Consider the following 72,089-nt stretch of genomic DNA (forward strand, 5'->3'; position numbering starts at 1 on the left):
TTGTATTTCTGGATGTTTACCAGTGTCAATTTCTCAAACCAATGCTTATATTTTATTTAATTCTTTATGGACTCCATTATGTTTATTTAAAGCTAAATTGTTACCATCAAACTTATGTTGGCATTGTAATTTACATCCTGGTTCTTTATGTCACATGTTATTTGATTGTCCTACTATTATGAAATTTTGGTCTGAAGTATGGAGTGTGATATTGAAAATTTTACCTCTTTCTGACTTGCCCTCTTATAATTTGATCATATGTAAATCTGTTGCTTTGAGTGCGCCCCTTGAAGATACTGAAGCAAAGTTATTTAATTTTTTGGTTTCGGCTGCGTTAAAATCAATCACTTTTTGTTGGAAGGATGCTACTTCTCTTTCAGTCCATGCTTGGTGGTCTTGGATTATCTTTACAAGAAGAGGTGCTCAATTATCGTTACAAGGTGTTCATCATAATTCTTCACATTTTCAATCCTTTTGGTCTCTTATAGATTCATATGTACAGTTATGATTCTTGTTTTCTTATTGTTAATATGTTATTGGTAACTCTATTAATCTAAGTTATTATGCTATGGATTGTATATTTCCCTTTCCCTTCTTCCCTTCCCCTTCCTTCCTTCCCCCTTTTATTGAGTTATCCTTTGATTGACAATACTTTATTGCGATGTATTTTATTGGTGACTACATATTTATGATTGTTATTATTCGCTTCCATGTAATTTAATGAATTATTTTTTCACTTTTTTGTATGTATTTCTGTATTTCTCCATTGTCAAAATTCAATAAAATCCTACTGAACTAAAAAAAAAAACTCAAAACAACCCAATGCATTTTGGGTTCACCATGAACCCTTCTTCAGGGGTTTATAATGTTTAAAGAAAATCATTGATATAAGCAAATGTTAATCATCAAGATCTTCGGGATGGTTCAGATAAGGAATCTACAACAAGAATATACAAATGACTCAAATTAGAAATTATATAAGATATTTGAGTTCACCGTCACCTGTCTCCTCAGAGTTTGCATTCTCCAATAATTTATTAAGGTGAAGGACTGCATTCGAATAATAAAAAAGGTAACAAGAGTGAAAGGAAAGGTTCATGTGGTAAGACCATACTTAACGGTCCAAGAAAACTATGTGAATATATGTGAATCGGATTATGCCAAATTGAAGGATGATATGTTGGCCAGACTAAGCAAAGATGAGGAAATCATCATAAAAAGAAAAGCATACAAATTCCAAAGAGATAAGATCGATTATCAGGAGGGACGAATTTTTACGTTCACCAAGAAATTTGATGCCATCAAAGCAGGCTCCACAAAGATTCCTAGGCTTGCTCTTTCTGCTGGCCAACCATTCTCTACTTCTGCGAGTGTTGTACCTGAGGGCTCATCCATGTCAGATCTAAGCTCGATGATTGACAGCGGATCAGACAATGATACACCATGGGGTAATGCGCAGTTGGGGTTTACCCTGTTCTCTTTGGTGCAGGAGGTGGATTGCCTGCGCCAAGATCGACGCGAAACTCTGCGTCCCAGGAGATCCATGCAACAAGGCGTAAAATCAACAACATCAAGCGACGGAGGCGCAGGCAAGCCCGCAGCAGGCACTATACCAAAGAAAAAACAGTTCCAAAGGAGATGGAACAACAAGCGTCAGTAATGCCTGTAGATCCCCACAATGTATTGTCAGTCATCAATCTGACTGAAGTGATGTTGACCAAGGCTGATTTGAAAATTCTGGCATTGGAATTGTCATTTAGCCCTGTGTGCAACTTTGACTATCCCAAAACAAGTATTGATCTGTTTAAATATATCCGCAAGTTAAAGTTGCAGAAACATTTTGCACACAATAAAGCCCCATCTATTGCTTTGCCAACAGAGGCCATTAGCAGCACTGTGGACCTAAACTTACATGATCTATGGGCAGTGCATAATCTGGAATCATTGAGAGCAGAACAATCTGGTTCGCAGGTAACAGAGGAACCAATGGGATGTAACACTGCAGGGCTTTCTAAATTCAAACCCCGGTCTACATTTACACCAGTCATGTTTCATAATAAAATTGATATGTTTCACGAATTGGCTGTCAAGGAAATTAAGAACCTATATATCAAAACTTTGCAAACTAATCGACAACATGTCAGGCGCAACAATCAATACACCAACTTGGTTAAAAAGATCCAAGGAAATAAGAACATAATTGTCCGCCAGGCTGATAAAGTCGGCAATGTTGTGCTGTGGCCCCGTTTACTTTACCTACAGGAAGCTCACTCTCAATTAAACAATCAAACATGTTATAGGCTGTGTGATATTACATACATTTTTAAGGCACAGGCTGAGTTTTACTCTTTGCTAATGGGATGGCGCAGCATGGGGTTACTCAGCATGGATGAACTGAAATTCCTAAAAAATGAACATCCCATTATGCCAGTTTTCTATCTCATACCGAAGATCCATAAAAATGCCATCACGCCTCTCGGCAGGCCAATCATCTCTGCTTGTGGAGGGTTATTGGAAAATACTACAATCTATATTGATTCATTTTTACAAGACTTTGTGAGTGAATTACCCTCCTATATTCAAGACTCTGGAGACTTCCTGAGACAGATAAGCAACATAAGCTGGGACCCTGAGTGCTGGTTAATAACGCTGGACGTTACATCACTATATACCAGTATTCACCATCAGGATGGTGTAAGAGCGATTCAGTATTTCCTTGACTTCAGACCGGCTGTTATATCCAATCATAATAAGATGCTTCTTGCTAGATTTCACTGCGTCACTTTTAGGACGCTGTTGCGTCAAAATCTTGCGCCTGCCTCACAGCAGGCGTAAGACTGACGCAAGCCCTTTCACATGGGGCTTTCCTCATGTGAAAGGACGCATTACTGGAGTTGCGTCACTTTTGTGACACACTCCAGCAATGCGTTACTTTTGCGCTTAAGGATACGTCAGAAATACTGACGTATCTGTAACTCCTTGCGACATGATGCGTCATACATTAAATATGACGCATCAGGAATTTCGTAAGGAGTGCGCACTGAAAAGTGACGCATCGCTGTTTTCACGCAGCGATGTGTCACTTTTCATAAATGAGGCCCCCAGTTTATTCACTGTGTCACCTCTACAACCCTTTCTTGCGTCAATACGTCCCTTTTGCATACATTACACCTGACGTAGGAATAATGTGGCGCAGGGGCTTACAAAGTGACGCAACTACCTAGATGCGTCACTTTGTAAATATGACTGAATAAGGTGCATTTTTTACAGCACTGGTGCGTCACAAAAAGTGACGCTCTGGTGGCGTTAAAGTGGCGCATGGGCTCATAAATGAGGCCTTCAGTCTTCAACTCCAGCAATGCATCTTTTCTTACCCTTCCACACCCCCGTTCCTTTTCAACATTTTCTTTGAATATCCACATTCCCCATATTCACTCTCCTTCTTCTTACTTTCCTTCCCAACACTCACCTTCTTTCAGTCCCCCTACTTCACTTCCTTTCTCCTCTCATACCTTTCTGTACTTTCTTACTCATTTTCCTTTCCATTATCAATGCACTCCACTTCACTTACTCTTTTTCATTTTTTTAAGAATATAGCTCTTTGATGAGAATTGGAGGTAGTTCTGAAAAGAACTTTTTTTTTCTTCTTTTTTTTAAGAACAGAAACAAAAACAGGGAATGGAAACTGCTCAACAGGAGCAAAAAACCCCAAAAAAATTAGGGCTGGGAACGGCAGTGATGGTTCTCCAATGCTCGAACCATGAGCAGGACACTTTGCTCCCTATAGGTAAGGAGTTGATCGCTGTATCTGCATTTCAGGACACCTTTGTTGATGCAGGTTGTATATTAGAAACCAGCTCCTGCGATCGCTCCCTTCCAGAAGTAATTGCTCCTCCGGTGGATGTAGAGGCCCCATCACTGGGAACCTCTTGTGCCAGAGCCCTGATACTTTCCCGGGCAAAATTCTGGGGTGCCTCCTCTCCACATGGCGTATCATTGTGAAGTTCCCAAAAGAATATTTTTTTTTTAGGTCACCCAGTGACATGACTTGTCTGCAGATCCTGCACTCCACTTTTGGAGCATTCACCTTCTTCTGGTCAGCTGGTATTAAAAAAAATTCCAAATGAAATGCTCCTTCACTTTTGGCTGAGGAGGCTCTTCATCGATGAATTCAGGCTCATCTTCACTGCTGGATTGTCTGGCAGCCATGACTAATCAAGCAAGATTGAAGAGAATAAAAGGCAGGTCTTTCAATCACAAAAGTGAAAGAAGAAGTGAAGGAAATGGGTGGGGATTTCATTCTTTGTAAAAAAAACTGTTAGCAACCAATGAAAAGTGTTATTTTAAGGTCACATGACTTGACGCACTGACGCTGCGTGCACCGGAGCGCTTCCGGGTGCGCATACCCGGCGCGAACGAAGGCACTTCCGGGGCGCACACGTGGCGCGAACGTAGGCGCATACGCGGCACGAACGTAGGCGCTTCCAGGGTGCATACGCGGCGCGAACGTAGGCGCTTCCGGGGGCGCTTACGCGGCGTGCTGAAGTGACGTTTTGATAGTTTCACGGAAATGCAAAATCATTTTCATTTCCTTATTAAAAAAAACTGCTTTTATATGTATGGTACTAAATGTCTTACGTTATTATTTACTTTTCATTCATATTTTTTTTCACGAACGAAAGTAGCGCTCTGGGTGCGCTTTCCGGAGAGCTTACCGGAGCGTGCACCCAGAGCGCCCCAGGAAAAAATTATTAAAAAATAATAATAATTAATACTTACACAAAACAGCAAATTTATAAAAAAATCGTAGGTTAGAAACTCGATATAGAAAGGAATTAGCATTTAAAAATCCTATGAAATTCACTGAAAAAACCATAGGTTTCACACCAGTTATAGTTAGGAATTAGCATTTAAAAAACCTATTAAATTCACTGAAAAAACCATAGGTTTCACACCAGTTATAGTTAGCTGGAAATTTTACTGACATAAAACCATTGAAATTCCACGTTATAGTTAGTTGGACTCACTATAACTTGCGCGCCTGCAATGCACTGGTGATGACGTCACATATTACATCACTCATGACATGGTCAGTGACATCACTCATGACATCACTGATGACACCATCCTTGTGACAGAGTGAAAGACCTCATTTCAGTGTAATGTAAGCCTTGAAACACATATTCAAAAATAGAAATTTACATTTTCAAAAAAATGGAGATACCCGTACCAGTTAATTCAGTAATTCCACCATCTATATACACATCCACTCATTCACAGTTCTATATAGTCACTCATACATATACTCACTCATTATATGTAGTGATGCACCTATACATCCTGTTACACACCGACTTCACGGACCAGGAGCCCCCGCAGTCACCATCATTGTGCTCCTCCCCCTGCTGTCGCCTCTTAACCGCTCGCGGCCCCTGCTTCACGGGAGCCGCTCGCAACGGCTGTTGGTTTGCCATTGGAACGAAGGGGAAAGTGCTAGCCAGCGAGACTTCACGGACCAGTAGCCCTCGCAGTCACCATCATCGTGCTCCTCACCCTGCTGTCGTCTATTAACCGCTCGCAGCGGCTGTTTGTTTTCCATTGAGACGAAGAGGAAAGTGCTAGCCAGCGGGACTTCACAGACCAGGAGCCCCCGCAGTCACCATCTTCATGCTCCTCCCCCTGTTGCAATCGGCCTATATCCATAGACAACACCCGCCGCTGCGCAGGACGTGCGCGGGCGTGCACCAGGCAAAGACCGAGCCAAGGGCGGGCCCATTTGAGCCCCTTCAAGGCTGGAGTAGGCTGGGCTGGGCCCACCCTCTAACGTGGGCTGGGCCAACCCTCTAACATTTTTTCCGGGACATCGGATCACCACTCAGCGGTAGTCCTATAGCAAAAGTGGTGATGGTACCTAGAAATGTAGAAGAAATCATTTCAGAAGGGTGCAAGGTAGGGGTAGTCAGGGTACTGTATACAAATGGAATTGTAGTAATGCTTCAGTATTAACAGCCACGGCTGGTTGTTTGCCATTAGGACGAAGGGAAAAGTGCTAGCCAGCGGGACTTCACGGACCAGGAGCTGCCGCAGTCACCATCATTGTGCACCTCCTCCTGATGTCGCCTCTTAACCGCTCACGGCCCCCGCTTCGCGGGAGCCGCTCGCAGCGGCTGTTGGTTTGCCATTGGGACGAAGGGGAAAGTGCTAGCTAGCGGGACTTCACGGACCAGGAGCTCCCGCAGTCACCATCATCGTGCTCCTCCCCCTGCTGTCGCCTCTTAACCACTCACGCCCCTGCTTCGCGGGAGCCGCTCACAGCGGCTTTTGTTTGCCATTGGGACAAATGGAAAAGTGCTAGCTAGCTTGACTTCACGGACCAGGAGCCCCTGCAGTCACCATCATTGTGTTCCTCCCCCTGCTGTCGCCTCTTAACCGCTCGCAGCCCCTGCTTCGCAGGAGCCACTCGCAGCAGCTGTTTGTTTGCCATTGGGATGAAGGGGAAAGTGCTAGCCAGCGGGACTTCATGGACCAGGAGCCCCCGCAGTCACCATCATCATGCACCTCCCCCTGCTGTCGCCTCTTAACCGCTCACGGCCCCCGCTTCGCGGGAGCTGCTCGCAGCGGCTGTTTGTTTGCCATTGGGTTGAAGGGAAAAGTGATAGCTAGCGGGACTTCACGGACCAGGAGCCCCAGCAGTCACCATCATTGTGCTCCTCCCCCTGTTGTCGCCTCTTAACCGCTCGCAGAGGCTGTTTGTTTGACATTGGGACAAAGGGGAAAGTGCTAGCCAGCAGGACTTCACGGACCAGGAGCCCCCCGCAGTCACCATCATCGTGCTTCTCCCCCTGCTGTCGCCTCTTAACCGCTCACGGCCCCCGCTTCACAGGAGCCGCTCGCAGCGGCTGTTTGTTTTCCATTGGAACAAAGGGGAAAGTGCTAGCTAGCGGGATTTCACAGACCAGGAGCCCCTGCAGTCACCATCATCATGCTCCTCCTCCTGCTGTCGCCTCTTAACCGCTCGCAGCCCCTGCTTTGCGGATGCCGCTCGCAGCAGCTGTTTGTTTGCCATTGGGACGAAGGGTAAAGTGCTAGCCAGCGGGACTTCATGGACCAGGAGCCCCCGCAGTCACCATCATCGTGCTCCTCCCCCTGCTGTCGCCTCTTAAGCACTCACGCCCCTGCTTCGCGGGAGCCGCTCACAGCGGCTTTTGTTTGCCATTGGGATGAAGGGGAAAGTGCTAGCTAGCTTGACTTCACGGACCAGGAGCCCCTGCAGTCACCATCATTGTGTTCCTCCCCCTGCTGTCGCCTCTTAACCGCTCGCGGCCCCTGCTTCGCGGGTGCCGCTCGCAGCAGCTGTTTGTTTGCCATTGGGATGAAGGGGAAAGTGCTAGCCAGTGGGACTTCATGGACCAGGAGCCCCCGCAGTCACCATCATCATGCACCTCCCCCTGCTGTCACCTCTTAACCGCTCGCGGCCCCTGCTTCGCGGGTGCCGCTCGCAGCAGCTGTTTGTTTGCCATTGGGTTGTAGGGAAAAGTGATAGCTAGCGGGACTTCACGGACCAGGAGCCCCAGCAGTCACCATCATCGTGCTCCTTCCCCTGCTGTCGCCTCTTAACCGCTCGCAGAGGCTGTTTGTTTGACATTGGGACGAAGGGGAAAGTGCTAGCCAGCGGGACTTCACGGACCAGGAGCCCCCCGCAGTCACCATCATCGTGCTTCTCCCCCTGTTGTCGCCTCTTAACCGCTCACGGCCCCCGCTTCACGGAAGCCGCTCGCAGCGGCTGTTTGTTTGCCATGGGGTCGAAGGGAAAAGTGCTAGCCAGCGGGACTTCACGGACCAGGAGCCCCCCGCAGTCACCATCATCGTGCTTCTCCCCCTGCTGTCGCCTCTTAACCGCTCACGGCCCCGGCTTCACGGGAGCCGCTCGCAGCGGCTGTTTTTTTTCCATTGGGACAAAGGGGAAAGTGCTAGCTAGCGGGATTTCACAGACCAGGAGCCCCTGCAGTCACCATCATTGTGTTCCTCCCCCTGCTGTCGCCTCTTAACTGCTCGCCGCCCCTGCTTCGCGGGTGCCGCTGGCAGCAGCTGTTTGTTTGCCATTGGGATGACGGGGAAAGTGCTAGCCAGCTGGACTTCATGGACCAGGAGCCCCCGCAGTCACCATCATCATGCACCTCCCCCTGCTGTCGCCTCTTAATCGCTCACGGCCCCCGCTTCGCGGGAGCCGCTCGCAGCGGCTGTTTGTTTGCCATGGGGTCGAAGGGAAAAGTGCTAGCCAGCGGGACTTCACAGACCAGGAGCCCCTGCAGTCACCATCATTGTGTTCCTCCCCCTGCTGTCGCCTCTTAACTGCTCGCCGCCCCTGCTTCGCGGGTGCCGCTGGCAGCAGCTGTTTGTTTGCCATTGGGATGACGGGGAAAGTGCTAGCCAGCTGGACTTCATGGACCAGGAGCCCCCGCAGTCACCATCATCATGCACCTCCCCCTGCTGTCGCCTCTTAATCGCTCACGGCCCCCGCTTCGCGGGAGCCGCTCGCAGCGGCTGTTTGTTTGCCATGGGGTCGAAGGGAAAAGTGCTAGCCAGCGGGACTTCACGGACCAGGAGCCCCCCGCAGTCACCATCATCGTGCTTCTCCCACTGCTGTCGCCTCTTAACCGCTCACGGCCCCCGCTTCACGGGAGCCGCTCGCAGCGGCTGTTTGTTTGCCATGGGGTCGAAGGGGAAAGTGCTAGCTAGCGGGATTTCACAGACCAGGAGCCCCTGCAGTCACCATCATCGTGCTCCTCCCCCTGCTGTCGCCTCTTAACCGCTCGCGGCCCCTGCTTCGCGGATGCCGCTCGCAGCAGCTGTTTGTTTGCCATTGGGACGACGGGTAAAGTGCTAGCCAGCGGGACTTCATGGACCAGGAGCCCCTGCAGTCACCATTATCGTGCTCCTCACCCTGCTGTCGCCTCTTAACCGCTCACGGCCCCCGCTTCGCGGGCGGCACTCGCAGCGACTGTTTGTTTGCCATTGGGACGAAGGGGAAAGTGCTAGCCAGCGGGACTTCACGGACCAGGTGCCCCCGCAGTCACCATCTTCATGCTCCACCCCCAGTTGCAGTCAGCCTATATACTTAGACAACGCCCACCACTGCGTGGGACGCGCGCGGGCGTGCAGGGGCAAAGCCCGGGCCGAGGGCGGGCCCGTTTGAGCCATTTCGAGGCTGGAGTAGGCTGGGCTGGGCCCACCCTCTAATGTTTTTTCCGGGACATCGGATCACCACTCAGCGGTAAGGCTCAAAGCCAGAGTTTATGTCTTGAGTAAGCGAAACACGGGGTCGTTAACCTGTGTTGACCGACGTATCTGCCGCAATAGCAAGTGGTGTCATAAAGGAAAAAAGGCACCAAAAGGGGACAAAGGGGAAAGTGCTAGCTAGCGGGACTTCACGGACCAGGAGCCCCCGCAGTCACCATCATCGTGCTCCTCCCCCTGCTGTCGCCTCTTAACAGTTCGTGGCCCCTGCTTCGCGGGAGCCGCTCGCAGCGGCTGTTTGTTTGCATTGGGATGTAGGGGAAAGTGCTAGCCAGAGGGACTTCACGGACCAGGAGCCCCCGCAGTCACCATCATCGTGCTCCTCCCCCTGTTGCAGTCGGCCTATATCCTTAGACAACGCGCACCGCTGCGCGGGACGCACGCTGGCGTGCACCGGGCGAAGCCCGGGCCAAGGGCACGTCCGTTTGAGCCCGTTCGAGGCTGGAGTAGGCTGGGCTGGGCCCACCCTCTAATGTTTTTTCCGGGACATCAGATCACCACTCAGCGGTAAGACTCAAAGCCAGGATCTAAGTCTTGAGTACGCGAAACACGGGGTTGTTAACTTGTGTTGACCATTGTATCTGCCGCAATGGCAAGTGGGGTCATAAAGGAAAAGAAGGCGCCAAAATGGGGTGGGCCTATGGGAACCCTGGACTACTTTATTACACGAGCCACAAATGTGATAGCACAAGAAATCGCGGTAACTGAGCGAAGGCTATCACTTGGACCGGCTCCAACTAAAAGTTCAACGGAGGAAGGGCCCACACAGGTTCAGCCTTCTCCCCAAGGCACAAATTCTACTAATAACGATCTCCTGTTGCCAAGCATCGCTATGTCAACTGCGGTGGTGGACCGTATGCCAGAAAACAGTGCACTGGACCAGGAGCAGCAAAATGGACACATTTTGTCAATTTTTGGGACGCTATATTGATGATATGATCTTAATTCAGACAGGCACTGAAAACAGTTTTCTGGAATATTTTCAGTTTTTGAACAATAACTCGTTCAGCGTCAAACTGATGATGAATATGTCTCGAACAAGGATTCAATTTTTTCGATCTGGAGGTTTTTTGTTTCAGACCACAAATTACACAGCACCACGTTCAGAAAAGACACTGCTGTCAACAGTATGTTGCACCATGATAGTGCCCACTCACACAACACGGAAAGAGCCATACCATATGGTGAGTTGATCAGAGTGAGCAGGAACTGCAGCATGGATCAGTTATTTGAGGAGCAGGTCAAGGTGTCACTAAACTGTCTGAAAAGGCGAGGCTACAGGAATCAAGATTTGAATCAGGCTCTTGGAAGAATACGTAAGGTGAGAAGGGAGGATATACTAAGGACTACTAAAAGGAAAGCCCGGAACGAACGGTTGGCTTTTATTACCAACCATTCAGGCTTGAATCAGGTCTTGTATAAAATCCTATAGCAACACTGGAACATCCTAAAAAGTGTACCTGGAGTGGGTCCATTAGTTGATGATAAACCCTCTGTGACATACAAAAGATCCCAAACACTAAGAGAAGTTCCGTGTCCCAGCTATACTGTCGTTAGATCACAGGGTTCAAGCTTGTGGCTGAAATGCCCCAAAGGGTTTTTCACGTGTGGCAATTGCATCATCTGCCATATGGGCTTGATAGAACAATGAGGTTCTCTTACAATAGCAGGAAGGTGTATGAATTTAAACACTTTATAAACTGTCAATCAACCTATGTTATTTATGTGATTGTGTGCAATTGTTCCAAACTTTATGTGGGATGTACGGTTAGGCAGCTGCCGGTTCCCATCCAGGAGCATCGACGTGCTGTACTTAAAGATGATCAATCATATGCGATGTGTTCACATGTTTGTAGCTCCACCCTTCCCAAGACTACTTTCAAGTACCATGCCATTGATTGTGTGTTGCATGATGGTAGGGGTGAAGACCGGGAGCTTCGTCTAAGACAAGAGGAGGCTCATTGCATCTGCAAAGTGAGAGCAGTATCTGCTGAGCTCAACAGTGATAATGAACTGCACTTCTTGCTGTAAAATACTGTTATTGATTAACATCTTATTTTTGGGTGCCTGAAATGATAATGTGTATAGTAATCACATTCCTCCTGGTCACAGGGATGCATAAGATACAGCCTTTTACTCACAATTTGGTCTTATTAAGACTTGGTGGACGTTGGTGTGCCATCTAGTCAAAAGATAACCATCTTTCACAAAGGTGGTTTGGACTTATTCTGGACACCCTTTATGGAGTATTTGTTACTTTGTCTCTTCCCTGCAAATACAATGCTTTTGTATTGGATGAGCTTAAATTGAATCATACATGTTTTAAGAGTTATGCAAAGTGTTTTAAATGCAAAATTCAGTGTTTTGAGGTTTTAGTAAAATGGTGTCAAATGTGTTATTTTAGTGAAAATTTACGAATGTTTCATTAAGGATTCGACATGACGTTATGAAACATTGTATGAAGAATATAAAGGTCTGAGCAGAAATTGTCTTATGATCATTGTAAATAGTGAGCGTTGGTATTGTACTTTAAGAAGTTGGTTAATCACCATATTCAAATGCTATGTTGTCTTATGTGATTTTGGGACCATCATATGTGTTCCATGCAATGGTTTTAATATTTGTAAATCTGATGCCAAACCAAGAATGACGAAATGTACACTCGCATTCAAAAGTTTAATTGTATTTTGCATAAAATATGTCACTTGTCCTTTTGAAACTTATGGCTTGCGATGAGAGCACCCACATATCAGTGATTGTGGACTTGAGTGTTGTCCAGTCAACGGTGAACAACCATAACAATATATAAATAAGAGGGGCCGGCTCACAATTTTGCTGTTTTCAAGAGAGAGTGAATGTACATATATATAGAGTGTATGGTTTCCCTTCCATCTTCAAATCGCTATCGCGGAAGTACAGTGATGTATTTTTCCTCTGACTTTGGTTTATGTAATGAATATGAGGAATATTGCTGGTATGGTTTAGTAAATGGAGTGTATGGACACCCCCCTATCTCATTTTATTATGTTAGTTTGTTAGTTGGAATTCCATCGCACTCTGCGTATGTCGAGAGTGCGAGGAACAATAAAGTTGCAATTTTGGACACGTGACTAGACTATAAAGAGGAGGGCTGGTGATCCTTGCCTTGCTACTCGATAGTGTTGTGGTCTGGATTTCCTCGCACTCTGCATATGTCGCGAGTGCGAGGAACAATAAAGTTACATTGTGGTTTAGTAAGTCTACAAGAATCAGGTGGGCTGGTGATCCTTGCCTTGCTTACGAGTGTACCAACATTGTGATTGGAGGACTATAACACTTGACTTACTCCACCAATTCCGGGACCTGTAATTTGCGGAGGTTTCTTAATTTGAATATAGGGCCCTTTTTCACTGGCTGTGTTAGTGACGCTGCAAATGATGTGGAACACCAGCGGAGCTTTGCCGGTGACGTGACATGAGTTGATTGGCAAGCTCGAGTCTAAAACAAACGAGCTGCAGAAATTGAATCGGAACCGGACGACTATCGGATCGCCGTCCCGTCGCACGGAAAGATGAGACCAGAAGATGGGTGACTGGCGTGTAGACCTGGGGTTCCTGTGGGGGCTATGCCTTGGTGAAAGAGGGTGGGTAGTGGCACTGACTGATGGTGCAGTGCTTTACAGTATTTGTGTTTCCAGCATGTCCGTTCGTAATAAACATCGGGCGGTTTGTTTGGGTGGCTCCTAGTACTTTTCACTCCTTTTAACCGTAATCCAGTTTAATTTTGCCCACAAATATTTATAGATCAGTGAGTAGGGAGCATGTCCGCTCGTAACAAATATCGGCTAGTTTGTATGGGTGGTTCGAAGTATTTTTGACTCTTTGAATAGCCGTAACTCAGTATAGATTGACTACGAATAATTAAAAAATCAGCGCATGTGTAGAAGGGGTTGCATCGAATGTCGACCATGAGTGATTTTTTCAAAGTCTTTTGGACATACCGTATGTCCAGTCAGCATGTGTAGAGAGGTATGATTTACATTGAGTCCGCTGGGGTCACCACATGCTGGGATGGGCTGTGCAGTCGGTGTTATTGTTAGAAACTTCAATGAAGTATGTAACAGTTCATTTACTGAGGGTCTGGCTTTCGGTACTTTTTAGAATTAACTGACGTTCGATTTGAATCAACTTGGAGGATTGGAGATTTTGGTGGTTCTCTTTAACCCTTCACCGAGCATTGGATTACTCTCCAATGAAGACGGAATGTCAAGGTACAAAATATTGTGTATGTTCTATCAGTAAAGATTACCTTTTTTTGCTTGCACATGTATTCTAATATTTGATTACTTGGCGATTCTTACTTAAATGTGTGTTCTACTTTGATCGAAACGGTAGTATTTGCTGACCGAAAATTGGTTTCTGCTCTAGAACCTCTGTTTAAATACTGAATACCGGAAGACTGATTATTTGCAGAAAGGATCGTGGAACTAAGTACCCTACCTTTAGGTAATTCTACATTTTTCTTGCAGCACATTTTCTTCCATTATTGGAGTAGCTTATGCACGGGTGAGGTGAATAACAAGATGTTATGTGAATGCATCTTGATTAGTGGTCCCTTATCGGCCAAAATATCTTATTGGGAATCATCAGTTGCTTCAAAAAGGGCGACTGACGCCGTTACTCCAGTGGACGTCATTATCACTAATGACATGCGTCACGTCCGCTGGACTAAAGTCGCAGTCAATCAGGAGAACATAGATTTTATAGCTGGTAAGCTTATTCAAGCAACAAATGATCTGAAGGGGACAGTGATTGAGGAGCACTCAACTACTAGAAATGAAAGTGAAACCAGGATACACGAGGCTTTCTTTAAGGACCTACGAACAGTGTTTGTCAAGCCTTCCCAAAAAAGTGGTTCTTGTAATCAACTCTCTCCACGCTGGTATTCAGCAGACTGTAGGCAGGCTCGCTTGGAGTTAGGCAGAGCCCTTAAAAATGGTTCAAGTTTAAATGTCCGTGTAGCCAGGGCAGCGTATAAATCGGCCATTTTCAAATCCAAGCGTTTGTGGGATGAGCAGAGGTGGGCAGACTTTCAGGAAGCAGGACATCATAAAGATCCACGAAAGTTCTGGAACACCTACAGGAGGGGTGTGGATAGTAACTCTGATAATCCACAGAACTGGGTCCCGCAGGATAAATGGGTATCCCATTTCAAACCTCAGTTTGTGATGGCAGCAGGGCAAGATTCTTCTGTTAAGGTGTCTTTCACACCCTTTTTGGAGGATCCATTTACCTTGGAGGACGTTCAACTGGCATTGGATAATGTTGTTCCTGGTAGAGCGCCAGGAATCGACGGCATCCCAGCTGATCTATTCCTACAAGATAGGGATTCTTGGGGACCATGCATACTACTATTGGCAAATGCAGTGGCAAGGGGAGCACCGGTCCCTTATTCATGGAAAGGGGCCGAAATAATCCCAGTCTACAAGAAGGGGGACAAATCCCAGCCTGGAAATTATCGACCAATTAGTTTGATCGACACTACCCAGAAGATCATCGGTAGGCTTATTGTAAATAAGGTTCAGGTCTGGGAAAGGGAGCACAGCATTTTGTCTCACTTGCAGGCTGGCTTTAGAACTTGCGTTAGCACGGTCGATCAAGTTATGCATTTTACTATGCTGTACTGGAAGACCGTCCTAATTGGCAAAGGCAGCCTCTATGCCGCCTTTATAGATCTAAGGGCAGCATTTGACTTGGTCCCTCGCCAAACGCTATGGAAAGTACTCAACGATATGGGAATGCCAGGGGAACTTTTGTCTCTAATAAGTAAGCTCCACCAGGAGAATTTTGCCCACATTAGGTGGGGTAGTCCTGGCAATGTTACACCACAGTTCCCTGTAGAAACAGGTGTCCACCAATGATGCGTCCTGGCACCAACATTATTTTCTTTATATATAAATGATGTTGCAAAAATGTTAATTGATTCTAATGTTGATGCTCCTATTCTTGCTGGAGGCAAAATCCCTATATTAATGTTTGCAGACGATTGTCTTATAGTTTCAAAGACCCCGAGCGGGCTGCAGAAGGCTGCAGAAGGCTCTGATAATTTTCGAGGACTTCTGTGTCGCCCGTGGTTTGGAAGTTAATGTTCTCAAATCTAAGTACATGTCTTTTAACGCACCTAAAGCTAACAGGGGTACTGTACTGTACATATGAGTAGCGGCCCACTTGAGAAGGTACAGGCATTTAGCTATCTGTGTATCTGCATTCAACAGGACTTGTCCTGGAGGCAGCAGATTGATCTGGCCACCCTGAAGCATTGACAACTTTCAGGAGCTTTGACCATAGAGCATTCTAGGTCTTTGACTAGACCGATAAGTCCGGTGCTAGCGGTTTACAATGGCAAGGTAGTTAGTTCTACTCTGTATGGTGTGGAAATGTGGGGAAATGAAAAGTTAAAGGTGATCACTGTCTCTGAAAATGCATTTCTTAGAAAACTAATAAGGTTACCACAAAGCACCCCATTGAAACCTCTGTTCTATGACCTGGGTATAACACCAATAGCTCTAATCGCATCTCTGTGCCCAATACTATATTGGCGGCGAATCTGGACCACACCGGAACTGGAAACATACACCAGAGGGCTGTTGGATGTGATCAATAGTGACGGTTCCTGGAAAGTTAAATGGCTGGGACATATCCAAAATCTTTTGATTGAGTTAGGACTAGGTGAATTGTGGAAGGATCCATTGCACGCCAGGTTCCCACCGAAGAAGACACTTAAGACTCTGTACTGGAACTTGGTGGCTACAAAGATTTTTAGTACTACTCCTTCACAATCCCTTGTAGGTCTATTCTTAGAAATCAAAGATTGTCCCAAACTTGAGGAATTCTGGGATGTCATTACGAAGCCCCTTGACCGTAAGCTCTACTTTCAGCTAAAAGTGGGAAGCCTACCTGTAAGGGCATTCTCAAATAGATGGACCAGTGGGGGCAAGGTGGCTTGCCCAGCTTGCTCAGGTGTTCCTGAAACCATTGGACACCTTCTGTTTGAGTGCCCAATGTATGCAGCGCCAAGACGAAAGTGGCTAAAACCGATGTGTAGGTCATTGGGAACAAGGGAAGGAATGATTGCAGTTAGACTTATTTGCACCAGTCCTAATATGTCTGTGTATATAGCCGTGGCGAAATTCTTAGGATGGGCATGGACAATTAGAGCCCGACTCCTGAAAGAATAACACAGTACCTAATGCCGTAGGCTAAATACCTCTGTTAAGAGTAATATTTTGCACATTTGAACTGTTTATGTAATGATTTTATCTATTTATTCATGAAATTTATAATCTGATTTTAAAATGGTTTTATTACTAAAAGTTTATACATGTACTTTTATATATGCTTTTATGACAATTGTTGAATAAAGCTCACTTGACTTGACTTGCATCTTGATTAGTGGTCGGTTTGAATTCTAAGTTTTTTCTTCCCTGAGCTGGTGTAAATATGAATTTCTAAGTTCATACAACAAAAAACATGGAGTTGATAGGGGTGGGTGTTGTTAGCAAGCTAGATTGATATTGAGCTTGCGAAGTTATCTTTCACTTTTAGTACACGGTTCTTTGGTCCCTTTTATTCTCTGTCTCTGTTTCCGTGGCAAATATATATATTTTTGGACTGTGGGTGTTCTCACGGCAAGTCTTGATAATACTGGCATGTGGCAGCAGTGCAGTATGACATGCCATGGTTTTGCCTTGGAACTGAGATGACAAATCGCATGTTTAGATTATTAAGGAGTAGTGTGTTCACTACAGTTCACTGTGGTTTGGGTTTAATATTGACTGTATATGCGATGGAACATGTACCAGATATTTTTATTGTTATTTTAACAGCCCTGAGGAAGCCCTTTTTGGGTGAAACGCGTTGGCTGTTTGTTTCAAGAAACAAGAATAAAGAATATTTTCTACATATTCAAGTCTCCAAAAAATATCGTTGTCATTTGTCTGCATATTATATGGTGTTTAATGTGTGCTTCTCTTTGCTAGTCAGTTCAACTTTCCTACATGACTTACATCTAGTGCATGGGTAAAAACTTGTAACATCCAGTCTTTTTTGCTGCTGATCAGTGCAATGGCTATGTACTACAATATCTTTAAGGGATACACCTTATCTATGTATAATGTCAGGTCTATTAGGTAACACTAGTCCCAAAATCATGTCTGCCTGCAGGACACTACAATGTTTTTCAATTAGCCCCCTGATCTGATTCGATTCTGGTGAAAAATTAATTATCAGTATTACAACCTCTTCTTACCCAGTTTCTGTTTATGAATGAGTAGTTCTTGTCTCTCTTTGTGCCAGATGTATCAGGCGTTTTCCCGTTCGCAAACGGGCTGCTTTGCAGAATCGGCTCGTTTGCGAACTGGAAAAAGCATTCTGAGATGTATCATCCCAAAAAGCATTCGCAAAATAGGTAACCGCAATTTTTGCGATTAAGTATTTTGCGATTGCATTTTGGGAATGGTAAATTGCGATTCCTTAAATGTAATGCAGGAAGCATGAAAAAGTTACGACCTAACTTTAAGGACTCGCAAATTACTACCAACTTCTAGTTGGTGGTAATTTTCAAATTCCTTTAAAAATGCACATTTTAGCATTTTTCTAAGTGTTTCCTTAGTGTTTGTATGTGCGCCACATGTGCGCACATGCATATTTCAGGTGTGCAACAGAGTATCCTTACGGCACCCTTGTACCCTTGAAATTGCATGCGCAATTTACGAGTACCTATTGGTACTCGCAAATTGCAAATGCAATCCCATTCATTCCTATGGGCCTCTAGGCCCATAGGAATGAATGGTAAGGTATTCCTTAATAGCGAATCGCAATTAGCGATTCGCTATTAAGGAGTATGTAGGATTCGCAATTTCTTTTGCAAATCCTACATACATTGCATTTTGCGATTCTTAAATAGCAAAAAGGTAAAATTCTGTATTTAGGAATTAGAAAAGCAATTCTTGATACATCTGGCCCTTTGACCTTCACCTTGCCTGCTGCTTTTCTTAGAGCCAGATGTATTAGGAATTGCTTTTGCGCTTCTTCAATAGCGGATTTTACCGTTTCGCTCTTTAAGAATCGCAAAATGCAATGTATGTAGGATTTGCAAAACAAATTGTGAATCCTACTTATTCCTTAATAGTGAATCCCTAAGGGCATGTATGTGCTCAACATGCCCCTTAAAACAAGGACGATTTGCAATGCAATAGGTCTGGCAGTTGTTAGAGTTTGAGCCATTGGCATTGTAAATGGCAATGTCTTTTATTTATGTGTTGGTTTTTAAAACGTTAAATAAAAGGCATTGCCATTTACAATGCCAAAAGGTTAAACTCTTGCAATTGCGAGACCTATTGCATTGAAAATGCTTGTTTAATGAAGATATGGTATACATCGCAGTGCAGGCAGAGGAGAATGGCCATAGCAGATGCTATTAGAAGGAAGGATACAACTGCACTGCGGTTAGCTAGAAGGGAATACAAGACTTGCATTATAAACGCTAAGAGGGACTGGGAAGAGGAATTCTGGCAGGAACTAAAGTTGGCTGCCAGTGCTAAGAACCTTAGCCCATTCTGGAACATGATAAATACTCTAGATAGAAGTGGAGTAGAACCCCTCGCCAACCACATAACCGAACAGCAATGGCATTAGCAATTTTCAAAATTATACTGTGATGAAGATGAGGTAGCCTCATTTTGCAGGGGGCAAAATGACCCGGGTAGCGAGGAATCCATAGCTATTGAGCTCTTTATACCCCAGGAAGTTCTTGCTGCCATTAAGAATATAATTCCCTCAAAAGCAGCAGGCCCGGATGGGCTACCGGGTGACCTATATCTATACGATCCTAAGGTGTGGTCGGGTTTCATTGCTCCCCTCATGAATTTGATCCTTGGTGGCCACTCTGTCCCCGACTCGTGGAAAGGTGCAGAAGTGGTCACCATATTTAAAAAAGGTGACATGGAGGACCCTGCCAACTACAGGCCGATTAGTTTAATCGATGCCATGCAGAAAGTAGTTGGCTGGGTCATTGTAAATCGGATGGATAGATGGTTGGAGGAGGAGAACATACTTTCCCACTTCCAAGCAGGCTTTCGTAAAAATGTTAGCACTATGGATCAAATATTTAGGTTTTGGGCAATCTACTGGAAGACAGTAACTGTTATGAACGGAAATCTTTACCTGGCCTTTATAGACCTTAAAAGTGCCTTCGATCTAGTACCCCGAGCTAAACTCTGGAGGGTGCTTCAGGATATGGGGTTTCCAAGCTAGCTCCTGGAACTGATAGTTAAACTCCATGAGGATAGCTATGCCAGGATCAGATGGGCGACCCAGGGCCAATTAACATGGAGGGTGTTTGTGAATAGGGGGGTGCGCCAGGGCTGTGTGATGGCCCCGACACTGTTCTCCCTCTTTGTCAATGGGGTGGTGGACCATTTGAGGGAGGACAGTGCTGATGCCCCGGTCCTGGCAGGGGAGAAAACACCAACACTCCTCTTCGCAGATGACACCCTCCTGGTGTCCAAAACCCCATCTGTTTGCAAAAGTTACTGGACAGATTTAGTCTGTTCTGTCACAAACGTGGATTGACTATCAATACTAATAAAACAAAGTTGATGGTGTTACCCCCTACCAAGAAGGCAAAGAAAATTAATATCTCCCTTAATGGGTCATCTCTTGAGGTGGTGGAGGAGTTTGACTACCTGGGAATAAGAAGAAACAACAAAATGAGGTGGGATTCCCACGTAGCCAAGATGCTTTTAAACCTCAAGAGAGTCTCAGGTGCTATCCTGAGGAGCCAGTGACTGTCAGTCAGTAAACCTATTGCCCCGGCTCTTGCTGTGTATGAGGGAAGAGCGCTGCCCTCTGCAACATATGGTGCTGAACTTTGGGGTGGTGAAAATGTTCAAGATTTAGTTACATTTATAAGAGATTTAGTATCCCTCCCTACTTCAACTCCGCTGAAACCCCTTTTCTCGGACATGGTCAAATGCTCTAATTCTGATATAGTTCATCTTCGCCCCTGTTGTTTTGGGTACGTTTGAGGAGGACCCCGGAGTTAGTAAACTAAACTTTGGTGTTGGATGAACTAATCACCTTGAACAGTGTGAGGAAAATACAGTGGGTAAATAAACTAAGACAACTGGTTACAAAGTTGGGTTTGACAGAATTCTGGACTACTCAGTCCCCTCCCCCAAAGCAAGTAGTCAAGAAAATTTACTGGGAATGGGTAGACACAGAAGAATAGAGGAATCCGAAATGGGGCCATGCAGTTCCTGGAACATAAGCCAATCAGGAAGTTGGAACCGTTTCTAGACCTCATCAGAATATCAAAAGATAGAACACTTTTCTTAAAGATGAGGTATGGAACTTTACCCCTTAATAAATTTATGGAACGCTGGAAAGGATCAAGGGTTCTAAACGGTACATGTCCATGCTGCCCCTGTAAGACAGAATCTTTACCACACTTTTTCTTTGGTTGTAAAGCTTATAAAAGGGCAAGATCTAGGTGGTTGAAACCAGTCTGTATGGAGTTGGGGGTTAGAGATTTTCGGGTTGCCCTCCGTATTTTTAGAACAGATACAACATCGTCCCTTATTGTCTGCGGAGTGGCAAAATATTTGTAAAGTGCTTGGCTCACTCGAATTAGGTTTTTAAATGCTAACAAAGTGTAGCCTTTATATATATTGCTAGTAATTTATATATGTTTCCCATTATTACTGCACTTCAAATTCTGCCTTTAAATGGATTTTTATTGTAAATATTGTCTTATTCTCTTACTATATGAAATGAATACTTTTAATCGAATTGTTTATAAATGAATGTATGTAACTTTATGATATGTCAATATCGAATAAAGTATTACTACTACTACAGATATTATTTTACTTTTTCTTTGTGTTAGTAACAGTGATACCTCCAATAAGCTACTGGCACTTGAGTCTGGATGGACAAGATCACTTGAACATACGTTTCGGGTAATTAACGACCCAGAATCATCAGTCAATAAAAATAATTTATCCTCCATTACATCCTGGGAAAACATTGCTTCTTGCTTTGTCCCCCCTGATTGGCCCTGCGAGAGAGACAAATATCTCCTGGGGGTGCAGCAATATCAATCCCCCGACCCCCAGTATCGACCTCACCGAAGAAAAACAAGATTACTATATAATTGTTCTAGTCACTCTCCCAGGTAAAGCTGCTGCTGGGGGCACCAACTCTTGCTCATCCAAGGGTGAGGCAATTATTGTGGCATTTGGCTCACCGTTCTTACTGCTTATCAGCTCGCTCTGGATTGACGCCTAAGCTTCAGCTGGAGTAACCTTGACAATATCTGAGGCAAGCATTGTATCTACTCATTTTATGCCTTTACTCCTGGTTGCTGAGAACAAATAAAATATTAAAGGCTACGCTCCTCCAGACTTACACGGGCAGCATCACTAAGTCAGTTCTTTGGTTGACTCAGGAACTGTTGTCTTAGCTCAGAGAATCGGCGCCACACAGATATTTGTATTTGTATCTCCTCAACGGTCACTTCGAGAGGGTCTACAGTATCCAGCGACGGCCTTGCCTTCAGCCATGTTCACCACAGACAAGACTGTTTGTAGTCAGGATTGACTGGACTTTGTGCATATTCAGTCCCAGTAATGGTGGGATTGCAGTGATCATCCGAGCCCATGCTGGGAGTGACGGGAAAATGTCTTGCGTTGTGAAGGAGCAGTCTCTTCATTGCCGTACTAGCGTCTCTCGTTGTGGCTAGCATTACTGCCAGGTGGCCTTGCTGGGCATTGAGAATGGCAAAGCGTAGAAAGAATTAGGGTAGTGATGGCTGGGACATTGCTTGCCGGACCATTTGCACCCTGTTCTAAATTCCCCTTTTTGCTTGCGTCGTTCTCTGTTCCTTTTCTTTGATCACTTTTGCTGCCAGCTGTTGGGTGCACCATTTCACAGACGAGTCAGGGATGCCCTGCTGCCACTAACACTGTTATGGTGCTCTAAAAGTCGACCTGACCCTATCCCTGGTGTCGAACCCGTGTTCCCGGTGCGGCCCAGCCGTCCACAGTATGACACACTGGGGAGGGACTCAAGCATCGGCCGTGGACCACGGGTTCACTTTTAACAAGACAGGCTGATTACTACAGAAATTAGTTGACATAGTGCTGCCTTTTCGAAACACGGAGTTGTAGTGCTTGTAAATAAGTATGTGCGTCTGACAAGCATTCCCCCCTTTAACTACTATGGAACAGGCAGGTTTTTTTCAGACCACAAGAAGCGGAGGGTAGAAAAGTTCACAAGGTACCTCTTGCATTCCGAAGCACCGGGACGCTCTGAGGATAACGTCCTCCTGCAGAGATGAACCGGAGCCCAAGATTTGCATATGAAAGGTTCATATAATCTAGAACATGCGAGCTAGTTGACACACACTATTTTGAGTTGGCCGCCGCTTGGGTGTGTTTACAGGAGTACACGTAACACATTCTTTAGACGACGCGGCACTTCGCAGGTGTAGGTTGTGCCCCTGAGACTTAGGCATGTATGTTGTTTGACCGGTTCAGGCGTGTTTCTTTCTCTCGGTTTACTCAGAGATAAATATAGCTTCCCCCATACATACCACATTGTTACCACAGTGGGGCCCTCTCGCAACACGATTATTGTGCACATTTTATGAGTTTCAATAAGATGATATCGCACTGGAATACCAACCCGTAACAATCCTCTTCCTATTCATGTGTGCTACAGCAGTTTTATTTAAGTTACCAACGTACAATATTTTGTGACACTTAAACACTTTCCCTTTCATTAAGGAAGACAAGCGGCACTGAAAGCGATCGCGAATGCGATCGCTATTATGAATATTAATTGATCATAGGCACGGGGAGATTAAGTGATGTACCGAGATCACAGGATGTTTAGAAAGAATGTGAAGTCAGAGTGGGGCGGGGGAGAGGAGGCAGTGGTGAGCTCTTTGAAATGTGAAGCTCTCGGCGAGGGGGGAGGAGAAGTGAGCGGATCCCTTTGAAGCACGCACAGCCTCGCGGCCGTGAAAAAAGTGTGAACAAGCAACAAATGGCTTTCATGTGGTGATGCGAGGCAGGCGGATAGAAGCGCGTTCACGAGACCACATGCACTTCTGGAAATCCGCTTTTTTCTGAGCTTAGTTTAACTCTTAGTTTAGCCCCAATAGTCTCGTCCTAGACGAGACCTAACAATGCTAAAAAGTGCATTTTAAAAGGAATTTGCAAATTACTATCAACTAGAAGTTGGCGGTAATTTGTGATTCCTTACAGTAAGGTCACCAATTTTTCTTGCTTCCTGCATTGCATTTTAGGAATTGCAAATTGTGATTCCCTAAATGCAGTCGCAAAATAGGTAATCGCAAAAATTGCGATTACCTTTTTTGCAAATGCCTTTTGGGATGATACAACTCGGATTCTGCGAATCGTCCCATTTGCGAATGGGAAGACGCTTGATACATCTGGCCCTTAATGTCCTATCAGAACACCCTCTTTCGCTGAATTGACTGAGTGCTTCCTTTTCTGCTTTCTATAGTCTTCCAGCAACAAACAATTCCACTTGATCCATAACAGCTCCCCGTAGGGGATGCTATGCACTAAACTCTGTGGATGTTGACTATATGCATGGAGAGGGACATTCCCTGCTGTGGGTTTACCATATAATCTTGTACATAGATGGTTGCTTTTGACATATACTAATAGGTACTACAATGCTGCTTATGTGACTAGTAAATTGCAAATTGAGATTGTTATTGTTTAAACCTTCAACAAATCTTTCTGCCTCTATTTTCATTCCTCTCCATTCTACAAAGAGATCATCGATATACCTGACCCATAGGGCCACCTTGTCTACCCAATGCTCATTGGGTTCCGCCCGGGCAACGTGCTTCACCCACCAGCCCACAAAAAGATTTGCGTTGCTGGGGGCAAAGCACGTGCCTTCAGAGGTCCCTTGTGCTGTAAGTAGAGTTGCCCTGAAAATGAGAAAATATTCTTAGTAAGGCAAAAAGAAACCAAGTGCAACAGCATGACATTATGTTCTTGAAATTTCAGTGGCCTGTTCTTGAGAAAGAATTCCACTGCTGATAGGCCATCTTGGTGTGCTATGTAAATATATGCTGGTAATATCTAATGATATTTCCCTTATCAGCACTGTGATTAATCAGGGGATTCTGGAAGGCTGCCTGCTTCCTTTTCCTTCTCGGAGGAAGATAGGCGGCGGCTGGCATTCGGCGATGAAAATGTAAGGTTTATTTTTTATTTGTATCCAAACCCGTGACCCTGGGCTTGATGGACAAATTATTCATAAAATCACAAATCATGAAATATACATGAGATAACAGCTGGATATCTTCTGTGGTCTGCAGGGTAAATGTCTGTGTTTCAGAGGGGCAAGTCTACAGCTATGTGAAAGCTAAATTAAGAGTATACATAGATTTTCTTAAAAGGAAATGCCATGTAAAACAATAAACAATATTTCGAAACGCGTTGTAAAATTCTGAAAAATGGTAGCTGCAAAATAATTTACAAGGGACTGGTAGGGTAAATACTTCCCTCCCTATTATCTTTTTTCAATTGGTGTGTTAATAGACCACATTTAAGTTCTTCTTTACCCTGAAGAATGCCTAAGACCAGCTCCAAGCTACTTGAAAAGGTCAAAACATGTTGGTAATTATGTTCCCTAAGGTCAAATGCTTCATTCATGACACATAGTGACCAATATTCGAATATTTTAACCATACCAGTGGCACTCTATAATAAACTAATGGTTGAGTATACACTTAAGTATTTTTAGCTACACTTTCCCTTCCTGTCTAAATAAAAGGACGCAAGACATTGCGGGGGCGGGATTTTGATCGCTATCTTATCACCCTTGATCTAAACCCCGTTCTGGTCGACTGAACCTTTATTGCCTGTCATTGAGGGAAAAAGTGCATCTCTTACCAGATTAGTTCAATCAATAATGGACCCAGCTCGGAAAGACCACAAACCACTTCTAGCTTTCAAAGGTTTATTATAAAGTTAGGATTAATTGCAGATACAGGCATCTCAAAATGAGATTCACAAGATATACGGGCCCAACTACATACATATGCTTTCTGAAAGCCCTCAGACGAGCAAAGGAAACGACAAGTACCAGTTCTAAAATTAACAGAGCTGCAAGGATAGACACGTATTGTGATCTCTCCGTCATTTAAGGCTGGAGGGAAAATGCAGGTTAGGCTGTCCCTACCCTGTTCTGGATGGTATCCCTACTTAACAAAATCTCAACCTATCAAAAGGTGTCACCTGTGAATGACTTCCTAGGAAGATCACCCACTCTTAGTCTCTTGGTGAAACCCTATAATCCTCCAGTCATGACCCCTCTCTGCCTACCCATCCGCTCTCTAGAGGGTCCTCAGGCATCTGCTCTAACTCCACCCGGGGGGGCTGTCCCTAATACCAAACACACAATAACATTTGAGACGCCCCTCGTGAGACGCCCCTCACGTGGTGTTGCTACTGGCTTTTTCCATGCTTTTCTTCATGTGGGCCTCGTGCGTTAGAGTTGACCTTGCTTCTCAGACTCTTCTCCGGCCCGCCGACACCCCTTAAACATTCCTGAATCCTCCTCCGTGTCTGTGCCAGTCTCCTGAACAACCCTCTATTCATTCGGAGTATAATTGGATCCCCCCTCTCACTTGCAGACAGACATCTGCAGCTAGGATCCCAATTCCCATAAACTTCTAACAGAAGTTTGCAACACCATTTCTCGGCACAGACTAATACGTGTAAATCAGAGTCCTTTAAACATTTCAGGCCTATAACACTTCTCATAATGAGTATTTACTTCAAACATTTCGTTAATCAATATCATATTAATACTCTGCTTTAGGACTATGTAAACATATCTATAGAATATAAATCTATTGAAATTAGAATTACTAAATAACATTAGTGCAATCCATATCAATGCAAGTAGACCCCTTTCCCAACTCTTTCAGCTCTGGCCATGAGGCCTGTTCCGTTCTGTGCTTGACATCCCCTCATTAGCAGCTACACAATATGGATCAGGATTAATCACTCCTAATAAAGTTATACATTTTCACACATTTCTGCATTAGTTCCACTTCTATATAACATCTCTAGATTAACTACACATTTCAGAATATAGGTGAATATAATATCCGCACTCATGGCATTTCTCTTCATGACTTGTGCGTACTACATGTAGGTGTGGTGCATTCATACATTTTGGTCAGTTTGCGCTCTCTCAGTTCCCCCCTTTGATGACCTCTCGGGGTCATCACTAACATTTAAACTGAAGTGATTGCTAATGTACCTCGTTTCTGCGTTTCTAGAGCCCTCAGACTCCTGTACTGATTGTCTTGTATGGCAGCTAATCTCTGTAGCTGTTCCCTCTGGGCTCTTTCAAATCTCCTTGCTCTATACCATTTGAATGCCCTCACCAATCCCCACAACATGATCACACAGATCAATATTATGATGATAGGTTTCAACACATACCACACGAAGCTCTTTCCTAAGGTAGTGAACCAACCTCCAACTTCACCCATTCCAAGGCCCACTTTTTCCCACACATTTTCTCTACTCAGGTCTTCGATCTCCTTGTGGATATTAGTTATGTTCATGATAACCTTCTCCAGGGGCTTTGAATTGTCTGGAATGTAAGTGCAACATTCCTGGACCTTCAAAGCCTTACAGACTCCGCCCTCTTTTGCTAGCAGGACGTCTAATGCAAGACGGTTCTGAAGCACCATGGCCCTTATCGATTGCATCTCTCCTTCCACCAGCATTAAGGACCTAGCAGTGCTGGCAGACAATCTGTCTACGACTGTTGCCAGTCGCCTAATTTTGACATCATTGAGGATCAGTCCTAAAAGAGGAAAAACAGCTCCAAATACATCTCCAACCATTTCCGCATCTCCTAGGTCTCTCCTCCCCCTTGCTGAGGCCTTGCCCTCGATGATCTCTAAGTCTTGGGCATGGTATATTTTGGGGAAGATAATTGCCAAATAACATGATCCATACCAGTTATCAGGTAGTCTCACGTAGGCATTTCTCCCACATACAAAATATACATTGGGAATCACTTGCATTCCTTTCAGGAAATCCTTTGTGTAATATTCTAAATTGAAAGCATGTTCACAACTGACCTCTCCTACGTATACATTTTCGTAATACGTTTTGGCTCTGTGAAGACATAACTTTCCTCTCTGCGTTTTATCCAAAGCTATTGGACCACTACTACCCTTTCTCTTGTGTGCCTTCTCTTCCTCGGTCCAATCTGTTTTCCATTGTCCTGATTTTTTCAAAATCTTTTGTCTCCTGTATCGATCATCCACTTGCCCTATAAACTTCTTCTCAACTTCTGACACCTTGCATGTCAAGTTATTTCTGCGGGCATGTTAAGTATCTAAGGTAATCCAAGGAATGAAGAACTTGGCCAATCGGTCTTCACTCTTCCAGTAGTCCCATTTGTTCATCTGCTTGTAATTTGGGACTTCTGGTAACACTGAATCGTAATTGGAGAAATAGTATTCAAAACTATCTCTCCCATAAAATATACTAAGCAATAAGCTACATGTAATGCCATATGTCAGCGGGAGGTGATGATATCTAATGCCTTCATCTACAGACGCTGGCAACTGCATGCAGACGTAGCAGTCCTTAACCTCCATGGCATCCACGTATTCATACAAAAGTTTAGCATAAGCATTTGACCTATAGTCGCCTTGGGACTCATCCATATGTAACCTACGGGCTTCTGCTGCTAATAGCGCTTTCTCCTGTTTGTTTTCCCCTTTCTCACCAGCCACAGTGGGTTTCGGTGTCACTACAGGTTTCTCATCGGTTACCTTTGCCTCACTCTCAGGTCCCATAACATACGATACTGTAACTACTAAAGCTATTAGAAGTATCACTCCTACTATTAGTGTGCCTATTATACATCTAGCTCTACGGTTTGGGGTGCCGGCTTCCATTTCGTCAGACAGAAGGATTCTCTCTTTTATTCCAACACAAAGTTCTGTTCTTCTCGTTCTTTTACAGTCTCTTTTGCTCCTTCAGTCTTTAGAACCACACAACTGGAAGCTGACAACCTCCTTTGCAAAAGTCTTTTAAAGCTTTAACACAGACAACCCTAGCCCTTCTCCGTCAACTCAAAGGAAGGTCCCTAAGATTCTCTGCTTCCTAGGCGCTAGGTAATCTTCTTTTTCTTGCTTATTTACAAAGTCTTTAAGCATCAACTATAAGGTTTGCTCCTGCGGCTTGGACAGCATAGTTCAATATTTCCAAACGAAGAATGTGCTCTTCATGGCTAGTTATCTTTGTTCCAAAGTCGGGGAATTGCAATTCTGTGAAAAACATGTGCTTTAACTTGCTGAGGCGGGGAGGGTTGGGGAGTGTGAACGTTAGTGACCCTTCTGCTTCGACTCCGGGCACTAACAGCTGTACTTCCACTGTGATGATTGGTTCAGAGCTGGACACCAGCACCGCTCTGATCCTCCCTGTCGCTCGTTCCCAAGACATCTGTCGCCAGATATGTCCACTCAGGGGTGGCGTATCTTCTATTAGGCACACGCACTCTTCTTGACCTTCTTAGATCTGGTGCTTCAGCGCCCTGAGCACCTTCTTCCAGGTCTGAGTCTTCGGATATTGGAGGAAGGGTTCTCTCTGGAGTCGACCTCAGGCTTGAACTCCGTCTTTGAGGCCAGCTGGCTTCTCCACGTCTTACCCTTCTACTCCTTGTCCTTCTGCTTTGCTCTCGCTCTCTTTCAGCCTGGTCAGTGTCTGATTCGTACTCCCAGCTGCTTTCTCCTTCTGTAGCGTTGTCCGTTTCGCTGTTGTACTGACCGTCCTCAGGCTGGTCAGACTCGTTCCCTGCTTCTTCTGGCACCTCTACAGCTTGGCTGGCCCCCTCTATGGCTTCTCGGTCCACAGCTGGACTTCTATCCGAGAGAGGAGCTGTTTCTTCCAGAGGTGCTGGAACCCTCCGCGTATGCGACGCGTGGATCCAATTGGGCAGGCCTCCCACCTTCACTGCAGTGTTCGTGATCAGGATAATCTGGTAGGGCCCACGCCAACGAACATCCAGGCAGCTTCTTCTTACGTGCTTCCGCACAAGCACCCAATCACCAGGGCACAGGTCATGGCACAGATCCTGGCACGACGGAACCTCGGCAGCCTGCACCTGAAGGGACACAGAATGAATGGCGTCAGACAGCCCCTTACAATAGTCCAGGATCATATCATCTGTGATGTTTAACAGTGCAGCAGTTGGTACAGACGGCAACCTCATTGCTCTCCCCATTAACACCTCGTGCGGTGATAGTCCCGTTCTTCTGTCTGGGGTACTACGGAGGCTCATAAGGACCAATGGCAGAGCATCAGGCCAACTCAGGGAAGTTGATGAACACATCTTTGCAATTCGGGCCTTAATAGTACTATTTATCTGCTCCACGATTCCTGATGCTTCGGGTCGGTAACTGCAATGCAATTTCTGGTCTATATTCAGGGCCGCACAGATCATCTTCACAAGCTCGCTGTTGAAATGCGTTCCCCTATCTGATTCCAAAGAGGCCGGCACCCCAAATCTAGGGATGAGTTCCCTAAGCAGTAACTTGGCTACGGTGAGGGTGTCGCACCTGCGTGTAGGGTATGCCTCGACCCATCTGGAAAATACGCAAACAACCACCAAGACATAACGAAGGCGGTTGCACCTTGGCAGTTCAATAAAATCTAACTGCATCCTGTTAAATGGACCTCCAGACCTCCCTATGTGGCTCAATGTAACTGGTGTTCTCTTCCCTACGTTCAACTGCTGACATGTCACACAACGCTGGCACACCGCTTCGGCTGCTACTCTGAACTTAGGGTTATACCAGGTCTGTCTGAATACCCTCAGCATAGCGTCTCTCCCTAAGTGTACTGGACCATGGATTTGTCTAGCCATTGGGCTCACCATCTCATTGGGTAACACTGCCCTTCCATCTGCCGAAACCCAGAAATGAGCCTCACCCACCACACATCCTGCCTTTTCCCATGTTTGCTTTTCAAAATCGGGTGCGTTCTCTTGCATACATTTCAGCTCATCCCAAGAGTCGACAGTTTCCAGTATCATGGCTAATTCAGTTCTTACATTTATTCCGCCCACTTCCACCTCTGTGAAAGAGTACCCTTGTTCCGCACAATACCTCGCAACTTCGTCGGCATATCTATTGCCTTGTGACACGAAGTCCATGTTCCTAGTATGTGCGGTACATTTTACAACTGCGATACCTGCTGGACATTGCAAAGCCTCTAACAACAAACGCACAAACTCTCCATTGCGAATGGGAGAGCCTGAAGAGGTCATGAAACCTCTTTGAGACCATAACTGCCCGTAATCGTGAACTACCCCGTAACCATATTGGCTGTCGGTGTATATGGTGACTCGAATTTGGTTGCTTGCCAGGCAGGCACGCGTCAATGCAATAATCTTGGCTACCTGAGCGGAATGTACTCCTTCCAGGCATCCAGCTTCCACAATTCCAGTAATTGTACATACAGCGTAAGCTGCTCTTAATTGCCCAACTTCGTCTCTTACACATGAGCCATCGACAAAGAAAACTTCATCGGGGTCAGTCAGTGGCTCATCAACGATGTCGGGTCTCGGTTTGGTGCATAGTTCAGTCACATCAAGGCAGTCATGGTCTGTACATTCATCATCATCGATATCATTTGGGAGTGGCATCAAAGTAGCAGGGTTCAAAACAGAGCATCTCTTGAGGGTCACGTTCTCTGCAGCAAGAATGACTTGCTCATAGCGCGTGAGCCTGCTATTGGTCAGATGCTGTGTTTTAGTCCTGGTCATCAACAGTTCAACAGAATGGGGCACGTATACCTCTAACGGGTGCCCCATTACGATGTTTTCACAGCGCTCAATACTGACACCTGTTGCAGCAACGGACTTGAGACATCCGGGCAACGCTGCGGCTACTGGGTCTAGAGTAGCCGAGAAATAGGCAACTGGTCTACGGGCATTCCCATGGATCTGGACCAACACAGACAAAGCACAACCCTCTCTTTGACAACAGTAAAGCAAGAATATTTTATCGTAATCAGGCATTCCCAGAGCAGGAGCACGACACAGGTCCTCTCTCAGCTGCAAGAACGCCATCAAACAGTCCTTGTCCCATGGTACCGGATCGCTCACCTCCTTGTGCGTCAGTTTTTGCAAGGGTTTTGCTTTCAGTGAAAAGTTTGCGATCCACTGTCGGCAATAACCCACCATCCCTAGAAACATCCTGACTTCTCTCTGTGTTTTAGGCGCATTCATTTTCATGATCGCCTCTATCCGGTCTGGGGACACTTTTCGCTTGCCTTTCTCAATTCTGTGCCCCAAGTACTGCACCTCTGTCAGGCAGTACTGCAATTTTCCCGGGGACACCTTGTGCCCATTCTCAGCTAGGTGATTTAACAAGGCAATGGAGTCCTCCCTGCAAGCCTCCTCTGTTTCTGACGCCACAAGTAGGTCGTCTATGTACTGGACCAGAACTGACTTCTGGGGCAGCACTAGACTTTCAAGATTTTTCTTCAGAAGCTGATTGAAGATCGATGGGCTCTCTGTATACCCCTGGGGGATACGACACCATGTTAGGACGCGACCTTCCAGCTTAAATGCGAAAAGAAAATGGCTCTCCTCGTCCAGAGGGATCGAAAAGAAAGCCTGGCAAAGATCTATTACAGTGAACCATTCGGCTTGAAACGGTATCTGAAACAGTATCACTGATGGATTCGGTACCACTGGACAACATGAGACAACTATGTTATTAATCTTTCGGAGGTCCTGCACTATCCTGAATTTCCCATTTGGTTTCTGCAAACCCATTATCGGGGAGTTACATGGACTACCCACGATTTCCTTCAGTATTCCCTGCTTAATCATAGACTCGATCACGGGCTTTATACCTGCAATCGTTTCTGGAGTTAATTTATATTGGGGTGTTTTTGGAAACTCAGCATGCGGTTTCACTACGATTTTCACTGGGTCCACCCCCTTGACCAGTCCAATCTCCTCCCCAGTGAAATCCCACACTTCTGGTGCCACTGTCTCTCTCAAATCCCAAGGAAGCTCATCCACGGTCAAAGTGGGATACAGCTCCACACATATTCTCGAGTTTGCGACTTTAAAGTCAGCATCGTCGTCATTGGTCAATACCTCCACTCCCTGAGGTGTGCAGTATATTGTACAATTTAATTTGCACAAAAGGTCTCTTCCTAGCAGACATACAGGACTAGAATCGCAAACTACAAACTGATGTTCATCGCTGTATTTCCCTATTTTCACCTGTACTGGTTCGGTCAATGGGCTAGTTATTCTTCTGTTTGCGACCCCCACCACTTGTATTGTCTCCCCCGACATGGGCAAGCCTGGAACTGCGGCTGATCTGATCGTGGATCGAGTGGCTCCTGTGTCCACTAGGAAGGTCGTGGGGCACCCTGCCACTTCGGCCTCGACATAGGGTCCCCTTTGGTCCACTTCTAAGGCTGCCCCGAGGGTACAGTCTTCCCTTTCCACTCTCCGTCCAGTCAGTGGATCAACGTAATAGCATTCCTCTCCTCCAACAAACAGGGGCATCTGTCTATATGTCTTTCCCATGGTCCCTACTCTGGGTGGCTGAGGGAACTGGGCTCGTGGGGGTGGGGTCCCCCCTTTGAGCACCTTCCCTGGGTATGGTGTTACCCCCCTTGCTGGAGTGCCTTGAACCTCTTCCTCCTCTACTTCTTGTTCTCCAATTTCCACGTTGTAGGGACACTCGCGTTTCCAATGCCCCACCTCGTTACACTGGTGGCACCGGGTCGTCTTTTTCAATGTGGCTATGTCTACCCTAGGTCTAATGGTGGAATTCTCCTCATTGCCCTTGTTCTGACTATACTGTTTCTTTCCCCCAGTTCCTGTTCCCTGTTGCTGTTGCTGTTGTCCACCCTTGGCAGCTGACTGCATCTGAACCACCATCAATTTCTCCTTTAGCTTCTTTGCCTTGGAGTCAATCTCATCCCAGCAATACCTAGCATATCGCAGGATTTCGTCCAGCGGTTTACTTTGCCAACAAATCGAATGTTGCTGAATCATCAAACTAATATCCGGTCTCAGACCCAATACAAATTTAGACACAAACTGCCCTATGTCTTTTGGGTCCATTACGTCCAACCCACTATACTGTTTAAACGCTTTCAGCAATCTCTCATAATATTCATGAACTGTTTCTTTGGGTTCCTGTCTGGTCCGATCTATTTTGACCCAGTCTATGTCCTGCATTGGCACCTTGTCCTTTAGCCAAGTCATCACTCTCTCATATTTCACCATGACTGTCTCGGACGGGCCATTAGTCCGTGCATCTCTCTCTGGTTCAGCTGTGGGCCACTCGGCACTAACCTTACATGCGGTCCACAAATCTCCGGGTACCACAATGTCAAACAGAGTGTTCAGATCTATCCATAAGACCTTGGAGATTTTTACAAACCTCTCCACTTGTTTATACCACTCGACTGGGTTCTCCCTCAATTTGGGGAAGGAATTAGTAAAGGCTGCTAAATCCCCCCTACTCCATGAAACATGCACATAGTTCCCGTTTGCAACCTCACGCAAAGGGTATGCCTCTATTCTCTGCAATCCTCCAGGTGTCATACCAAGCATGCTTCTCCTGAAGGTCCCTTTCTTGGACCACCTTCCTTCCCATTTATCTAGTGCCCTCCATGTCCTTATTCCTGTGATCAGTTCCCTTATGTGTGTTTTTAACCCTATTGTTCTTCTCTCATCTAAGTCTCGATCTGTATAATGTAGCCTGTGGTTACCCTGTAATGCTTTGGTCCTCGATAGGTCTACCATATATTTGCCTGCTAGTTCAACTAATTTCTCATGGATTGTTCTCGCCTTTCGAGTGACGTCCTTTGCCATGAACAGTATTTCATCCTGCTCATACATCTCCATTCTTTCTAGAGGCAAGGTACCATCCACCATGTCATCCAGATCTGACTTTAAGCTGGCGACATCAAGTCTCTTGGCTTTTATCTCAGCTCGCAGTATGTCTTTCGGAGGGGGATCACTGATCTCTCTACCGTCCCAACTCCGAGTCCTACGCTTGGGCTCAGGAGAGTTAAGGAGAGTTCTCCCCTGCTCCCATCTCTCTAGGTCCCATGCTCGGCCATCCGATCTTGGAAGGTGATGGAACACGGGCCTGTTACCCCAATCTTATTTTGTCCACTCTCTCTTTCTTCTCTCTCTCCACGGTAGGGTTCCCTGCTATTCTCCCTCTGGTCGCCATTCTCTCTCTGTCTAGTGTCACTCAGTACCTGGTAGGATCCTTCTCGGTTCCCCATATCCCCTGGACTGCGTTCTTGTCCGTAATCACAGGGGGTATGGCGAGGCCTCTCGCAACTCCCTCTCTGTTCACCATTGCCGGGCACATAGTGGGTACACTTAAAGCTGTCTCGGTACTCCTGCGTTCTCCTGTTTCCTTCACTGTGTATTGGGCGGGACACCCCCCCACACTCAGGGTTCCTGTTTTCCAGGTCTGGTCTACCTCCACTCCTGTCATGATGGGTGTCTCCCCTACTGTCCTGACCCCTCCCGTCCCACTCCGTACTGCTTTCATCAGCCCCGCAGTGAGTCCGGGTCCTGCTGTCCTGGCTTTCCCTTCCAGGTTCCACAGCTATGATGCTCTTGTGAGCCTCTACTGCCTCGTCCCACTTCTTCATGTACTCATTAAACTCCTGGAAGGATGGCGGTCTTGCCCCCCTTAGATCCATCGGCCATCTGGGGCCCCCCTGATCTCCTGTTGGATCTACTGCTGTGTGTACTGGGGTGCTCCAATCTCTCGGTCTGGGCAACTGACTTGAGGAAGTGATGGTATCGTTCCTCCTTGCCATCTCTGCTCTCTCCCTGTCCCTTCGTACCTGTTCCTCCCCTCTTGCTCTCTCTGGGTCATAAATCGATACTATAGGGCCTATAGTCACAGGTACTTGCAGGGCATCTGGTAGTGCGTAGGATGTGGCACACTCCGTTTCTGGCACCCTTTGCACCACGAACCTTCCGACCACCTGTTGCACCGGACTAGGCTGGGACAGTTCTTTCTTAGCAGTGGGATCCCAATCTGTAATGGGAAGCGGTCCATAATCCCCTATGCTAGCCCCCCCTTCTCGGCTTGGCTCATCTTTACCTGACTCTTTGTTGTACGGGGGTGGCCTATCTGTTAGTAACCTATTTATCAGGCTGTCCTCTGTCTCGCTCTCATCATCTTCTTCTAGTGGGCTTTTGTTTCCGGGCGCTTCTAGCACTGGGTACAATTTATTTACTTGAATGTTATGCACTCTCCATCTTTTAGCATCCGCATCCCATTTTGCATCCTGCACTGCTCTTACCGATCGTTTCACCCTTTCTTGTCGTCTATTCAGGTTCCTCTCGTGCGCCGCCCTAATCCAGGCATTGAGAGCTTCAAACTGGGTCGGTCTAGGCATAGGTCTCATTGAGGTCATAACTGCTTTTAATCGGTGTAGCACCTCTAATCTGAATGTCCCGTACTTCGGAAACGTCAGTTCCTCATTTCCTTCTGTAATCTTACTCCACTCTGAGATCCACATTATTGTGTGTAGCCCCACATTCACCGCCATATAATAAGCCGGCGTACCCTCCGGCGGGGCTTCTTCCCCTTCATAAGATCTCCGCCTCTCTCTTTTAAAAGCCGCTCTTAACCATTTAAAACATTTCATGATTACACGCACAATTTCCCGCCTCGCTATACTGTTTACTTCCTGATGACAATCCACCAATCCTAGCGCGGCTTTGCTAGCTGGCCTATCACAGCGCGGTCTTGCTCCGGCCGGCCAATCCCAGCGCGGCACTTTCTGACGTCACTGGTCTCCGCTTCGCAGCAGCACCCCTCCTTTCTCAGCTCGTCTCCCGGTCATGCATGCGTCCCATTCATACACTGAAAAATGACTACTTCTGACCAAGCGGTCACTTCTCCCGACTGTACGTCCACAGTCTATCTGTAATTGTCACCACAACTGACGAAATGTCTATCGTCTCTCTGATAGGTTTCTTACACACACAGTAACTTCCGACCAGCGTCCGTTACTCACGCACTCACCCTTACGTTCCCCCTATCTCGGTCCTGCGGGCGATCAATGGTACCTCATGACCCCCTTCACACTGGTTGACAATTACTCTGGATGTCCGATACACCCGAACCACTTAAGCTCTCCTTGAACTTAAGATTTCCACCGGTTGAACGCGCTCACAACCTGTTCCACAATCACTCTACAGGCATTCAACTCCGCCAGACATTACAACATAGATACAATACAAAAACACCGCAATCTAACACGCATGACCCTTTATACTCACTCTCGACCGATACTGCTGCTTTTCTGTCTCACGTCATCCGGACCTTCTTCGGCGGGCGGTTCTTCTGATCATCGATCTCTAGGGGCCTTGGGGTAATCTAACCTGCCCTAGATCACCTTTCTCAAGAAGGCAACCATCCTCTATAGCTACCAACTGCGGGGGCGGGATTTTGATCGCTATCTTATCACCCTTGATCTAAACCCCGTTCTGGTCGACTGAACCTTTATTGCCTGTCATTGAGGGAAAAAGTGCATCTCTTACCAGATTAGTTCAATCAATAATGGACCCAGCTCGGAAAGACCACAAACCACTTCTAGCTTTCAAAGGTTTATTATAAAGTTAGGATTAATTGCAGATACAGGCATCTCAAAATGAGATTCACAAGATATACGGGCCCAACTACATACATATGCTTTCTGAAAGCCCTCAGACGAGCAAAGGAAACGACAAGTACCAGTTCTAAAATTAACAGAGCTGCAAGCATAGATACGTATTGTGATCTCTCCGTCATTTAAGGCTGGAGGGAAAATGCAGGTTAGGCTGTCCCTACCCTGTTCTGGATGGTATCCCTACTTAACAAAATCTCAACCTATCAAAAGGTGTCAGCTGTGAATGACTTCCTAGGAAGATCACCCACTCTTAGTCTCTTGGTGAAACCCTATAATCCTCCAGTCATGACCCCTCTCTGCCTACCCATCCGCTCTCTAGAGGGTCCTCAGGCATCTGCTCTAACTCCACCCAGGGGTGCTGTCCCTAATACCAAACACACAATAACATTTGAGACGCCCCTCGTGAGACGCCCCTCACGTGGTGTTGCTACTGGCTTTTTCCATGCTTTTCTTCATGTGGGCCTCGTGCGTTAGAGTTGACCTTGCTTCTCAGACTCTTCTCCGGCCCGCCGACACCCCTTAAACATTCCTGAATCCTCCTCCGTGTCTGTGCCAGTCTCCTGAACAACCCTCTATTCATTCGGAGTATAATTGGATCCCCCCTCTCACTTGCAGACAGACATCTGCAGCTAGGATCCCAATTCCCATAAACTTCTAACAGAAGTTTGCAACACCATTTCTCGGCACAGACTAATACGTGTAAATCAGAGTCCTTTAAACATTTCAGGCCTATAACACTTCTCATAATGAGTATTTACTTCAAACATTTCGTTAATCAATATCATGTTAATACTCTGCTTTAGGACTATGTAAACAGATCTATAGAATATAAATCTATTGAAATTAGAATTACTAAATAACATTCGTGCAATCCATATCAATGCAAGTGGACCCCTTTCCCAACTCTTTCAGCTCTGGCCATGAGGCCTGTTCCGTTCTGTGCTTGACATCCCCTCATTAGCAGCTACACAATATGGATCAGGATTAATCACTCCTAATAAAGTTATACATTTTCACACATTTCTGCATTAGTTCCACTTCTATATAACATCTCTAGATTAACTACACATTTCAGAATATAGGTGAATATAATATCCGCACTCATGGCATTTCTCTTCATGACCTGTGCGTACTACATGTAGGTGTGGTGCATTCATACATTTTGGTCAGTTTGCGCTCTCTCAACATTGTCCTGACAGCAGATTTTTAAGAACTCCCAGGGCTCAGACTAGCTGCCCTCCATTAAGTCTGTTGCAGCGGCATCAGCCACGGCCCGTGGAGGGAGTTTCAGTGGGGTGGAGAGGCGGGGCGGGGCGGGGCGGGCGGGGTGGGGGCGATGCAGGGTGTGCTACGAAATTCGTTTTATTTATTAAATTGTTTACTTACTTTCAATTATCCATACTCCAGTCTTTAGCACCCCCCACCCTGCCCCTCCCCCGCCCGCCTCTCCACAACTCCCTCCACGGGCCATGGCTGAGCGACATTGTTCCTACCCCAGTGTGAGAGGTCTTCAAATGATGAAGCATGCCTTGATAATTTAAGGGTGAGACAACCTCTCAAAAATCTTTTGATGATCCCTTCATTTAGAAAGTTAGGACTGTGAGATGCCAGTTCATTCCTTTCAACCCTCAAGGAGTTTTGTGTTATGTAGAATGGTGATAGGCAGGCAGTACGTCCACTAACAACAGGAAAGAGAGCATCAGCACCATATATTAGTAGGTCTGGTCCTTTCCTGCTCTTTCACACAATATAAAACAGCATGTTTTGTGTTCTTCTGTACAGTTTTGCTATATGTAATTCACTCTGCTTATACTAGGATATCTGGTTATTTTTGTGCAAAACTAGTAATAGATAAATAAAGCGCCCTGTCATGGTTGCCTCTGTACATAAAAGTACATCAAAATAAATATAAAATTAGATATTACCATCATATAAAATACTTTCTGTCATATTGACTTAACATTTTAAAATGAAAACTCGAGATTCAGTTATGGTGTTTTGCTCAGGAAAATACCATGCTTCTTTGAAGAGTTGCTTCTGACATACATTATTGCAACTCTGATGTTTACATCTCAATTATAACGTCTTTGAAACTCTAGTTTTCAGACATGGTAATTTTCTCCTGGGGAGCCACATGTAACTTCCAGGTATCCTGCCATGCATCAAATGTAACATCTTAGTTCATGGGGGTTTATCCTGAAACGATATACAGAAAACACAGCATGTAGAATCATTTTCATCTTCTGTTCCGGGCCGTGGTGTCTGAATATGCCTTGCATTTTATGTCTTCTAAGTGTGGGCTCTGCATTTAACTCCAATAATAGAATGAGTGGTAGTAATTTCCTATGAATTTTTGTGCACACTAACGAAGCCCTGGAAAGCATCTCTAAGATGTAGAAGAAATTAACCTACCTAGTTCCACTAATAGTGCCCAGAACCGACCGTGTAGTGCATATTTGGCAGTCAAGTAAGTATATGAGGTTTGATAACTTGTGCCCTTGAAGAAGGGTAAGCCAGGCATTTTGCCCTCTCTGGATTTGAAAAGGGATTTTGATGTGGCCGGTTGCTGTATTATGCAGGGAAAATGCAATTGCTAATTTTCACTTCTACCCTGATCTGAAATAAATTCACTTATTTTCACAAACAGAATCCAGATCCTTGTAGTTCCAAATAACAAGAAACTGCAGTAAGTCTCATTTGTGCTGTGAGAGGGTAGGTCAGAATCCTGACCCTCTCTTGATTCGGATCCCCCATCGCCATCCTCTGTGAGTAGGGGGCAGTATTCTGGAGTGAATTTAACCACAGCTGTCAACTCACCCTCAAATTGGAAGGACACTGCGGCCAGAGAGATGCTTACGAAAGGCAACTGGGCTGTGAAGAGGGAGGTTAGTGGCGCTGCAGATGGAAAGGAGATATGGCGCTGTAGGAAGGATAGGTCAGCTGTTGTTGAGGAGCTAAACAAGAGCTAGGATGAAGGAGGGAGAAAGCAGATGGCAAGGAGACAAGTGGGAGCGCAGGTGGAACTATACTATGAGAAGGTAAGAAGAGCTGGGGTAAATGAGACAAACTAGAGAGAAGAACAATGGCTGAATGGGGTAGATAAAGAAAAGGAGGAGTATATAAGGGATTTGAGGAGAAGGTTGGCGAGCTGTGCCGAGAAAAGGGAAGAAATAGTTTGGTGAAAAGAGAGACCTTGATATGAAAGGGGTAGTGGGGAGCCAGATTTAGGAATAGAGAAGGAAGTCGATGTATGAAGAAGGAAGGGAGAGTTGGGGAGAAGAAAGTCACCTAGAATGAAGAAGAGAGCCTAGTGGCAGCTAAGTTGGGGCAGAAGGAGGGAAAGAAGAGCTGGTGTGAAGGATGTCAACCTGAGTCAGAAAGCTGGAAAGTCCCTGAGACTTCTGCAGGAGGTGCTCTCGATTTAGGGCCCTCGGGTAGTTTCTTCGGCAAACTTGGTGATAGTTTCAAAGTCCTTTCCTCTGTTCGCTCAAACAGAGTTTCGTCTTGATATCCAGAAGGAACACACTGGACCAAAGTTCCAGCACAGCATTTTATACCCAAAAAGTCTTTGTTCTCTAAGGTGGCAAAAAACTGACTCCAGTCAGAACCAGTTTCGTGGGGTCGGGGAGCACTTGGTTTACGAGGTGCCATCCTGCCCTTTCAGAAAGAGGGGGTCTGCTACCAGACATCCATTGGGAGGTGGAGCCATCATTCACCTTGCCAGGCACGACCCTGCTCGGATCAAAGAGTTACCCCTCCCCACGCCCTGAATACCTATCTCTCTCTCTAGTCAGGTCTGACCCAGCTGGCCTTCCTGCTCCAAAATAAGACGGCCAATACACACACTCGCAACAGTCCACAGTAAAGCTTTAGGCCAGAAACTACTGCATTTTCAGGAAAGGCATTTGAAAACATGTGATATATAAATGGTCCTTACTACAAGGTGGCCCTCAATGTCCTGAGCATACACATATCAAACTCGAAGTTCCTATCGGGTTCCTAGGGCCAGATAGGGTGATAGAAAATAATCCTTAACGAACAGGCTACACAGATGTAGGCATTAGGGTTATCCATATTCATACATTCATTTATATACAGGGACCAAACAGTCATTTATATACAGGGAGCATTCGCGCTCTGGCCCTAAATAGCGGTGGCAGGGCACCCAGAACCTCTACATCCAGCCAACATATAAGACAAGGAGAATAGAGGGGAAGAGAGACCCACACCAATGATGCCAGGTCTAACAGGTTTTAAATCATTACTGTATTATGCAGGGGAAAGTGCAATTGGTAATTTTCAGTTCTTCCCTGATTTGAAATAAATTCACTTATTTTCACAAACTGAATCCAGATTCTTGTAGTTCCTAATTAACAAGAAACTGCAGTAAGTGTCATTTGGACCATAACTTTCAATTTAGAATCAAAGATTGCACCAAGATTGGTAAATTGGTCTACTTGTTAGATTTTTTTCCCATCTAGGTGAAATCTTGTCATCGTTGTGTTTCCTCCGACAGTCTTAACAAAAGACTTCTTTCTATTAACCTGAATGTCCAAATCTGCCATAAAGGCCACATATCGATATATATGAGCTTATGAAGATCCCTGAGGTTACAACAAATAAAGCAGCAGCATCCGCATATAACAGGATCGAAAAGAGAATTAACTATACACTTAGGGAATCTTTACTATTTTCAACTAGGGCCTCATTCAGTTTATCCGTGTAGAGAGCAAATAAAAAAGGGACAAGCGCACAGCCCTGTCTGACTCCTTCCTCTATTTTAGAAGGTTTAGTGCACTCAAAATGAACAAAAGATATCCTGCAGTCGACAACTATTAAGACAAAAAAGACCGTGCAAATCCATATACTGATAGGCCAAAAATATGCAAAATTTGTACGGATTCCCATTACTCACCAGCACCTATAGGTCAAAAGTTAACCTAGTGCTTCCATCAGGACCTCTTGGATATAGAATGCTACTGCAATAAAGTGATGTGATCAAATAAAAATAAAAGGGTACACTGCGAGCTTAACTTCTCACAGATTCCGTTCCTCGCGCCTCTTGTACAAATCTCAAGAGATTGGAGGAAAAACCTCACCCCACCTGGCAACAGCTCGGGACAGAAGGAGGCACCGCTCTAACCATCGGTACCTCAGGCGTGCTTCTCAGCCGTCAGGGAGGTCAAGTTAAGCTTGCAGTGTATCCTTTCAAATTTTGCGTATTTTTGGCCTATCAGTATATGGATTTGCACGGTCTTTTTTGTCTTAATAGTTGTCGACTGCAGGATATCTTTTGTTTATTTTGACGGTAATTTGGGGCTATATATCCTGTGGAGTCATTAAGCCTAGGCCTCTGACCCTTTCTTACTTCTCAATGTGCCTTGGTTTAGTGCACTCCCCTTTAATCCCGTAGCAGACTGAGGCTGTTGCGCTTGTGTAAAGTTGTCCTATAAAATCTATTATTGAATGCTCTATTCCCATGGCTTCCATGATGATCCACAGTTTGCTGCTATTTGCTATGCAATAAAATGCCACAGACAGGTCCATGAATGCCATGTAAAAATTGCCTTTCTTTCCAATTGTATATTTTGCCGCTATTAAAGCCAGGTCGAGGTATTGATTGAAGGTGCTCCTACCCTTCCCGAAACTACACTGAACTTTGGTCAGAGTCTTCTTTTCCTCAACCCAGTTCTCCAGCCTATTCAGTAGTTCTCTGCCCATAAGTTTTGCTGTACCTTCTAACAATGAAATGGACCGGTATGTAGCAGGATTAGGCACGTCCCCTTTTTTATAGACAGGTATTATTAATGATTGCTTCCAGGAGGGTAAAGGCCCTTTTTAGCTACCTAATTAAAAACAATTGTCAATAAGGGGGACCATAGTGGTATATTAGCAAGAAAAACATCCACTGGGATCACATCTGGCCCTGCAGCCTTCAAGGGCCTGGAAAGAGCAATCTCTATTTCTTCAAGCTTAAAAAACATGAACGTTTTGTCCTTAAGAGGGAGGATGTCCTCATTTGGGAAGGAATTTTCATCCTTCTGGGATATAGATTGCAAATGGGTAACCCATATCTCCTCACTTATATGTACATCTAAGTACGGTCCATCCTTATCAGACCAAAATAGGGTATTAATCACATTCCAAAAAGCTTTGCTTTCATTCTGATATAAAGCTTGCTTTATGTTTTCCCATGCCTCACCCTTTAGCCGTTTCTGCCTATTGGTTCTGGCCAGTTTATAATTTATCCTTAAAGTTTGAATCAGGTCTTTTTCCCTAGGGTGGCTTTTTAAAGCTTTACGTAGGTTTGCTGATGCTTCAGAGCAGAATTTGTCAAACCAGCAATGTTGAGGGACCATATTAGCGTACCTTAAACAGGTTAGATGTAAGCTTAGGTCTGCTAAGATCTTTCCAAATGCTTCAACCACCTCTATATCGTTTCCAATGTGGCACAGGGTCAGACTGATTTGCATATGACCATGTCCGAACTGGTGTGGCAGAGTGGGCTAAAGAACGGTCATGGATTAAACCCAAATCTGTTGACTGGGTGTGAGTGTTTGATTGGTTAGAATGCTCTGTACATCACCACTCCCTTTTGTACCTCTTTGTTTGCCATAAGTTGGCAGGGTATGCTCAGACCTGAGTCCCTTGCTGATTTTGCCACTGGATTCAAGCAAGCCTGGCTGAAGACAGCTCGAATGCCAGAAACCGGTCCTAGGAAGCTTGTTTCCTGTCCAGGAAAGGCATGGCTTGGCAGTTCGGGCTGGACTGTTCCCATGAGGCACAGGGTCAGACTGATTTGCATATGGCCATATCTGAACTGGGGTGGCAGAGTGGGCTAAAGAACGGTGATGGATTAAACCCAGATCTTTTGACTGGGTGTGAGTGTTTGATTGGTTCAGATGCTCCATCCATCACCACCCCCTTTTGTACCGTTTTGTTCGCCATAAGTGTGGCATGGTATGCTCAGACGTGAGTCCCTTGCTCACGTTGCCACTGGATTCAAGCAAGCCTGGCTGAAGACAGCTGTAATGCCAGAAACCGGTCCTAGGAAGCTTGCTTCCGGTCCAGGGAAGGCATGGCTTGGCAGTTCGTGCTGGACTGTTCCCATGAGGCACAGGGTCAGACTGATTTGCATATGGCCATGTCTGAACTGGGGTGGCAGAGTGGGCTAAAGAACGGTGATGGATTAAACCCAGATCTATTGACTGGGTATGAGTGTTTGATTGGTTTAGATACTCCGTCAATCACCACCCCTTTTTGTACCGCTTTGTTCGCCATAAGTTGGCAGGGTATGCTCAGACGTGAGTCCCTTGCTCACTTTGCCACTGGATTCAAGCAAGCCTGGCTGAAGACAGCTGGAATGGCAGAAACCAGTCCTAGGAAGCTTGTTTCCGGTCCAGGGAAGGCATGGCTCGGCAGTTCGGGCTGGACTGTTCCCATGAGGCACAGGGTCAGACTGATTTGCATATGGCCATGTCTGAACTGGGGTGGCAGAGTGGGCTAAAGAACGGTGATAAATTAAACCCAGATCTGTTGACTGGGTGTGAGTGTTTGATTGGTTCAGATGCTCCGTCCATCACCACCCCCTTTTGTACCGATGGGATCTAAACACAGCAAGACTTTGTTATATTTAGCAGATATTGTCTTGGTGATTAGGCTGACCTCATCAACTTTATCCCATTTTAATGTTTACCCATTTTTCCTTCCAAGGGTGGATTTGGGGGCAAACTTACTATACCTTTTAACATCATCCCTCCATACCACGGAGCAGGCGAGCATAGCATTGTCACTAAACTCTGTCATTTTAACCTAAATCTTAGTAACACTTCTTCTGAACTTATCACAAGTAATTACATAGTCAATCATAGACCAATTATCTAATCTTTGATAAGTAGGAGCAAAATGAAAGGTAGGAACTGTTAAGGTAGTAGCTAAAATTAACTCATTTTGCAGTTATAACTGCCAAGTCATCAATAGGGTGTTTAAGGTATTTCCAAATAGTTGGTGCGTGAAATGGTTTATTTGATCTCCATTGTGGTCCATTATCCCACAATACCTCGGTTCATCTCTTGGACACTTTCTTATGTTAAAAATCGCCCACCCAAATAAATTGCAAGAGATTCGGGTGGCAATAGGTTTAATCCTAAGTAGTCCTACCTAGAGATTCTACCACTGATGTAGGCTTCTCGAAGTTGTTGTTATATTAATTTATTAGCATTAAATCCCAATTGTTATACTCTTTTATTATTAAGATATGAAAATAAGGAGAGTTATTCCAGGATGTCAAAATGTTAAGCTTGGCAGTATTTGCTAGCATAGTAAGGATACCTCCCTTAGCTGTACCCCCTTTAGATGGAAGAGTAGAGGTATGGAAAGACCGGAAGTCATTTAAATAAATCGGTTCAACTTCCCACGTTTCCTGGACACATACAATCTGGAAAGTTAATGGTTCATTAAGCCAGTCACTGTTGTTCTTTTATTATTGTATCATGCAATATTCCATGAAAGAAAGGCATTGTTTAGCTTCTTTCTGACTGTTAAAGATATCTCTGGCTCATTTGTAGGTACATCCGTTAAGGCAGTTTAGTACTCAGAGCCACTGAATCCTCATTATTTCCCCTGCTTTCCACGCCCGCTGACTCGCTCCTACCACACCTCAGGAGGCTAATTAGAGGGCCTAAATGAGTGTGGTACGCAAGTCAGTCACAGGAGTCCAGGCTTTTTTTTTTATTTTTTTTTATTAAACATCTCCAGAAAACACACATATTGCATAAATAGGAAAGGAAATATAAGACAAACATCATTGTACTACTATTGGTATAGAAACATAGGATTACAATAGAGGATTAACATTCTCATATTTTTTTTACATTAAAACTGTATTCCATAGAGTAATGGGAGACCAAATGTTATCACCACGTCGTTTAGTTTTCCTGCCCCTAGTTGCATAGATAGCTCTCTCATACTTATACACACCCAAAAAGCGAGTAAGCCATAATTGGAAGTTGGGTGGATCGACATCTTTCCATCGTGCTCCAAGTATGATTCTATAAACTGCAGTTCCAATAAAGAGAATGGCTTCCTCTTCCCTGTTTAATTTTAACATGCTATCATACCCCAACATCAAGATTGTAGGAGAGTCAGGCAGTTTCCTCCCAAAAACCTCCTCCGAAAATTCCCAGATCATTTTCTTAAAAATCAGGAGTTTCTCACAATCATAATACATATGCAAGAGCGTAGCCGGTCCTATATTGCATCTTGGGCATTTATCATTTAATCTTTTCCCCCATGCATACAGTTTTGAGGGTGTATAATACAGATTGTAAACCTTTTTATATAACTGTGCTTTTAGCTTAGATGAAAGGAGGAGGGATGAGGAGAGAGCCAAAGTCATATCCAGGTCAGCATTAGGGTTATTTATTATACCTGCCCATAGTCTTTTGGTACGATCGGTGTCATCTTGAGCTTTTTCAAGAAGGGTTCTATAGATTGTACCGATTCTTATGGAGGGCTTTTTAATATCTTCAATAAGTGGTACCTTATCCCACTTGATCATATATAGTTTAGAAGTTACAAGATTGTTTATTTGAAAAAATATAAAATAATCAAGATTAGAAATATTAAACTTATTTTGAAGTTTTAGAAGCGTAGTTTTCATATCGTCACCAAGAAAATCCCACAGTGTATTGGTCTCCAGTCTCTCCCATTTACATGAAATCGCATCATTAGTGTGCTGAGGGAGCCCATGCTTTCTAATGGTAGGAATGTATTTGAGATGGAAATTGGTGGGTTTCCCATTCTGGATTGGCCAATTTCTGGTGGTAAGGGGTTCCATACCTATCCTATGTATCTGTGGTCTTATGTTATAACTTGGTCTGTAGAAATATCCAAGGGGTACAGTATATATCTGAGATACTGCTGTTAGAGCTGGAAGAAGTTGTGCTAAGTAATCTCCCAAAAATTTAGGGTTATCAAAATTAAGTACAATATAATCCCCATCCAAGTCTTTGGTGATTGACCTACCCAAGTGTTCTCCCAGGCATGATCAGACACTGTTGGATGTGGTGCCCTACCCTTATGTGCTTGTTTAGCCAGTGCTGTGCTTTATTCATGATTTGGGCAATAGATTATTGTTGTGCTGAGTTTAGAACTGGGGTGTTAACCAATATTAAAACAAAAGGGCAGGCTGCCGGTGGATGATGTAAACCATGATGGTTAGCCCGCCCCCCATGCTGAGAAGTTGAACTCAGAAACTGATCACTAATCAGTGAGTTCCTTTCTCTCTGAGCAGGTATGGCATCTGTGCTCCCAGAATTGTTGGACTGTTAGGGAAAGCAATCTCAGACCTGTCTGGAGCCCCAAAACTACTGTTTCTTTCATTTAAAGCCCCTGCCAAGAGTTTGTGCTCTGTACTATAGGCAATGTTGCAAGGGTACTGTGTCTCTTAGTAGTGTTCTGTTTGTTCCGGGGTGGTGTCGTCGCCCTTGGTATCCCCTGTTGTTGGAATTGGCCGTGACACCGGGGTGGGCCTTGCCATTCGTGCCTTACCCTCTGTTGGGCCCTCTTCTTCCTCTGCCTGTGTTCCGGTCCCTGGGTCTGCGGGCCTGGCTCTTGAGAGGGATTTGCTGATCCATGGAGGTTGTTTGTTGGCTGTCACTGGTGTTATTCAGCAGTCCTGGAGGCCTTCTAAGCTGAAATCCTATGCTAAGCATTGGGGTAACTTTGCGTCTTGGTGTGTTCGTCGCGAACTGTTGGTGGCTTCTTTGGACCCGGCTCGCATTCTTGATTTTCTGAATGATGGTTTTGAGTTGGGTTTGGCCATTTCTACTCTTCGTGCTCAGTGGGTCGCCATTCGGGCCTTTCATGTCCTTCCTTTGGTTTTGCTGGCTCCTTTGGTGGCGAGGATTTTGTCTCTGTCTTTCCAGCGTTCCCGTGCTATCCTGTGTCCTTCTCCTTGGGACCCTCCTTTGGTATTCCATTCCTTGCAATTGGCTCCTTTCGAGCCTTTGGAGTCGGTTGACTTGAAGTTTCTGACTCTTAAGGTCGTCTTTCTTGTGGCTATTGCTTCTGCCAGGCATATAGGGGAGTTGGGGGCTTTCCTGATGTCTGCTCCGTTTTTGGTTGTTTTGATGGATCGTGTGGTCTTGCGCCCTCATCCTACGTTTGTGTCGAAGGTTGATTCCTTCTTTCACCGGTCTGCTGAGGTGGTCCTTCCTGTTCTGTGCCCTGATCCCTCCTCGGCTGAGGAGTGTCTTTTGTATCTGTTGGATGTTCGGCGTGCCTTATTGGTATATTTGTCCCACACTTCTTCCTTCTGTAAGGTGGACAATTTATTTGTCAATTTTGGTTTGTCCCATCAGGGCTTGAAACCTTCCCTTTCCACGGTCAGTCGTTAGATTAAGGAGACTATTTTGTTGGCATATGGTTCTGTTTCCGAGGTTCCTTCCCTTCCTATTCAGGGCCGTTCCACCAGGTCTGTGGCTGTCTCTTGGGCGGCGTTTAAGGGGGTCTCCATGGAGGATGTTTGCCGGGTTGCCACTTGGTCGTCCCCTCATACCTTCATGTCCCATTACCACCTTCAGGTTAGGGGTTGGGGCTCTGTTTCCTTTGCCTCTTCTGTGCTGACTGCTGGTGTTCCTTGAGGGGATTTCTTTTGTTTATCTGCCTCTTGTTTAATAAACATATGGTTTTGCTGCCTTCATATTGTGAGCTGTTTTTCCTTGCATGAAGCTGCTATGCTTTGGTATCGGCTCACGTGTTAATACTGTGGCGAGGAAGACGGATGAGGAGGTAATGCCCCGGTTACTAACCGGTAATCTTCATTACTCCGAGTCCTTGTCTTCCTCGCCACAGTATAGTTTCCCTTCCCTCCCGGCCCTCTTGGGGGCTTCATGTCTTGGTCTTGGTTTTCAGGTCATTAGGCTGTTTTCTGTATCCCTTTATGGGATTGGCTGTAGCCACTGGGGACCATCTTGGAGGAGGGAGAGGGAGACTAGAACACTAAAGTTTGCTTGGAGTTTCTGTGGGAGCCGGAGGCTCACGTGTTAATACTGTGGCGAGGAAGACAAGGACTCGGAGTAATGAAGATTACCGGTAAGTAACCGGGGCATTTCTCCGGTTCCAAACATGTGGGGAGCTGGCACTGCCCAGCCTCTTTTGTGCTCCAATGCACGTTTACAGGGCAGCCCTTGGCCCAGGCGTGTCCCGCACACGCCCGTGCTGCGGGGCCAGTGTTGTTACTAAGCGCCTCCGGGCACGTAAGTGACATGATTGGAGACCGGGGAGTCTGGGAGTCATCGTCCTTTCTCCAACCTGGTCTCCGTGTGGCAGCAGAACGGGTTTGGCAAGTTCCCCAGGGCAACAGGGTCACTGTGTTGTTAGCCCTTGATACTCTTATAGACGTAATAACCTCACCTTACACTATTATATGTGAAATGTTTACAGCACAGATATCTTATACTAACCCTGGTACAGTATTATTCTCTGTCTGTTCTTCTTGAAATAAAAAAAAGAAAAAGAATTTTCATTTACAAAAAAGCAGGACCTATTAATTCTAGCACTTGTCTTCGATATAGCTGCTCTCTGAAGCCATCTTGTTACCTGTCAACTCATTCATTAATTTCAAGCAGAATGTGTTTTTTTTTTCTTTCTTTTCAATTCATGGAACATACAAAAGTGCGAAGACTATGATTTGGAGAAAATATTAACAAGTGACACACGTTATCTCTCTGGGAATTTGAATGTGTGAGTTCTCAGTAAGGGGAAGGACTTTAATAAAGTCTTAAAGGAAAGTTTTTTTTCAGTTTTCTCTTCAGCAGGGGATAATGTGTTTTCACGGACACTTTATTGGAACTGGCAAGGATTGCTTTTAAAATTCCGCTGTGACAGCACACTGTAATTTGACAACCAGAGGAATTTGTGAAGGAAATAAGGCTTGTTTCCCAGGGTGGCTTGCCTGTTAAGGAATCACAACTGCAGACCTGGTGACCTTGCGTTTAAGGATCGGCATAAAAGAATTCTGCTGCAGAGCACTACGCCGTCAACACTTCCTTGAGATTTAGACAATAAGACGCTCTGTAAATTGGCTTCCTGAGGCAGCTCGGGATTGTCATATTTAGGGAAGGGAGGTAACTTTCGAACTGCAGAGGAGATGAAATTTCCTCCATACATAAAATTTCCTTCCTTTGACAATGTCTCTTCCAAGGATCGTCAGTGGTATTTCCTGAAGTGTTGTACCGTCTGGGGGATATTGCACATAAGAAGGAAATTATGTTACCAGCACTTTCTTGAAATTGCACGTTGCGACCGTTCTGTAAATCAGACACTTTTCCTAAGGTGATCTTTACTTTAGTGGAAAGAGCACAAATGCATGAGTGGGGCTCGATGAAGATTTTTAGTTGATAAATGGCCAGCAAGAGAATTGCGCCTTGAAGAAAGAGGTGGCATCATATTAAGTGTAGCACCAAAGCAAGTGGCCAAGAAACTGTTCATGATTTGCTCGCAGCAGTGGTTTGATTGGCCCAATTTTCAAATGCTTTTGCATACTTAAGTGGAACCTGAGGCTCTCATTACGAGTTGCAGTCAAGTGGGGCGGAGCCTGCCGGTGCTTAGGGCTGGCAGTTCTATAAAGCAGGTCTGCAGCAGTACCACTGTTCATTGCCTTGAGGAACCTTCATAGAGACTCTTTATAGTTCTTTCACAGTATCGTCATTTCAGAACTGAAGCATTTTTAATGTTCTATACCAGAAAGCCTTATTTAGCTTACACAACAAACAACCATTGGCAAATCCAATAGTCCTGGCTTGTTGTAGGTGTAATGTTACTAGTATTTTATATCTGGATACAATGACAGAAGCAGCAAAATACCAGTCGGGCGGCACACTATGACAAGCATAGATTTTTAGTTTGCGTCTTTTTAAGCCACGTCCTTAATTGCATCGGCCACGCCCCTTTGAGAGACCCCATGGTTTTTTCATTCCACTTAAAGCCCTGGTTGTAGTATTTCACCCTGGATAATAAATCACAGTGAAAAATAAATGCAGATATTTTCATTCTAAGTGTCGCGCAGCCTGGTATTACCATTTTTGCAAATTGTGAACATAATAAATCTTGCCTGTTGGACACCGCTGGCTTTACAATGTTGCAAGGGCAGGTCTGCAGATCGGGTTGACCAGCCACCAGTCAGGACCTGCCGTACTCCAGGTATACAGTCAGTGCTCCCCTCACATGGGCACAAGGCTTTGCTGAAACCCTGCCTCTCCCCTCCTTGATCCCACTGCCCCCAGCCCCTCTCTCCTCCCTCCACCTCCCTTCCCCCACCAACACCTCCGAAACTTTTCGCTTGTTTAGAGCAGGAAGAAAATATTCACATTTTTTTTCTCTGAAATCGCAAAGAAAACATGATAAAGGACCTTGTACATCCTGGCCCATGGGGTTTTTCCCCATTTAAGGGAGAAAAGCCATAATACCTGGTATTTGATAGGGGATGCAGGCTGGAATCCTCAATTCTGGCCCCCCAGGTATTCGCGTGCCAAATTTTGCTGCAACTGTAATGAACACTTAAGTGTGCAAAAAACTATTCTGGTAGCAGGATTGATGAACATTTACATACACAGATAAAGCCTAGTACTTGTGGAAAATCCACCAGTTTCAATCAACCAATCAATCAGGGGTTTTAGAGCGTGCTACTCACCTGTGAGGCTCTCAAGGCGCCTGGGGGGGTGCAGCTCCGGATCAGTCAAAGAGCCAAGTCTTGAGGCTCTTCCTGGAGGTGTGCAGAGTGGGGGAGCATCTGATGTTGACTGGGAGCTCGTTCCAGTTCTTTGCTGCTATGTAGGAGAAGGCTCTTCCACCTGCTCTGGTCAGGGGATGCGTTGGGTCAGTATCCGGGGCGAGGTCGGCGGAGCGGTGGTTCCTTTTGGGTATGAGGAAGGGGACTCTTTTGTTGAGGTATTTGGGTCCGATGTTGTGGAGGGATTTGTAGGCGTGGGTGAGTAGCTTGTAGGTTATTCTCTTCTCAATGGGGGGGGCAGTGGAGGTCTTGTAGGTGCTGGGTCATGTGCTCATGTGGTGGGGTTTCGAGGATGAGTCCGGCTGCGGTGTTCTGGATGGTTTGGAGCTTGTGTAGCAGGGTTTTGTTGATTCCGGCTTAGAGGGCATTACCGTAGTCCAGTCTGCTGGTTATGAGTGCATAAGTGACGGTCTTTCTGCATTCGGGGGTCCACTTGAAGGTCTTGCGGAGGATGCAGAGGGAGTTGAAGCAGGTGGAGGCGACGGCGTTGATCCGGTGGGTCATGGTGAGTAAGGAGTAGGAGTCTAGAATGATGCAGAGGTGTTGGGCGTGGTCTGATGGAGTGGGTGGGTTTCCGAGAGTGGAGGACCACCAGGTATTGTCCTAGTTGGTGGAGGAGGGTCCAAGGACAAGGACCTCTGTCTTCTCTGAGTTGAGCTTAAGGCAGCTGTTGTTCATCCAGGCTGCAACGTATTTCATTCCTTCCTGGAAGCTGAGTCTGGTGTTTTCGGGGTTCTTCGTGAGGGAGAGGATGAGCTGGGAATCGTTGGCGTAGGATACTGTGCTGAGCCCATGCTGTCTAACGATGGTGGTGAGGGGGGCCACGTAGATGTTAAAGAGCATGGGGCTGAGCGAGGATCCTTGGGTTACTCTGCAGTTGGTCTCTGTGCGTTCGGAGAGGAAGGGTGGGAGTCTGATCCTTTGGGTTCTGAGAAAGGAGCGGATCCAGTTGAGGGCGGTTCTCCGCATGCCGGCGTCGTGGAGTCTGGTGGTGAGAGTGCGGTGGGAGACTGTATCGAAGGCTGCTGAGAGGTCTAGTAGGATGAGGGCCGCTTTGTGGCCTGGTCGAGTAGCATGCGGATGTCATTGGTGGCTACGAGGAGGGCAGTCTTGGTGCTGTGGTGGCTGCGGAATTTGGACTGGGAGGAGTCGAGATGGCGTTCTCTTCGATGAAGTTGGTCAGCTGGGTGTTGACGAATCTCTCGGTGACTTTGGCTGCGCAGGGGAGGAGAGAGATAGGCCTGTAGATTTTCAGGTCCTTCGGGTCAGCCGAGGGTTTCTTGAGGAGGGGGTGGACCTCAGCCTGCTTCCAGTCATCGTGGAAGAGGCTGGATTCGATGGAGGTGTTAAAGGGCCAGCATAGTTCGGGTGCTATGGTGGCGGAGGCTCTGTGGTAAATGTGCGGTGGGTAGGGGTCTGTGGGGGCTCCTGAGTGGGTGTTCTTCATGGTCATGGGTGTGGCTTCGATGGTATCCAGTTTCCAGGTGGTGATGGTGGGCTGTTTTCAGTGGTGAAGAGGAGGGTGGTATTTGGAATGTGTTTGATGAAGTTGTCGTAGAGGGTCTTGTTTTCAGGTGGAAGTAGGAGCTGAGCTTGTTGCAGAGATCCTGGGATGGTGTGATTGGTTTACTGCTGTATGGAGTTAAAGAGTTATTTTGCATTACTGGCGTTGGTGTGCATTTTGTTCTGGATAAAGGTCCTCTTGGTGGCTTTTATGCGCTGGTGGTATTCAGTCATGGCGTTCCTGTAGGTGTTCTGGTCTTCGGTGGTTTTCTTGTTCCTCCAGAGTTTCTCGAGGCATCTGCGGGAGCACCTTGCGTCTTGGAGGTCGATGGTGAACCAGGCAGCCTTCAGGGGCATTGTCTGACGGGGTGACGGAGGGTTGCAAGCTTGTCTGCGCAGCTGGTGATCCAGCTGTGTAGTTCTTTGGTTGCAGAGTTGGTGTCTGTCGTGGCGGAGGGGGGGTCATGGTAGAGGGTGGTGTTGACGTTTTCCTCTGTGACCTTGCTCCAGTTCCTTCGTTGCACTAATTCTCGCAATTAATTGTATAGAGGGTGTTACAAAAGATTGGCCGTGCAAAGTTCATGGAATCAGCAAACTTGGAAGTGAAATGCAATGAAAAAACACTTCAAGAAAAAAGAGTAAGTGTTCCAAAGGCATCAAGTGAAATGGTCATCGCCATGTTTTATAGGAATGCAGGGGAAAAGATTTAGCCAGGTGGATAAATATATTCCTTGTGACAAAAATAAATCAAGTTTGTTAATTTACATTGCATTAGGCAGTCGCTTGGAAATTTCCCAGTCATCTCTCCAAGGATATCCTGCAGAAGTATGCATGGAGCTACGAAAGCACGTAGATTTCCATGCATATTTTAGGGGTTTTGTGTGGACAGTAGATTCCTAAAAAGTCCGAATGATACGAACACTTATAAATGAGATCGATTTTTGGGTATGAGTGGCTTGGCCATATGCACAGTGGAATTTGTGAATCTCCACCCACAGTTTTAATGGCCCGCAACAGTACAGATTGACTAATTTCAGGAATTAAACAAACCTTTCCATGAGTACTTTGGGAGACCTCCTAATTTTGTCTTTGCTGAGTCAATTCCACAGATGTGCCAGATACATGCTTTGTCATATGTGCTGTTGCACTTTTTTTCATTTACTTTTTTACCACATGGATAATAGTTTTTCTTATGTATAACTTCACTCCACCAATACTTATACCAATTTCTTGGTGTTGCCACTCGATTCCCACTGATTTACACTTAGCTATGAATGTAAATCTTCATCCTTTTCAGATGAGAATGGGCCGAAAATATATTAGAAATAACCACAATCTCATAAATGTGTGGGTGTTGCCAAACCTCCAGGGCACACCGGCTCTGAAAGGGACATTAGCATCAACGGACAATCCACGGTTAGTCGAGCCTCCCCCTGTGGCCTTGTTTGTCCGTGGCAATTATGCAAAGGTGACCAGGTTCATTTTTCACATAAAGACGGTCATTACTCAGGTACTCACAGTAACCTAGCACTTCAATACGCTGTTAAATAATCTGCGTTCCAAATAATTTCCTCAAATGGTGCGACAGATGGCTTCATTATATTATATTTGGAGTAAGTGTGTTTAAACGAAACGGAAACAAAGTTGCATCGTAACTCGAAACACATGATAACAGAACTAGATTGAGTGATACGAAATGATTCCGCTATATTAAAAAAATCACAAAAGCAGCAGCTTCACAGGCCCCACGCACTTGCTTTCTTCTCCCGAGCGCGCCTGCGCGACGCTTTCGGAATCAACAGTACTTTGCAAGTGTCACCTCAGGATGTGAACGGAAAGCCTGCCTGCTGACATTTTCTACAGCTGCGCCTTATCAGACAGTTTTCAGCACGTCACATGCTGCTGACTAAACAACAGACAAAACAACATCGGGAATACTTTCCTGAGGACATAACTCGGAAAGGAAGGTCGATTCTTTGGTGGAAACTGCTTCTGAGCAAACAAAGAAAAGCACAAAAGGAAACGCATGTAGGATAGATGAGTTAAATTCACAACACGGGTATGTAAGTCTTTCATCAAAACCTGGGTTACAGGAGCACAGTCTAACAATTATTTGAATACGTCGCCTTTGGATAAATTTCCGTGAATAAGGACATAACTTAAAGATAAACATGCCCTGTTTATGGAGGTGTTCTTTTAAATTATTTTTAACCTGAAGATGGAATAATGGAGGCTGCCCTCCATAGCAGTTTTTCTCCCACTTCTTTCTCCACCTTTTCTTCCTGTTGTTAGCAAGAAATTTTACTAAAATAATATGTATAATACACTTACTGAGAGGGGCTTTCAGTCATCTCTCTTCACTCATTGGTCTGTTGTTATGTCATTCAATTTTGCTTCCACCCACTACAGCATAGAGCAGGAGGCGATGGATAAGCCTCTGGTTAAGGTCACTTTGAGAGACTGTTTTTTCCTCTTGCACAAGGTGCACATCCCCACGCAAGGAATTCTCTTTAGAGCCAGTGATGCCTGATGTGATATTAGGATGCCTTTGAAGTGAGCACAGGGCACATTCCAACGTCATCAGTTCATGTCTCCTTCCAATGCTGTTGTAAATTCCTTTTGAAGTGGGTTGTTGCAATTTCACCGCATACCAGGGTGTGTTCCTCTTCTTGGTTTCACCAATAGTTCCTTAATAAACTTTGTCCAGGAAGAAAGCAAACCTTGATAGTGTTTAATTTGCAGCACACTGGGGAGGGGGGGTGGGGTGTAATATGGATGTTAGTATCCAATATTTTATACTGTGAACCATTATTCCTTCCTTCTTTCCTTTTTTCCCTTTTTCCTTCTTTCCTTCTTTTTACCTTCTTTTGTCCTTTCTTTCTTTTTTGCCTTATTTTCTTCTTTCTTTCTTCTTGCCTTTCCCTTTTTCTTTACTTTTTTGTCTTTTTACCATTTTCTTTCCTTTTTAGCTTTTCCCTGCACAGCACTTGCACTGTGCTTGTGAAATATTTTGTATTATATATATCTTAAAAGGGTCTTACATCCCGCGCCCTTGCTTTCATTGCTTTTCATTGGTTCCTGTGCTTGCCACTTATGTTTCCTCCATTTCTATTGGTACACTTTTTCCTGTTTCCTCATGGTGTTCCTCTCATGTGCTTCTCTTAATAGTTTCCAATTGCTGAAGTACTGTTTCCAGCCAGTTTTGCAGCAATTCTTTTTATGTTTTTTCCTTCAGAGCACTTGCTCTGTGCTAGTTCACCTATTCTCCCCTGCACATCGCATTTACATAATAATTTTCTCCCTGGCTGCATGCATTTCAACTCTGTTTTACTTTTCTTTCATTTATTATTACATGAGGCTGGGAACACATCTTACTACCAGTCTCGCTTCCTGCCCTGCGCAAATCCCTCCTCCCCCGACCTCTTCCACAGGCGCAGCAGCTTGATCTCTCCTCCCACAGATTCTTATCGACCTGAGCCCAGTGCACAGCAAAGAGACATGCTGAGTCCCATAAGTTTTCCATGTTTAGTTCCACCTCTCAAGCACTGCATACTCAGAGTTGGCATTCAATTCAATTCAATTCAATTCAAATAATCTTTATTTCGATCGTAAAAGATCATAAAAGATATACAAATAATTTTCATCATTAAAAACATTATAAAAATATGCTGTAAATTTTAAAAAGTTCCCCAAAGACATGATTACAATCTGATTGCTGGAAAATACAATTTGGTTTTAAAAAAGAGAAGCAGATATTCATGGAGCTTTAGTCTCCCTGATAATTATTGCACGTAATCGCCACATTGCCGTCAGGAATTTTGCCATTACGAACACTGTTGGAGCTGATAAGTCTGTTTTGAGGACTCTGTAGGCCGGAGCATAAGTTCGGAAGCCCAGATTCCTCAAATGAGGGACCAACCAGTATCTCCTGATTCTGCTGTATGCTCTGCAGAACAGGACCACATGAAGATCACTTTCCAGTTTATAGTTGCATGCAGGACACACCCCTAAGTCCAAATTACCTTCCCAGGATTTAGTAAGGGACCTCAGGGGGAGAGAACCGTATCTCCATTGCATGAAGATCTTCCGTGCAAACACCGGCGACATAGCGTCTAATACATATTCGGGACTATAGGAGTCTTTTGTCTTAATAAATGTGTCCGTTAGGGATCCATCCCGTATGGAATTGATAGTTTTCTGAAGCATAGCGCTGTAAAATAAATTTGGGAGTTCCTTTCTGGGAAGCCTTACGGCTACTGCTTCCGGGTTGGACCATAACTCTGGGACTCCGAGGAACGTGCACATGTCCCTAATGTACTTTATCCACGGGATTTTGGTGGCGTAAGTTGATCTAAGGAATTCCTGCAGTTCATTTCTGTAGTGTACCAACTCCTGACTGCTCCATAAGCGCCTCCAATAAGTCAGGGGTTTAAGGCCCAATTCCTCAGTGATTGTTCGTAATGCCAGGTCCATTCTTAGGGGGAGTAAAGGAGTGCTCGGGGGGAGTGCGGCTAGTTGCCTTATGAAATTATTTTCTGCAACCTGTACAGTGTGTAGCAGTATGTGTCCCCATAACTCACCCCCATAGATGATGCCCCCCCGGGCTTGGGCTTTGTAGATGTGGATGGCAGGTGCCAGTGGACGGAGTGGTGATTTTTTAGCAATTCTTGTAATGGCACCTGCCCTCTGGACTAGTTTTGTGGTTGCTTTTATTTTGTGTGGCAACCAAGTCAGGTTCTGGTTGAGGGTTATGCCGAGATATTCTATTACATATACTCTCTCTAGGATTGTAGATCCTAGGCGGGGATTTGGGCAGCTTTTGGGCCTGGGATTGAGGATCATAAATTTAGTCTTGGAGGGGTTTATTTCTAGGCCCCTTAGTTGGCATTCATAAAAGGAGGCGATTAGAAAACAAATTGTTCCCCCTCCCCATCAAGCCTCCACTGTGCCCCACAGCTTGTTTAAATCATTGAAGGTCGCTTTTGTTAAAGGGTAGATTGAGGGAGTAGGGTGGCTCAACCAGCGTGATTGCTAGAGAAGGGGTTGGAGGTTGACTTGTTCTGTTCTTCGGGAAGTTCAGAGCAAGGTCTGAATCACTTCTTGTGTGGGGGCCATCTGTGCCAGCTAATCAGACATACTTCCGGACCGGAAAACCAAATAGTAAAACAGGTTTAACCTAGGCTTGCTGAAATATTACCATTAAATATACAAACATATTTCATCACAACTAAGTTATTTACCAGTAAGCTTTATTTCCGCTTGTTGCTGGAAAAAGGCTCTACTCCATCCTCTGCGTTTCTTTAAAATGCCTCAGTTCTACATCTTAAAATGTAGCTCATTTTAAAAGCTTACTCAAAACTTTGCACGGTCTATTTTGTACAATAAATACCAGAGCAGAACTCAAGTTATGGAAATGTGTGATCTCCCAGATGAACTGCGGACAAGCTTCCTGTCAAGCACGTGACATAAATTAGAATAGCTCTTATTTTCCATATGATAATGGATTCAAAAGTACACGCATTGCATCACTGCCCATTCCCCATGGACATGAACAGCAGCACGTGCAGTCTGGAGCAGAACCCATTTGTTTAATTTAGTTGTTCCTTCAAGTGATTGCTTGAGCTGATTTATCAATCTAATCTTAAAATACAGGACTGCTCTAGAGTCAACTTCAATTTACCCACAATGAGTCAAGAAAATATTATTCTAGAATTTGTGGCTCCATGTGCAGATTTCTCCACCATCTCCTGTTAAACGGTAATGCCAATTTTAGTCAAGAATGATATAAAAGTGGCCAGGTCAGCCTCCTGTCTGGCAGGATACCCAGTGGCTGTATTTTTTCACCTATTCAATTCATACATTATATATATATATATATATATATATATATATATATATATATATATATATATATATATATATTACCTACTGGCAGTCGCCAGTAGGTATATATAGTTAGGATTTTTTCCCTATGGGATTTTTGAAAATTCTATGTCTAATAACTTTGGCGTTTGTGGACGGAATTGGCTGAAATTTTCAGGAAAATGGCACATTTTGTTTCTGAGCAGCTCCTGGAAATTTGGGGGGAGTTCGTCAAGGGGGGGCCGAGAAAAAAGGGGGGTCCCAAAACGCGTTTTTCCCATGTTAATTTCCATCGGACGGTTGGCCTCACTTTTAGCCCGAACGGCTGAATGGATTTGCACGAAACTTGGCAAAATTGTAGGGACTGTTAGCCCGATGTGCCTTTGCTGGGTCTCAATATATGTGCTCCAGTGGTTTTTGAGAAATTAACGTTTAAAACAAGATATATATCTGTAACAGCGCTCCGGGCAGCGCTCCGGTTCGCGAACTTTTCGCGTATCGGAACTTTGCGAAGCGAAGCTGATTGGCTCTCCGGTGTCTGTCAACATTCTAAACAGTCCGGCGCGGCCGCCATCTTGTCTCTCGGTAGGATCGAGAGACAAGAGGATGCCAAAACATAGGGGGAAATTACCATAAGGGGGCATAGTCGATCCTCGTTGACCCCCTAGGTTTTATGTGGAGGTTTTAAAAGGGCCCAGCAGGGTCAAAAAAAAAATATATATTTTTTTTTTTTTTGCGTGGTGAGCGCCAAGTTCGCAACCGGGAAGCGTTCTGGGCAGCGTACTATAAGGAAAAAAGAATGATAGACTTTTCAAATACTGTATGTTAATTGTTTGTTGTTTTTGTTGATTTTTTTTTGTCTTTATTTTTAAAGCATTTTTTTTTTATTTTGATTGTGTTTCATAATTTATTAAACTTTCTAACATTTCAGTGTCTGAAATGTCATTATTTTCTTGGAATATTGTTTGCAATCCGTGAGGTTGTAAAATGTCCTCATTTTCAAGGAGGTCATCTACTGCTTGGAGACATTGCAGTAGTTCTTTGTCCAAAGTTTCATCCAGAAATTCAATGTCAATTTGATCAATTGTATCAATCAATTCTTGGCTGCTCTCTTGCAGGTCCATTTCAAAAGAAACTTGGTTTTCGCCTTCCATTTTGCCTGAAATTTGGATTAAAGAAATATATATTAGTAGAGATAGGGCACTGTTGGGAATAATTTTAGATAGGCATTTTTTATCAGTGAATTTATCTTTGGGCAGTGTATAGTATCAGAGTGGAAGTAGGAATATAAAAAAGTGTATGTGATTTAACGTAAGTACATTTATAATTATACAAGAGAAGTCTAAGTCCATCCATAACTATAACAGAGAAGTCTATCTAAATCTATACCTACTACAGAGGGATAGTATATAACTATCTGAAAAAGTTTACCATATTTACTTATAGTGCACAATATACTTCAGTTTTAAAAATAACAACTTACCTTTAGAAACAAGTTGAAGTGATTAGTGATATTCCAAATGATATATACAACAAGAAGTAGTAGTCAAAATGGCTGTGTTTCCTTCTCTTCCTTTATATATATTCAGGTATATAACCAATCAAATGTCAGGTAATAAAAGTAGAAAATGAAAGTAACATTTTCATTGGTTGTCAATTCCAACACTTCAGATGTGTTTTGTGAAGTAATTTACCTCACGGTACTTAGAGAGGTCTACAGGCTAAATGGCTAAATGGAATTTCAATCAAATTTGTGAAAATGAAAGGGATTGTTATGTAGTATGAGCTAATCTATATTTGGTGAGAGTGTCTCTAGTCGTTTTTCTGTAAATTACTTTCCCACCTTTTTTTCTGGACCGCTTCCCGGGAAGCGGCCCGGTTCGCGAACCTTAAGCGTCACGGGAGTCCACCATTTTGTGTTTCGGTCGCATTAAGATACAAGATGGAGGGCAAATAATGTTCAGAATGGGTAGAAGGGGGCATGGTAGACTTATCTTGACCCCCTAGGTTTTCTGAGGGTGGCTGAGGAGGCTTATATGTGCGGAAAAAAACATTTTTTTTAAAAATTCCGCGAGGTTAGCTTCGGGTTCGCGAACCGGGTAGCGCCCCGGGGAGCGTATTTTGTGGAAAATTAGTGAAAAAAGTTAGAAAAAAATAATAATTGTGAGTGATCAGATGAAGGGTAGCTCTGAGAAGAGCTTTTGGGTTTATGGTACATTTAGGTACTTATAAGTAGGTACCAATGCACAATCTTAAATTCAGAATGAAAATTCTGTTGCCCTCATCTGAGAAGTGAACTCCATCTCTTCTGTAGATATCTTGCATGTAGTAACGCAAGTTATTGTTGTACAAGGAGCCCATTCCATGGTCTCTCATGTAAGCTGAAACAGATTTGTTTACATGCTTCCTCGACTTCTCAATTTGTGGACAAAATTGGTTGGACCTCCTCCATTTCTGTCTTTGGCATATATTGGAATATACCAAGGCAGTTTGAGGAAAAAGTGCCATTAATTGCTCAAAGGTGTCCTTTAAAAGCATTTCCAGACCTACCCCAGTCAAAGTGCCCAAATCATTACCTCCACAGTGCACAATTAACAGGTCAGGTTTTGGCAAATGCATAAAGGTTTTCACCAATGGTATCAATTGGTGACATTTTAATCCTCTTTGGCCCAACCACTTAATTTCCACATCTTGTAAATTGAGGGTAGGTAAATTTCTGTTCTCAGCATACCTTTGAGCCCAGTGGATGTAACTATGTCCAACAATCCAGACTTTAAACATGGTGAGAGAAGGTTGTGCTGCAGTCAGATGAAGTGTGGTAATGAAAGGGCAGTTGAAACAGTAGGAGTTTGTAAAGAAAAAAAACTGTGGAGTTTCAGTGCTAATGATTCATTAGCAGTGATTGGTGGATTTCCATTTCTGAAAACAGAAAGTTAGGGTGCATGGATGTGTTCTTTGAAAGATGTAATTTGAATGGTCAAGGAAAAAACATTTAATGAAAGATTGCACTGGATACGCAGGTGCACTGAGAGTTCAGAGTTCAATTGAAACATTGTTGTGTGAATTTGCAAACATGAGAGGTCTTTCAGGAGGTGGTTGCTAAGCAAAAAAGGCAGAGAGGGCAGAGGGGGGAAGGGTTTTGATTTGAAAAAAGTGAGGGAAGAGTTATGATTGGCTAATATGAGAGATATGTGTAATGAATATCTGTATTTCTGTGCTTTCAATAGCTGCAGCCTCTGGAGTGCATCCTCTTTGTTCTGCTGAAGACAATTTGGTGTATTTCTGAGACTGTTTTGAAACTCAAAAAATATTTGCTAAGGTGAGAAAAGATTTATTTAATTTAGATAGAGAATAGTATGATTTAAGGAGAAAATGATGAAGAAAGCTGTGTTTTTAAAATGTGGCTTTGTCTCAAGTGATATACAAATAGATTTTGTTTCTTTGAGAAATTTTAATTGCATATTTTGTGTAGCAATCTGGCATGCAGTAACACAAGTTATTGTTGTACATGGAGCCCATTCCATGGTCTCTCATGTAAGCTGAAACAGATATGTTGTGTTTAAAAACGATTTTTGAAAACAATTACATTTCTGGATATGTTCTGCTAGAGCTTCATAGGTTGTTTGGGCCATATTTATAAGGCATTTGAGTGTCTCTGATGTTATTGTTCCCATTTTAATTGAACCGCTTTCTTCATGGGGCTTGTTTCTTGTAAATACGCTCCCACCTGTGCTTGGCAAATTTAGATTTTGATTATGGGAGTTACGTAGCCATGTTAAAAATGTCCCAAAAATGGTGCAAGGGCATTCAAAAAAACGTTTTCATGTGTCTTAAGGACATTTTTAGTCATTTCCTCTTGAATGTAGGTATACAATTGATTTATATGTTGTGTTCTAAAACTTTTATGAAATCATTAATATTTCTGGATATGTGCTGCTAGAACTTCATAGGTTGTTTGGGCCATATTTATAAGGCTTTTGAGTGTCTCTGATGTTATTGTTCCCATTTTAATTGAACAGTATCTCTGGTTTACTCCCTATAGCTGTCTTTCTTTTAACAGTACTCTCTGTTTACTTCCCTTATACTAACTCTTCTTTTTAAAAAAAAAAAAAATGTTGGTTCGCTTCTAGTTCGCGAACCAGGCAGCGAACGGGAAAGCGAACCAAAAGAAATAGAGCTTGCCAGAGTGCTAAACATTCTCGCAATTTTATTTGAAAGGGGAGGTAGTTCTGAAAAGAACTTTTTTTTTAATGTTTTTGTTGTTTTTTTTGTTTGTTTTTTTTTTCTAAACATTTTTTGTTTTTTTGTATTTTTTGAACAGTTTTATGTTTTTGTTTTTTTTTGATGGAGGGGAAACAACAAAAAACAGGCATTGAAAAGGGCTCAACAGGAGCAAAAAAAAAATTACTGTCTGGGTCGGTTAGGGCAATTGTGATTTTCATAAGCAATGTTCACTAACGATATGCTCATGTTACCACATGAAAGCAATGCACCCCAATACAAACAGGTTACTTTCATATGTAAAAAGTTCTCCTGAATGTTTGGCACGGTTTCCCGTGCCTCTCCTCCTGTCAACGATATTTGCGAAGTTGACCTGGCCACAGGAGTTGTTGGTGGATTATCCTGCAGGTCACGCAACTCTGCACGGCTGTAGTTCAGTGGATGCCACCTGCTCATATGGCGATGCATGGTATAGTTTCCCATGCTATACTTTTTTTCAGTGCCTCTTGATAACCTGTATTTACAAATGAGGCAGATGGCATACTTTGCATTCACTTTCTTCTCCCCTCGAGGGATTGAAAAAAACTGCCAAATGAAACTGGTTTTCCGACGGGAAACACGGGGCAACTCTTGTATGAACTGTGGTCCTTCTGTCTCCTCTTCCTCTAGTTCATCCTCTTCCTCCTCTGTGTTGGTGATGAAATGGGATGGTGGTCCTCTCTTCCCATGAGGAGGTGGAGGTGGTGGTGGGGGTGCACCAGCTGATGCAACTACTGAAGCCATTCTTCACTGTTCAGAAAGGGTCTTTCTCTCACCAAGATGAAAGTCAGAGTGAGGAAAGAAGGAGGGGTTTTCATCATTTGGGAAAAGCAAAAGTTCTAAACCAATGAAAAGTGTTATTTATAGGTCATATGACCTAGTCTTACATCATTTGGAAACCAAAAGTGAAATGAACCAATGAAAAGTTTTATAAACAAGTCACATGACCGGTTCCGCTCACGTTACGCGGTGCGCGCCGCGTCCCGGATCACTTCCGGTTCGCGGTCCGGAGCACTTCCGGGAGCGCTAACGCGGCGCGTCATAAGACGCATTACGCGACAAAGTGATACGTCGCGCTTCCGCGACGCGTCACAGTTGCGCAAACGGAACGTTTACCGGTTAGCGGACTAGGTCATGGCATCAAGATGAGCTAACGGGAAGCTTCCCGGTTCGCGAACCGGAAGCGAAGAAAAAAAATATTTAAAAAAAATGTATTAATAAACATCTAAAATATATTTTTTGATTTAAAGAAGAATACATTTTACAGCTACAGATGTTAGCTTTTAAAAAACCAATGAAATTCACTGAAAAAACCATAGGTTATAGACCATATATAGTTAGGAATTAGCATTTACAAAACCTTGAAAATTCACTGAAAAAAACATAGGTTATAGACCATATATAGTTAGGAATTAGCATTTACAAAACCATATTTTACTCACACAAAACCATTGAAATTTCATATATAGTTAGTTGCCCTAACTATATATCGCGCACCCGCAATCCACTGCTGATGATGTCACATATTACATCATTCATGACATGGTCAGTGACATCACTGATGACATCACTGACCATGTCATGAATGATGTAATATGACCACTGATGACATCACTGATGACAACATCCAATGACTGTATGTTTCTGTAAAGTTAAAATATGTCTTACATATTGAAGAATGAGTGGATGTATAAGTGTCTGGATGAAGGATTTAGTAGGTGCATGACTGACTGTATGAGTGAGTGATTAAATTTGTCTCACTGAGTGCATGGGTTAGTGACTAAACTGTCTTAATTTGTGCATCATTATGTCTGTTGTTTTGTAAACTGCTGCATGTGTTGATCAGTAGCTATATGAGTAACTATATGGGTTATTGATTGGTTGCCCAAGTATTTGTATGGGAGACTGAGTGTGTGTGTGGGTGGCTGGGAGGTGTATGACTCTGTGCATAGATGTGTGAGCAGTTGATTCACTAGATGTATGGTTTCAAAAGTGCATGTGGAAACAGCTGTATGGGCGGTTGACTGTGTGCATGAGTGTATTGGTGAGTGAATGGATATCTCAGTGCTACATGTCAAAATAAGTACATATGTAAAACACAGTACATGTGAGAGTTGACATATATAAATAACTGTGCATAAGAGCCAGTGAATGTGTGAGTGGCTGTATGGATCATTGTGAACATGTATCAGGGATTGTATAAGAGATTAAATATGTGTTAGAATATGTTTGAATTAGTAAGGTGTGTATAACTGTATAGTTGAGGAAATGGAGGTGTGATTGATTCTTTGCATGACTGACTAGGTGTGTGAGTAACTCCATGGATGAGTGACAGTCTGTGAGTGTCTGTTTACTCTGAGTGTATCTAAGGTTATATTAGAGTCTGAAGAGGTTAATCGTATTATCACATGATTGATGTCATCAGTGATGTTTTCTGTGATGTCATTTGAGATATCAGTGATGACATTTGAGATGTCATCAGTGATGTCATCAGTGATGTCACTGACCATGTCATGAATGATGTAATATGTGACATCATCAGCAGTGGATTGCGGGTGCGCGATATATAGTTAGGGCAACTAATTATATATGAAATTTCAATGGTTTTGTGTGAGTAAAATATGGTTTTGTAAATGCTAATTCCTAACTATATATGGTCTATAACCTATGGTTTTTTCAGTGAATATATATATATATATATGTGATCATATATGCTGAGGCAGCCGAAACGCGTAATGACAAGTTCCTGGTGAATAAAATACTTTTTTGCCAACCTGAAGTGGAGTTCGTGCTGATACTTTATCGTGATATATATATATATATATATATATATATATATATATATATATATATATATATATATATATATATATTACCTACTGGCGGTCGCCAGTAGGTAGTTATAGTTAGGATTTTTTTCAATGTTAAATCTCAAAATTCTATTTGGAATAACTTTGGCGCCGGTTGACGAATCTGCCTCAAAATTTCCTGAAAATGGCCTTGCGGCGTTCCGGTCCTTCCCTGAAAGTTTGGGGGGGATTCGTCAAGCGGGGGCTGAGATAAAAGGGGGGTCCCAAAACGCGTTTTCCCCATGTTAATTTCCATAGGGCGGTCGATTTCACTTTTAGCCCGAACGGCTGAATGGATTTCCACCAAACTTGGCAAAATTGTAGGGACTGGTAGCCCGATGTGCCTTTGCTATGTCTCAAGATATGTCCTCCAGTGGATTTTGAGTAATTAAGGTTCAAAAAAATATATATATCTATAGCCGCGCTCCGGTACGCACACCGGTACGCGCACCGGGCGCTTACCGCGACTTGCGCGCAGAAAGCTGATTGGTTCTGGGGTGTCTGTAAACATTCTAAACAGTCCGGAGCGGCCGCCATCTTGTGTCTCGGTAGGATCGAGACACGAGAGGTGGCCAAATCAAAGAGGGAAATGACCATAAGGGGGCAGAGTAGACCCCCCTTGACCCCCTAGGTTTGATGTGGGGGCCATAAAAGGGCCCCGCGGGGCAAAAAAAAAATAATTTTTTTTTGATTTTCGCGGGGTGAGCGCTCTGTACGCGCACCGGTGCGCGTACCGGGGAGCGTACCATGGGGAAAAAGAATGACAGTTTTAAAAGTAGCTGTTTAAAAAAAAAAATGTTTTGTTGTTTTTTTATACATACACATACATATATATAAATGCATATGCATATATATATGCATATATGTGTATATGTGTGCGTGTAGAGAGAGGTAGAGAGGTAGAGGTGTAGAGGTAGAGAGGTAGCGGTAGAGAGGTAGAGATTAGTAGAGAGAGAAGAAGATAGAGGTAGAGAGGTAGAGAGTGAGTAATAGAGAGTAGAGAGTGAGTAGTAGAGAGTAGTAGAGAGCAGTAGAGAGAGTAGCAGAGAGTGAGTAGTAGAGAGTAGTACAGTGAATAGTAGAGTGAGTAGTAGAGAGTAGTAGAGAGTGAGTAGTAGAGAGTGAGTAGTAGAGAGTAGTAGAGAGTAAGTAGTAGAGCGAGTAGTAGAGAGCAGTAGAAAGTGAGTAGTAGAGAGTAGTAAAGAGTGAGTAGTAGAGAGTGAGTAGTAGAGAGTGAGTAGTAGAGAGTAGTAGAGAATGAGTAGCAGAGAGAATAGTAGTGAGTAGTAGAGAGTGAGTAGTAGAGTGAGTAGTAGAGACTAGTAGAGAGAGAGTAGTAGAGAGTGAGTAGTAGAGAGTAGTAGAGAGTGAGAAGTAGAGAGTGAGTAGTAGAGAGTAGTAGTGAGTAGTAAAGAGTGAGTAGTAGAGAGAGAGTAGTAGAGTGAGTAGTAGAGAGTAGTAGAGAGTGAGTAGTAGAGAGTGAGTAGTAGAGAGTAGTAGAGAGTAAGTAGTAGAGTGAGTAGTAGAGAGCAGTAGAAAGTGAGTAGTAGAGAGTAGTAAAGAGTGAGTAGTAGAGAGTGAGTAGTAGAGAGTAGTAGAGAATGAGTAGCAGAGAGAATAGTAGTGAGTAGTAGAGAGTGAGTAGTAGAGTGAGTAGTAGAGACTAGTAGAGAGAGAGTAGTAGAGAGTGAGTAGTAGAGAGTAGTAGAGAGTGAGAGGTAGAGAGTGAGTAGTAGAGAGTAGTAGTGAGTAGTAAAGAGTGAGTAGTAGAGAGAGAGTAGTAGAGTGAGTAGTAGAGAGTAGTAGATAGTGAGTAGTAGGGAGTAGTGAGTAGCGAGTAGTAGGGAGTGAGTAGTAGAGAGAGAGTAGTAGAGAGTAGTAGAGTAGTAGAAAATGAGTAGTAGACAGTGAGTATTTGAGAGTAGTGGAGTAGGAGAGAGTAAGTAGTAGAGAGTAGTGGAGAATATTCCAAAGTTTGGCACAGCACCACTTTCACAATGAGTCCAATCAAATCATATCACTTAGAGTCCTTATTGAAGCGCTGAATCTTGGGGTATATTCAAATGCTTTTATTTTCCTTAAGTTTATGTACCACAGCCAGCCGAAACGTTTCGTTCTGTACAACAGAACTTCTTCAGGGCGTTCTTATTTCCTTCAAGTTATGTTGGTATCCAGTTGTCATATAACTAGATATTTCTTCCAAATGTTAGACGAGACATAAGTATATTCTTATTTAAAGTGACTAGGTATCAATTTTACCCACACAATTCGGGCAGACGCGTAATTTATAGCATCCTCAAAGTCTGTCTTTCAAAAATTCAAAAGTATAGGGCATGATAATCCAAATCCAAATGTTTCTCAAGAAAAGTCATTTACAATCGTTCGGAATATCGGTGTTTGGGCAGATATGATCCAGGGACCCCCAGTATGCAAGGGGAATTAGTCCCCCCTCTGCAAACGCGCCAGTGGCCTGCATTGCAGAGAGGTGTAACAAGGGTGTGGCCTCATTACACTTCTCTGCAATGTAGCTCCCTCGCGCATACTGGAGGCTCCTGGTGGACTAGTTGACCCCAGGGACCCCCAGTATGCAAGGGGAATTAGTTCCCCCTCTGCAAACGCGGCAGTGGGCTGCGTTGCAGAGAGGTGTAACAAGTGGCATAGTCTCATTACACCTCTGCAATGCAGCCCCTGGCGCATACTGGAGGTTCCAGGTGGGCTAATTGGCCCCCATGGGCCCCCAGTATGAAAGGGGAATTAGTTCCCCCTCTTCAAACATGCACGGGGCTGCGTTGCAGAGAGGTGTAAAAAGGGTTGTGGCTTCATTACACCTCTCTGCAATGCAGTCCCCTGGCGCATACTGGAGATTCCTGGTGGGCTTTCAGGTCTTATATAGTTAGGAATTAGCATTAAAAAAACCTTTGAAATTCACTGAAAAAACCATAGGTTTCACACCAGTTATAGTTAGGAATTAGCATTTAAAAAACCTTTGAAATTCACTGAAAAAACCATAGGTTTCACACCAGTTATAGTTAGGAATTAGCATTTAAAAAACCTATTAAATTCACTGACAAAACCATAGGTTTCACACCAGTTATAGTTAGCTGGAAATTTTACTGACATAAAACCATTGAAATTCCCACGTTATAGTTAGTTGGACTCACTATAACTTGCGCGCCTGCAATGCACTGCTGATGACGTCACATATTACATCACTCATGACATGGTCAGTGACATCACTCATGACATCACTGATGACACCATCCTTGTGACAGAGTGACAGACCTAATTTCAGTGTAATGTAACGCTTGAAACACATATTCAAAAATAGAAACAAACATTTTCAAAAAAATGGAGATACCCAAACCAGTAACAACAACCAATTCAGTAATTCCACCATCTATATACACATCCACTCATTCACCAACAGTTCTATATAGTCACTCATATATATACTCATTCATCATATGTAGTGATACACCTATACATCCTGTTACACATCAGCAGTCATCCAAAAGTTACTCACACACATACTCACACATGCAAATAAACTATTGAACATTCATTTATTTGCATATACATTTATACACACACTACCACCTTACTTCTAAGGAAACTTACACATACTTACTCTCTTAAACAATCACTTATAGAAACACATACTTATTTAAACAGGAACTCCTACAATCTCTCGCTATATATACTATACTCACTTATATACATCAATACTCACATATACTAGATTAAAACATATGTTGTTACTAATGAAGACACTAGTGAGACAGTCATTCACTCACTAACACACACATATACACACTCATCCACCCATACAGTCCTGCACATATGCTGTCTTCAAAACACATACAAACAGTGAGTCAGTCACCAACCCCTGCAGCCACTTATACACAAAGAGAAACACTGATACAAACATTTAAATATTTAAACAATACTCGCTAATATATGTATTCACTAAGATACACTTAATAAGCCAGTTAACCAACCAATTTTTTTTAAAAAAACATCCATTTACACACTTATTTAAACATTTATTCTTCCATCGACCTTTACAAATACATATATAAAACAAATGTATTTTTCAGAAAGACACACATTCACTGGATGGTGTCATCAGTGATGTCATGAGTGATGTCACTGACCATGTCATGAGTGATGTAATATGTGACGTCATCAGCAGTGCATTGCAGGCGCGCAAGTTATAGTGAGTCCAACTAACTATAACGTGGGAATTTCAATGGTTTTATGTCAGTAAAATTTCCAGCTAACTATAACTGGTGTGAAACCTATGGTTTTGTCAGTGAATATATATATATATATTGCAACACAACAACTTTTACCTTCAAAAAGAAGTTAGCTCGAGCCCAGATTCATCAGCGTGAAGTTTATTTACCACACAGAATGCCAAACAACACCCGACGCGTTTCGTTGCAGCCGCACCTTGGTCCGTGACCAAGGTGCGGCTGCACCGAAACGTGTCGGGTGTTGTTTAGCGTTCTGTGTGGTAAATATACTTCCCGCTGATGAATCTGGGCTCGAGCTAACTTCTTTTTGAAGGTAAAAGTTGTTGTGTTGCAATATTAAGAGGGTCGCCTCCTCGCTCGAGCCCACCGCCGCAAGTGGCTGGGAGACTGGCGAACTTTGTTGATTGAATATATATATATATATATATATATATATATATATATATACTCCACACTCGATCCTGTTGCCGAGGTCCGTGTTCCATAGACGAGTGGCAAGTGAAACCGGGCAGGTCTCCCGGTAAATATTATTTCCACCAATTCTTCTCAAAGAAGCACTCGCACTCAGAGTAATGTCAAAGTTTGAATTCGCCGTGACGCGTTTCGTCAGTGAAACTGACTTGATCACACAAAGTATACCGGCATGAAAGGAAGTCCTTACATAGATTCATTGCAATAGATGACGTCCTGCTACAGTCTGTTTAGTGTTAGTTACAATGATAGCCATGTTGGAATGTAGCTTTCATAAGCGTAACTGGTGCATACAAATACATTATATTGACACATTCATTGGCACCAAACATAAATGTATCCATCACGCTATGTATACAGTGTCTCTGTATTTATGGCATATGACGGTATGTATTTTGTCATCATTGCTCATGATAGACGCTTGCGCACATGCGTTGGCTAATACATTCAGCCCATACTATCTTTACCACAATACGGTACACTAAACAAAACATGTTATGCATCTTATGATTGAATGTCTGTATTTAAGTTCAATCGTTATTTGGGATAAGTTTTTTTCACATCCTCAACAAACTTTAATCAGCCGAGATGGACAAACAATCCTGTGACCTGATGTACACATACCAGTGGATTCCTCATAGAGAGATATTTTGTCAATTCTATTCATGGCATAGTGCCTACTTGTTGTATGACAATAATCCCAAAAGGCAAAATACTAGCCTTACAGTATACATCTCAGCTGTCATAAATCATATTTGTAAATGCATACTAGTCATTATTGCCAATAATATTGTCTCGAGTAATTCTCACCATAGTGGTAAAACACGAACCTAATTGCCATATCAGATTGTTATAGTTTATACTATGTGACTTCCTTTTGACCAGAAAATGCATTAAATACAAGAACACAAAAAAGTGAAGTGCAATACAAGAAAAATTATATAGTGAATAATAAAGAACAAGTCTTATCTTAACGTGGGGAC

The sequence above is a fragment of the Lissotriton vulgaris genome, chromosome 2_1, assembly GCF_964263255.1.
Source record: "Lissotriton vulgaris chromosome 2_1, aLisVul1.2, whole genome shotgun sequence".
NCBI classification, from domain to species: Eukaryota; Metazoa; Chordata; class Amphibia; order Caudata; family Salamandridae; genus Lissotriton; species Lissotriton vulgaris.